This window comes from Olea europaea, chromosome 22 (assembly GCF_002742605.1).
Source record: "Olea europaea var. sylvestris chromosome 22, O_europaea_v1, whole genome shotgun sequence".
Lineage (NCBI taxonomy): Eukaryota > Viridiplantae > Streptophyta > Magnoliopsida > Lamiales > Oleaceae > Olea > Olea europaea.
Window position 1 is genome coordinate 3,449,383 of NC_036258.1, and position 72,089 is coordinate 3,521,471.

Sequence of the window (72,089 nt, forward strand, 5' to 3'; positions counted from 1 at the left end):
CTTTGCAATTTTTTTTTGTTGCTAGGTGGTTTGGCCTCTAGAATGGCTTTCGCTTTATTTTTATCAAGTTCGATCCCTCTTTTGTGTACCAAGAAATCAAGAAAAATTCCTGCATTAACACCAAATGCACATTTCAAGGGATTCAACTTTAGCTTATATTGCTTCATTCGCTCAAATGAACCTCTTAACTGTTCGAAATGGTCCTCTTCTTTAATGGATTTGACCACTATATCGTCTACATACACTTCAACAAACTTGCCTATCATATCATGAAAAATTAAATTCATTGCCATTTGATAAGTTGCTCCTGCATTTTTCAGGCCGAAAGGCATGACTACCCATTCGAAACATCCTAGAGACCCAGGACATCTAAAGGCAGTTTTATGTATGTCTTCCTCAGCTATATAAATTTGATTGTATCCTGAATACCCATTCATGAAAGAATACATGACGTGTCCGGCAGTCGAGTCTACTAAAGAATCTACCGTGGGCGTTGGATACTCATTTTGGGCGTGACTATGTTTAAATTTCTAAAGTCTATGCACACCCTTAGTTTACCATTCTTTTTTAGTACTGACACGATATTGGACAACCATTCGATATACCTGGCTGTTCTAATAAAGTCTGCTTTTAATAATCGCTCTATCTCTTTCTTAATCTCATGGAGTACATTAGGAGCAAAATGTCTGGGAGGTTGCCTATGAGGTTTAAAAGTATGCTTAGTTGATAATCTATGTTCCACCAAGTCTCTATCTAAACCAGGCATTTGTTCATATTCCCAAGCAAAACAATCTTTATACTCCTTTAACAAAGCGACTAATTTATCACTAACCTCTTGATCGAGTATCTGGCTGGTGAATATTGGACGATTTTCTCCTTCATTGCCAATATTTACTTTAATCAGAGGGTCTTGTGCTTGAGCGTATCCAGGCTTGATGATCCGCATTACTTCATCATCCAGCTCCCTTGTAAGCATTTCTTCTTCTAAACAATCCACCTTGTTGACTTCTCGGCCAATACTTTGTTCCAATTCGAATACTACTAATTTGTCTTTCAGCGCTTTCAGGGTTGCCTCTTCTTTCGCCTTGTCCTTGCATTCTTTATTGAAAGCCATTAATTTGGCTTTAAAGGCCTGAATATCGGCCATTTGCTCTTGTTGCTTAGAACTCATTCAAGACTCCTTAATTATTCTTTTGTCAATTACTGGCTCTTCTAAGGCCACTATATTTGGCCTCATCTGTCTGAACATTTCAGTGAGTGCGTCCACTGAAAATGGCTCTTCTCTTTGTCGACAACTTGAGTTTCTTCCCCATCTTGTACTACCCTGACAGGTCCATAGTTTCCTTCATACATGAACTTTTCCACTGAGTTTGCTTCTGCGACAAAAGGCCTATGATCGGCCTGTACCACCTCTACTTCACCCTTGTTATTCCAAAAAATCAGGCATTGATGGAGCGATGAGGGTATATAGCGACTTCCGTGTATCCAATCTCTTCCTAGTAACACATTGTAACTAGTAGGACCATCTATTACAAAGAAGACTGTGGTCCTAGTAGTTGTACCTATAGTTATGTCCAATGGCATAACTCTCTTAGCTGCAGTTGCTCCTCCATTGAAACTGTAAGGATGACTTCTGTTGGAATCATATCCCCTTCTGTCTTTGCAAATTTCCTCATCATCCTAGATGGGATGGTGTTTATAGCTGCTCCATTATCGATAAGCAATTTTGCCACATGTATGCCATTAACTAGAGCTTTAACGTACAACGGCCTCAAGTGTTTAGTCAATTTCATGGCTGGCCGTTTAAAAATAACCTTTTCGGCAGCCTCTATTTCTACTTCCTGCTTGTCCTCTGTTAAGTTATCCTTTTGTGATAAGTCAACATGCAGCATATCGCACTGAGCCTCTGTCTCCTGAATTTCCCTTTTACTGTTTTCTGATACTTCCTCTTCAGTTACCCAACCTGTGGGAGGAGGCATTATTCTTGAAGGCGATCCATACTTTTCAGAATGAGGCACTCTCTTCTTCCTTTTGGGCGTCCCGTACAGCACGTAAAAATCGAAAGAATGCCCAGATGGTTCTCCCAATAAGTCTACTTCACGAACTCCCTCTCGATGTAGTTGCTTCAACAGAGTATTGTGCAACACTCCTCTTCTTTTCCTTTCTGCTTTCAGGTCGATTTCCTCTTCAATGTCTGTCATTCCATCATCCTCCTCACCATTGTAGGCCTCTCTAGAAGTCTGGCCTGCTTCATATTCCAGCACGCATGCTTCTCCTTCGTTATCCTCTCTTTTTTCTTCTTCTTTCTCTTTATTCTTGAACTCATTAGCTAGTAAATAGTTATTAGCCACAACAGGAGGTAACGTACCGAACTGAATAGTAAGGGGCTGATCTGGATCTTCTTCATCCTTTCTGTCTCGCTCAAACTTTGATCTCCCAGAAGAAGTTTCTGACAACTCTTTCATTGATTCATCTGTACCGGTCTCTTCACTATCTTTGAGAACATTTTGATTGGCTACCTTGAGTAGTTTAGGCGCCTTAGGACGTGGCACTCCCTGTTGTTGCCTCATCATTCGTCCATAATTTCGTTGGAAACGCCTTTGTTGGGTTCTAGTCATCTTGTCAAAGGGTATTGCCCTTCCTGCATTATACTGGAACGAATGTCATACATTTGGTTGGCGAGGTTGCGGCCTGAATGTTCTCCTATTATCTACTAGCCTGAACTGCCTCTCAAAAGGCGATCTCTTGCAGAACGATGTACCTCGTCCTCTACCAGGCTGGGCGTTTGGGAGGAGGGTAGGGCGATGGGGATATTGCCATATTCCTGGTTTCTCCGTATTCCCACTCAGTTCTCTTTTACATCTCGCACACAAGACGTCTTCATCCTTCTTTGGCTCTTTCCCCTTTAATACGTTCAAAGACACTGGGATGTGATTCAGGGTCTTCTTCTCCATCATCTATAACCAATTTGAATTTTGACAACTTGTTTTTGAAACCAAACGTCACCATATTCACTCCAAGTGGTTGTGGAAAAGGATTTTCATCCACTGCCATCTTCTTCTTATCATCGAACGTAATTCGTCCTGATTCAATGGCATCCTGTAACACATGGCGAAAAATCAAGCAATTGTTAGTCAAATGTGACCACGCATTATGCCACTTACTATATTTTTTACCCTTAATTTGTTCGGGGTTTGGCAATTTATGCTTATCACTCAGCTTTATCTGCTTATCATTATATAATTTATCAAATATAAGGTCAGCTTTGGTTACATCGAACGAGAACGTTCTAGCTTTTATGTTTTCATCTTTCATAGGCTCATCTTTGTCCGATGGTCTAGGCTTAGCCATTATGGGACAAGTATACGTGTCTCCTTTTACTAATTCGGCCAAATGCATTTCGGTCTGATCGTATGACTCGTCATTGATGGTATGAACATCAAAATTTGGATCTCTATAATAAGTCCCCTTGCTAGAATTTTTTATCTGCTCTTCTTCTCTTATCACTCGTTCATACCTAATCACGTTTGCACTCAATTGGAAAAGGTCAGGAAATTCGTTGTCTTGGAATTTCTTTTTTAAATCAAAGCTCAAACAACATTAAGCGATTTTGACAAACTCTTTTTCGGGCAGAGGTACAAAACATTTACTTCTTGCTGTCTTGAACCTTTGGAGGAAACCTTCTGCCCATTCGTTTGGCATTTGACGTAAGCTCGCCAAATCGGCCAAAGTAACTTCAGACTCAGTCTTATAAAACTGAGCGTGGAATAATTATTCCAATTGTTGCCATGTTTAAACAAAATTCGCTGGCAAATTGATGAACTAGGAGAAAGCTACTCCTGTTAATGAGCTAGGAAAAAGCCTCATTTTATGATAATCAGTTACGTCACCACTTTGCAGTGTGAATCGTCCTATGTGTTCTAGAGTAGACACTTCCCCTAAACTGGTAAATAGTGAGAATTCTGGCACTTTATATCCTCTAGGTCATGGATATGCTTGGTCTATCCAATCAGGATATGACTTTGTGTAAGTCGGCCTAATGAGATGACGTACCCCAAAAGCCATCTGATCCTATACGATTTCCATAATCTGATTCCTCAACATGACGTTGGGGTCATATGGAATCCCTACAGGTTGGTTGACCGGTTGATTTGCTTGATGCCTGATATTTGGTCCTTGATTAGGAATAAAGTTACCATGATTTGGGCAATTGTTACCATTAGCCTGAATATTTATTCCCTCATTAACACGTGGGGTATTCTGTCCGTTATTTAGGACATTATCTCTTACATTTGGATACCCCCCAAGTTAGGCGTACTACTACCATTGTTCTGATTTGGCATTACACCATCCCCTTGATTTGAAGTAGAGGGACCGAAATGTGGTTCTACCCCTTGATTGGATTTAGGACTGAGGGATTATGTCCCACAATTGTCCTAATTTGAAAATGGTTTGCAAGAGGCATAACTGGTTGACAAATTTGGCCTACTAACTTATTCATTATTTCATTCAAAGTATTCAGTTGTTTGGCCATGTTGTCATAATGTGCATTCCCATTCTGGGTAAATCTTTCCATATTATGAATATTTCAAAGATTTACCTGTTCAACGACATCTTGTATGAGTTCTCCAAGTAGTGCACGCATAGTTCGAGGACTCAACTTTGCCATTGATTCGTAACGACTGTTACTGCTCTGATTCTGTCCATCTGTTCGTGGAGAGCTATGCTGCTCCTCATATCGCTCGATCACATACTGGATTCTTCCCTGACTTGCTGCTTCCTTATCGGATCTCTGAGGCATATTGTTTCACCTTTTGTATCTTCAACACCAAACACCACTGTCCCACTGGGCGTGCCAAATTGTTTCGCGCAGGTTAGTCGCTAACAATTAAAAAGGGATCAAACGATTGTGTAAGGGACAAACCTCTTGAGACAAAGTCCCAAAAAGGGGCGTTTTTATTGGCGATGACTTTACAATTGGAAAATAAAAATAGAATGTCTTCAAGGGGCGCAAGCACACGAGTTACTGTAAAAGAAGTGTTTAAATCTAAACTAAGAAATTGAAAGTTACATATTCTCTGTTTGAGAGTGTTTGATTCGGGGTCCTCTGCTCTATGTTTTTTCTTCCTTTTATATTCCCTGGATGATCTTTTCGTGATCAACCGCTGAAAAACTGCTTGATCGCTCTATAACTGCCCACTTTTCTTGTAGTGGCCAACTTGTCATGAAACTGCCTGCTGCCATTACTTTTGTCGTTCAACCGTCTTCAATTGAATTCTTTGAATCGTGGAACGTGGTAGGACTACCCAATAACTGCTTTATTCACTGCAACATAACATCTTACGTTTGCTAAGATGTTGGGCGACTTGAATGTTTGGACGAGAGCGGGGTCACAACTCTGGGCGACTATATGGCAATTCATTCACTCAAATCTTGGGCGACTTGCAACCTTGGGCGATGGTGTTACCGCATTCATGGGCTTCCCTGTTTGGGCCTTTATTCTGCATTGCCTGATTGATTCGTTCCTTGGGCTATCTGATTTTGGGGATCTTCCAATTTAGCTTCATTCCTTGGACTATTCGAGTTGGGCTGAACTTTTTGTTTGTCAACAACATTCAATAAAAGCTCCATACTTATTTACGTGTTAGTCTATAGTAGCTTCTCAAATTCTTGTTAGATTCTTATCAGAAATCAAAAACTATTTTAAAGGGAAGCAAAAATAGTAGTGTGATTGACTACCTTACCACTAAAGTTGCACCCTGCGTTTTCGAAAGTTTGCTCCAATCAAGTGCAAGAATCAAAGAAACATGTACAAAGCAAGTTATTGGAAATTCGATCGCCTGGTTTATAGTAGCAAATGTACAACTCTTGCCAAGTCAAATCAAATAGAAAAACAGCTAATTTATTAGGATTGCACAAAAACTCAATAAATATAATCGAAAATAATGTAACTTCAAACATGAATATGGACAGTTGCATTTTTTTTTTTTGGAAAATAAACCGATTAAAAGAAATCACGAACATCTCTGAAACTAAAAGTCGAGTGGTAAAAATGGAAATTATAAGTATTGTCAAATTTTATTATTTTTTTTTCCAAACTCAAAATTAATGGGTTTTTACTATTATTTCCCCAATTTCTACTTAAAATTATTAGTTTCTCCTTTAGTATCTTGATTAATGCCGCCAAGTGTAACGTTGATGTATAAACGGAGCAAGGATTCAATATAGTAATGACAAAAATGAATAGTTCAGCTTTGTGCAAAGAAAAGCAGTAATTTCCACCTTTAGAAAAAATTGAAATAATTTTGAATCAAACAAATTTATATTGAAAAATTTTTGAATAGAAAAAATTTCTCATTTGAAGGATGGAAAAACAGTAATTAAAAAAATTAAGTTCAATCATAAAGAGAAAAGAATTTAAAAAAATTTAAATAGAAAAAAAGTTTACTATAATACGAACAAAAAAAATTTTAAAAATAAATTAATCAGTAATTCCACCAGTAGAAAATTGAAATAATTTTACATTGAACAAATTTAAATTAACAAAATTTGTAATCGGAAAAATTTGTCCTTTGAAGGAGAGAAAAACAGTAATTAAAAAAATTAAGTTCAATAAGAAAAGAATTTTAAAAAAATTAAATAGAAAAAAATTTATCTATAATATAAACAAAAAATTTTAAAAATAAAATAAAATAAGATTTTCATCCATTGAAAGTAAACTCTCCTTTCAAAATGAGAGAGCACTCTTTTTCTTCTGAAACTCTCATTTTTAAAGGAGAGACAATCTCTCCATGAATGGAGAAATTCTCTCCGTCTATGGAGAGTTTTTTTTTCTTATTTTTTATTTAAATTTGTTTTGTTCATATTATAATTTTTTTATTTTGGATTTAAAATTCTTTTTAATTCTTTTCTCGTTATGATAAAATTTATTTTTTTCAATTTTAATTAAATAATATTAATATATTCTTTGTTTCATTTTTGTAACTTTAATTTGTTTATTTTTTTGTTTAATTACATAATATTTTTTTAAGTTTGTTTTGTTCATATTATAAATTTCTTTTTCTTTTTAATTCTTTTCTCTTTATAGGTTGGGTACATTTTCTCTCCTTAAAAGAACTACAAATGGTTTATACATGCGTCTTTAAACTACTGAACAAATTAACAATCCTCTTTACAAATGCAAACAATAACGAAACTGTAAACACTGCTAACTGGACTAAAAGGACTCCAAACATATCCGAAGCAAACTCTTGTAAGCCTTAGTAAATATAAAAAAAATGATAAAAAAATTTAAGCTTCTCAAGTAAATAAGGGTAAAGAAAAAAAGACCTAACTAACTTTTACACACTTAGCAAAAAAAAAAAAAATACATTACGTTAAATAAAGCCGAAGAAAATAAAAAGTAAATTCACAAGAAAGCAAACATCCAACAAAAACATAAATTTCATAGCCATATCCAAGAAAAAAATAAAAGTCCAGTTAGATTTTCACGTATATATAGAGACAAGAACATACCTCACATCTAGGTAAATGAAGATGAGCCAATCTAGATTTTCATCTATACACAGAAATAAAAACTACATACCTTAAACTAAAAAACGGAAATACAAACAAAAATAAATAAATTTGCAAGAACGTACCCAAGGATAATCGTCACAAATTCTATGGTTTTCTTCCCTACGATTGAGATGAGGACTGCGCGATATTTTTTTCCCCACAGAAAGAACAAGAATTTGGAGAGTTTTTTTCGTACATAAAAGTTGGATTTTTCGACAGAAATTGATTAAATTGAAGGAGGGAGAATGGGTGACTTGAAAGAGTGATAGATGGTAGATTTCTTTATATTTTTTTATAATATAATAAAAAAATCAATCCACTTTGACCAAACCAATTTCAAATCAGTTGAATGTGAAAACGTAAATGAAAAAAATGAACAGTGAAGCTTTGTGCAAAAAAAAGTAATTTCTACTTTCAACAATAGAAAAAAGTTGAAAAAAATTTAAATATAAAAAAAATTAATATTAAAAAAATTTTAAATAGAAAAATAAAATCTCCTTTCACAGAGAAAAAAAATAATTGAAAAAATTAAGTTCAATCATAAATAAAGAGAACCCAATAAAAAAATTACTATAAATAAAAAAAAAAGGACTCCATGCATGAAGTGAAAACTCAGTCCGTGCACTGAGTGATTCACTCCGTGCATGGAGTGGAGTCCTTATATTTTTTATTTTTTAAATTTTATTTATAGTAATTTTTTTAATATTTAATTTTAAAAAATTAAATATATCTAAATATTTACTTAAAAGTGTTAAAGTTAATATTTTTTTATCTATAAGTAGCTTTTACAATTATAGATTTTTTTATTACTTTTAAATAACTTGAAGTGATTTTTTTATTTATAAGTAACTTTTTACATTCTAAATAGTATAATCTTTTTTATTAATATTTAATTTAAATAAATAAATATATCTAAATATTTATACTTAAAAAAATTTTAAGTTAATATTTTTTTCTTATAAGTAGTTTTTTCAATTAAAAGATAAGGAGGGATTAATATTTTTTTTACCTAAGTAGCTTTTACAATTATAAGTGTATTTTTTTTAAAGTGACTTTAAGGTAAAAAAATATTAATTCCTCATTTTCTTATAATTGCAACAGCTTCTTATAAGTAAAAAAAATATTAATTTAAAATTTTTGAGTATAAATGATTAGATATATTTAGTATTTTAAATTAAATATTAATAAAAGATTACACTATCTATAATGTAAAAAATTACTTATAAGTTAAAAAATTATTTCAAATTATTTAAAAGTAATAAAAAAAATATAATTGTAAAGGCTACTTATAGATAAAAAAAATATCAACTTCAACATTTTTAATTAAATATTTAGATATATGTAATTTTTTTAAATTAAAAATTAATAAAAAATTTACTATAAATAAAATTTTTAAAAAAGAAAGGAAAAGAAAAAATATGTGCATTGCTCCATGCACGGAGCAATGTAGAGTGATGTTTGCTCCATGCACGGAGCATTGCATAAAGGTTGGTTTTTTTTTTTTTTTTTTATTATATATACTTATGTTTTTGTTTTTATTTTCGGACTCATTATGAGATATCAAATGAAGTCGAAATATCACATTCTTGATATCATTTTGAAGTACTAACGGTATAGTATTACATATCGTTAACGGTGCGCGAAACGGCCAATCGTAGCAAATGTCACGAAGCGTCAAAATAGACATTTTCAAACTATTATTTCGAGAACTTTGATAACAAGCTAATTTTAAAAATTCATCGATGATTGTACAATAGTTGAATCAATAAATCTTCTATATTCTCTCGAAACTCATTTTGAAAATTATATCATAGACACATCGAATAATCTAAATGAATATCGAAGATAGTTAAACGTACATCAAACGTATGTGCTAAAAAATGCTCATAACTCGTCTTTTTTCTTAAAAAATCAATTATTTTATTAATGGTTATTATTTTTTCTCGACAATTTTCTCAAAAAATTACTTCAAGTTATTTAAAAATAAAAAATTTATAATTATAAAAGCTACTTATAAATAAAAAATATTAAATTAAATTTTTAAATAGATATGTAGATATATTTAATTTTTAAAATATATTTTACACTAACACATTTATCTAAATGAAATTTGATTAAAAAAAAAAGGATCTATCTCTCCAAAACCTGCTCCGTGCACGGAGCCAAACCTGCTCCGTGCACGGAACCACTCTCAAACAATTTTTTTTTTTTTTACTTATGTTTTTGTTTTCATTTTTAGGCTCATTACGGGATATCAAACGAAGTCGAAATATTACATTCTTAATATCATTTTGAAGTACTCACGGCACAGTACCGTACGTCGTCAACGGTGCATGAAACGGGCAATCTTAGAAAATGTTACGGGCGTCAAAATAGGCATTTTCAAACTATTATTTCGAGAATTTCGATAACAAGCTAACTTTAAAAATTCATTGACGATTGTATGGTAGTCGAATCAAGAAATTTTCTATAATCTCTCGGAGCTTATTTCGAGAACTATATCATAGGCACATCGAATGATCTAAATGAATATCGAAAATAGTTAAACGTACATCAAACGTGTGTGTTAAAAAATACGTATAACTCGTCTTTTTCTTAAAAAAATCAATTATTTTTATTAATATTTATTATTTTTCTCGACAATTTTTTCAAAAAATTACTTCAAGTTATTTAAAAGTAAAATAACTTATAATTGTAAAAGCTACTCGGAAGTAAAAAATATTAATTTAAATTTTTAAGTAGATATGTAAATATATTTAATTTTTAAAATATATTTTACGCTAACAAGTTTATCAAAATGAAATTTGCAAAAAAATAATAATAAAAAATAATAAAAAATGAGAGAGATCTATCTCTCCGTGCACGGAGACACTTTAATATTTTTTTGTTTAATTTTTTTTTTTTTTGGAATAGGATGACAGTTCTTTCTACTGCAAGCTCTCCGTGCACGGAGACACTTTAATAGTTTTTTGTTTAATTTTTTTTTTTTTGGGAATAGGATGACAGTTCTTTCTACTGCAATACACAACTTTTCATACTTTCCACCAACTCTCAACTCTCCACTCCTTGCTGAACCACTTTTATTATATAAGTAAAAAAATCACTTTTTCATGTAAAAAATTAATAAAAATAAACATACTAATAATAAGACAAAAATTATTTCTAAAATGTAAAAATTACTTATATAAGTAAAAAAAATCGTTTAAAGTTATTTAAAAAAAAAGATATAATCGTAAAAGCTACTTCTAAGTAAAAAAAATATTAACTTAAGTTTTTAAGTAGACATTTAAAAATAAATGAATCACTTTTATGTAGAAAATTATTTCAAAAAATATTATTACTCTTAAAATTATAGGATACCATTTGATAGTTGATAGTGTGAGAAAATGGAGAAAGAGTGTCAGATTCAAAGCAATGAAGAAAATTATTTAAAAAAATATTATTACTAAGAAAATTATAGGATATGGTTGATAGTTAATAGCGTGAGAAAATGGAAAAAGAGTGTCAGATTCAAAGAATGGACAAATATTGTAGTGGAAATGGCATAGCAGTGAAATGACATATGAAGAAATTGCTGCAGTGCATTTGAATGGAATAATTTAATGTTGCCAAATCCGTTTCAAATCGATTTAACGTAAAAACAACTATTTAGATATATTTAATTTTTTAAAATTAAATATTAATAAAAAATTACTATAATTAAAATAAAAAACATGTATCTGTGTATGGAGTGAAAGCACTCAGTCTGCAAGGAGATGCATGGAGTGAAAGCACTCCATGTAATTTTTTTATTTTTTTTTATAATTATAGTATTTTTTTGTTAATATTTAATTTTAAATATATCTAAATATTTACTCATAAATGTTGAAATTAATATTTTTTTTATCTATAAGTAGCTTTTACAATTATAGATTTTTTATTACTTTTAAATAACTTGAAATGATTTTTTTTCTTTTACTTATAAGTTACATTATCTAGAAAGTAAAAAAACATTTCATGTTATTTAGAATATTATAAAAATAAATTATAGTTGTAAAAGTTATTTATAGATAAAAAATATTAACTTCAACATTTTTAAGTAAATATTTATATACATTTAATTTTTTTAATAAATTACTATAAACAATTTTTTTTAAAAAAAATATAGGGACTCCATGATTAAATATTAATAAAAACACTATTTAAAATGTAAAAAGTTATTTTTAAGTAAAAAAAATCATTTAAGTTACTTAAAAGTAATAAAAAACTTATATATATTGTAAAAGTTATTTATAGATAAAAAAATATCAACTTCAACATTTTTAAGTAAATATTTAGATATATTTAATTTTTAAAATTAAATATTTATTAATAAAAAAGTACTATAAATAAGGAGGAAAAAATCACCATTCCATGCACGAAGTGATAACACTCTGTGCAAAATGAGAGCTCTCTCCTTTTGAAAAGTTGAAAGAAGAGAACTCTCCTTTTGAAAGGAGAGACTATCTCTCCATGAATGGAGAGATTCTCCTTTTGCTCTCCTTCTGAAATGAGAAACTATCTCTCCGTAGATGGAGAGATTCTCTCCGTCTACATAGAGATTTTTTTTCTTTATGGAGAAATAATTTTGTTCATATTATATTTCGATATTATATTCTTTTTAATTCTTTTATGGTAAAATTTATTTTTTCAATTTAATTAATTAAATATTATTTATATATTATTTATTTAATTTTTGTAACTTTTCTTTTATTTTATTTGTTTAATTTGATTTACCTATCAACCATATCCTATAATTTTATTAGTAATAATATTTTTTACGTAAAAGTTATTTTTTATATCTAAAATGTAAAAAATTATTTATAACTAAAAAGATCATTTCAAATTATTTAAAAGTAAAACGAACTTATAATTGTAAAAGCTACTTATGAGTAAAAAAATATTAACTTAAAATTTTTTAAGTATAAATATTTAGATATATTTAGTTTTTAAATTAAATATTAATAAAAAGATTACACTATTTAGAATGTAAAAAGTTAAAGCACATTAAGTTATTTAAAAAAAATAATAATAACTTATAATCGTAAAAGCTACTTATAGGTAAAAAAAATATTAATTCTCATTCACTTATAATTGTAAAAGCTACTTATGAGTAAAAAAATATTTACTTAAAATTTTTTAAGTATAAATATTTAGATATATTTAGTTTTTTAAATTAAATATTAAGAAAAAGTTACGCTATTTAGAACGTAAAAAGTTACTTATAAGTAAAAAATCACATCAAGTTATTTAGAAGTAATAAAAACTTATAATTGTAAAAGCTACTTATAGATAAAAAATATTAGCTTCAACATTTTTAAGTAAATATTTAGATATATTTAATTTTTTTAAATTAACTATTAATAACAAATTACTATAATTTAAAAAGGGAAAAAAAGAAGGAAAAAAAGTAGGTAACTGTGCACGGTCTCCATGAAGTTGCATGGAGTGCATGGAGTAATAACACTCCATGCAAGTTTTTTTTTTTTTTTTTCTTTTGCTTTTGTTTTTTTATAGTAATTTTTTATTAATATTTAATTTTAAAAAATTAAATATATCTAAATATTTACTTAAAAATGTTCAAGTTAATATTTTTTTTTATCTATAAGTAACTTTTACACTTATAAATTTTTTGATTACTTTTAAATAATTTGATGTGATTTTTTACTTATAAATAACTTTTTTACGTTCTAGATAGTGTAATATTTTTATTAATATTTAATTTAAAAAACTAAATATATCTAAATATTTAAACTTTAAAAAATTTAAGTTAATCATTTTATAGTTGCGAAAGCTACTTATAAGTAAATGAATATTAATTTAAATATTTTAAGTATAAATATTTAGAAATATTTAATTTTTAAATTAAATATTAATAAAAATATTACACTATCTAGAACGTAAAAAGTTACTTATAAGTAAAAAATCACATCAAGTTATTTAAAAGTAATAAAAAAACTTATAAGTGTAAAATCTACTTATAGATAAAAAATATTAATTTCAACATTTTTAAGTAAATATTTAGATATATTTAATTTTTTAAAATTAACTATTAATAAAAAATTACTATAATTTAAAAAGGAAAAAAAAAAAAAGGTAACTACGTGAAAGGAGAATTTTTTCAATAGTAATTTTTTCCTCCTTATCTTGAAAGAGAGAATATGAGGTTTACCGTTTATTTTTATCACATTGATTTTCACATTGAACTTGTTTGAAACTAGTTTGGTCCTTTGAATTTAACACACAATGATTTTTCTCCATTTTCTCACACTATCAATTATCAACCATATTCTATAATTTTATAATTTTATTAGTAGCAATATTTTTTAAATAATATTTTTGTCACACTGTAGTTTTTTTTTAATTGGTGGAACAGAAACGATGTCGTTTTCTATTTTATCTGCAACTTACATACTTTGAATCTGACACACAGTATTCTTTTTCAATTTTCTTATGTCATCAACTATCAATCATGTCCTATAATTTTATTAGTAATAATATTCTTAGAATATTTTTTTACGTAAAAGTTATTCTTTATTTCTAAACTGTAAAAAGTTATTTATAACTAAAAAGATCACTTCAAGTTATTTTAAAGTAAAACGAACTTATAATTGTAAAAGCTACTTATGAGTAAAAAAATATTAACTTAAAATTTTTTAAGTATAAATATTTAGATATATTTAGTTTTTAAATTAAATATTAATAAAAAGATTACACTATTTAGGATGTAAAAAATTACTTATAAGTACAAAAAACACTTCAAGTTATTTAAAAATAATAGAAAAAACTTATAATTGTAAAAGCTACATATAGGTTAAAAAAAAAAATATTAACTTCAACATTTTTAAGTAAATATTTAGATATATCTATTTTTTTAAATTAACTATCAATAAAAATTACTATAATTTAAAAAAAGAAAAAAGAAGAAAAAAGAAGAAGGTAATCACTCCATGCACGGTGAGATTCACCACTCTCCGTGCAATTTGTAAGTGATTAAATAAAAAAAACCACTTCAAATTATTTAAAAGTAATAAAAAACTTATATTTGTTAAAGCTACTTATTTATAGATAAAAAATATATATTAACTTCAATATATTTAGATATATTTATTTTTTTAAATTAAATATTTATTAATAAAAAAATTACTATAATAAAATTAAAAAAAATTATCGCCACTTCGTGCACAGAGTGATTCCACTCCATGCAGATCACTTCGTGCACGGAGTTAAAAGGAGAGTTTCCTCCGTCGATGGAGAGATTCTCTTCGTCCACGGAGAGTATTTTTTCCTTATTTTTTATTTAAATTTATTTTGTTCATATTATAATTTTTTTATGTTGGATTTACGAATTTGTTTCCTTTTTTGGGGCTACATAGAAGCTTGTTATTATACTGTTGGGATTTTAGTGATTATGGCTCAGTTGGCTTGATTTAAAGTCCATTAAGTGGCATATCAGATTTTCATTCGTCATGTTACACATTCTGTTTGTTGAAGTTAATGGAGATTAAATGGGTGATGGATGGAATGATTGGATAGACGAGTAAAATATGATTTTAATCTAAATCAAAATCAATTAATCAATATTAATCACATCTTTCATGGTCCTACAACTTTTCAATCACACATTTCAAAATCCCCTATCATAATCTACTAAAAAATCTAATTTTAATACCACCAAACACCCACTAAATTTACTCATTCAAACCCGCCCTAATCTTTCCCTTCCGCTTTTCACAAAAACCGAAATCCTTAGTGACTGTTTTCTTCGTGTTTCAATTTTTAGTTTTAAATTTTGAATTCATTTTGAGTTTTGTATTTTGAGTGTCTATTTTTGAAATTGCTAAAAATACGTTCTTTTTGTTATTCTGGAAAACTGTTTTCTAGAACACAAAACTTAAAAACGCTTTCATTTTGAAATTTTGAGAATCTTTTTTTACAATAATTTATTCAAGAAATATTATTATTCAATAAATTTTAATAGTTAAATGTTAATATAGTATTAAATAATATATAAAATTTTAAGTTGGTGAATCTTGAAATTTTTTCCCAAAAAAAAGAACACAATCTAAATTAAATTTGGCAACATAATTCAATAGATACAATTAGAAGTTTACGTGGCAAAACACGAAGACACTGAACAAAATATAAAATAAATCCACGAAATCATGTACAACGTCTTGAGTAGTCATTCCACATTTGTGTAGCAATTTGATCCCTGAGTTGTCCCATTTGAGCTATTTGACTAGCATCAAAATGTATGATTTTTTGATCTTGACTTGATTTCGGTATATCTTGAAACACTATATTATCCTCCGAATACTTAACGAACAACTTATCTAAAGTGTGCTCCTGGCGAATAAAGTTGTGTATTGCACAAAATACAGTAGGAATTTGTCTTTGCCTACTAAGTGGATAGTTGGTAATCAACTTCAAAATTGGAAATCTTGTCTTTAAAGCTCCAATGCAACGTTCAATAATGTTACAGCACAAGGAGTGTCTATAGTTGAACAATTCTTCCTTCCCATATAGTCTTCCAAATCCAACATAGTGACGTAAATGATATCTTTGACCTCGATAAAGGGCAAGAAATTCAAGCATGTTTGGATCGCTAGAATCAATATGGTAAAATTGATCTGTAAAATAAAAAAAGGATTTACATAATGTAACAATGTAAATATATTCGAAATAATTATTTTATATAAGAATAAACCTTCCTTTGACATTGGAAAGTTGTTCGAGCTTCTTGTATCCGTGTCAATGAATACTTGCAAATCATTAGCAGTACATTCCCAGTCAGAATACACAAATGTGAATTTCATATCAAAATCACATGTCAACATCACATTTTGTATTCCTTCCGCGAAAAGATCTTTGTCAAGATGCAAGTGCCCAAGCTTCAACATGTGTTTCATTTATTGTGCCTATACAATCCTTAAAGAAAGGATATTTACGCAAAATTCGCTCATGCACAATGTCTTGATTTGTCGGATGGATTATCTCAATGTCAAACTAACAAACAAGCCTTACAACTCATTTGAACCATTTGTGTATCGTGTTGTTGGAGTGTCTGAAACCTATCACCAATAATATTGTATCGTGTGTGTGTCCTATAATCATTAGAAACATAGCAACACACTCCTCGATGCTCACTTTTTTCCATCCTTCAACAGCCCTTTCTATTTCAAAATAACAAAAATTCATGAAAACATGTTTCTGTATACGAAAATTACAATAGCACACATCTGGATGTTCATTCAGAATTTCTAGCATATACATTTTCCCGTAAGCAATGATGTTCTACAAGGTCTCCTGCCGATGATACTTCCTTTGTTGGCAACAAAGCAGATAAGCATCATTAAATCTCCAAAATTTGCATCAAAATTATCTATAAATAACAAATCATCATCACTCAAATCTTCATCAATAGCATCATCGGTACTCACATTTTCATCCACATTTGATTCACTGGCCATACTGTGAACAAAATATATCCACAGTAATGATCAAAAGTCATATCAACCATCATTAATTCAAATAAAATAAGCAATGAAGCATTGAGAAATTAAAATGAAAAATTAACATCATCAGTTATACAACCAACAACATTACTAAGTTCATAAATGAAACAGTACAACATCACCAAAAATAGAAAAAAGTACTTAAAGATGTGAAAATAACACAGTTATTCAACCTTCAACATAATGAGAATGGAAAACAACAAGATACTAGAGAAATCAAAATGACGATCATATCCAAGTAATTCTAGGATAAGTCCTCTCCTTGCCCTTGACATTTTCATAAATGACACCCTGAAATTGGGATCTTTAAAAGTCGTCATTGCTTTCATATAAACCTCATTGGACACCAATTCCATATTGTTTAAATGTCTAAGTAAATAACAGTTGAATAAGAATCCGGACTATTAACTTGACTATCCAATTGATTACATGATTTTCATTGGATCTTTGTAAGCTTTTATTTCAGGTAAAGTGTTCCAAGTTCAGTTTCTTCATTCCTCATACTAACTGTAGATGACCACTGTGCCATGCAGGCCTTAAGTCTATCACTTTTACTTATTTTAGGTTCCTTACATCGGCATTCTTCCGATGTACCAATTTTCTCACGTCAACGAGTATTTGAAACCTTATCGACTTCATCGTCATGATCCACACATACATGCACTCCCATATTCAAAAATAATCTTCCAGCTGCCTTTCTTCCTCTGATGAGTTTGAGAGCTGAGTGGAGGCATTGCCTAATTCTCCAGTAGCTGTAGTCCCGCTAAATATCTCCTCAAGAGTGTGGTAATACTTACATCCTTCCCTCTTGAACATTTTGTAATCTGACTTGTTAATCCACCATTGAAAAAAGAAGCCACATTGTCATAATGTTCAACGAAAAGGGGTAAAATTGATAAGATAAAAAACTAATGACGTTAATATTCTGTAATAAATATATATACCGTGTAAAAGTATTGCTAAACTTCCTCTGCAGCATTAACTTTGTTGGTATTAGGATCCCATGAAACACCTGTCCCAAAAGTTCATAGAACATACGGTGAATCTTACGTAAGCGATTTTACTTTCCCTTTAATCTATCTATGTCGTAATCCATTTTTGTTGAAGTTATCATAGTTTCATTGATCCTGCCCCCTTTTGTCTTTCATGAATGTAGAACATTGCAATATGTTTGATTTCACTTTCTCGTAAAGAATTTCGATAAAAGCGTGTTAATTCTCATCCACCCATGACATTGGTTTCTTAATCCTAACTCTGTGACTACCCATGTTCTATATTGAATATTCATCAAATTATCGAGAAACATATCAATTTATTTAATTATAGTCACATAACACAAATTCTAATTCTCATAGCACAATATGGATACGTTATGAACAATTGTAAGAAAAAACCAAACTCCAAAGTAGCTTAACTATAACAGTAAGCAACCTCACTCAAAATGAAGCCACTGATGGTTCACATACCTTAGTGAAAACGAGAAGCAACAACGGACAAGCCTGTACAACAGTGAGATGAGAGAGAAAGATGTTACTGAAAAACACCGGACAATCATCACAGAAGGTAAGTAACAAAAATCATTGGATAAGATGCAAAAGTGAAATGCCAATCATTGAAAGAATTCCAATCCAACAGAAAAACATAGTTAGAACTAGATGATGATATCCACATGACACCTCCATCATTATTTCAAGAACCATGAGCAATAGTTCAGTATATCTGGCTAGTTTTTGTTTTTCTTTTTATTCAAAAATGAGTTCTATCTAGAAATTCGTGTCCTAAATTCTTGAAATTATAATTGCAAATCCCTCACAAGCCCTTCGAGTTCCAAATGGAAAAACCATGTAATTTTCCTAAATTGTCAGTACCATTTGTAATTTCTCTCAAGCTATGGAAATTACATTCAAAACAATTATGAATGAACATATTTTGTATTCCTGAACCCTATTTTTTCTCAAAATTCTCGAAAATTCTTAAATAGACATTCATTTGTGAATTATTCTCCTTGCCAAAGTAGCTTAACCATTAGTGCACTCTGGGAATAATTCACATTCTCCCCCTCTTCATTTTCTTGGGTTACATTAAAAACAGAATACAGCCATATAACAAAAAATTTATGAATTATTAACATACCTGCAGCAACCCCAAATAATCTACAACTCTTGGGAGCGAAGCAATTTACACCTTGCGCCTTTGATTGAGCCTCTGAATCTTCAATCTGTCACAATAAAGGAATTGTGAAGGCAGATCAAACCCTATAGAAAATGGCTGTGGAATTCATCTTAAGGAGAGAGAGACGGAGAGAGAGAGAGAGAGAGAGAGAGAGAGAGAGAGGATATGTGTCTCACTTTTCGTTCACAACAAATCGATTGCGAAAAAGTGTAATCATACAAGCACATAAAATTGATATAAGCAAATAAATAATTTCAACTTTGTTAATATAATAATACTTGTTTAATTAACTTTAATTTTAGACTGAATATTGACATTTTGTTAATATATATTGCTCGTTTAAATAAAAAATAAATTAGAGCATTTTGCAAATTATAGAACGATTTTTTTTCATCCGAAATGAAAGTTCGTACTTAATTATAGTTCTAGTGGTGTATCCAGTTCTTCTAATTCTAGTCCATACAATTTTTTTGAATATTATTTAATTAAATATTAATAAACATTCCCGTTATTATGGATGTTGGCCGTTGACAATAAATTTTCAATGCTTGCGATCTGTCCGATTTGAACTCGAACCCTGAATGTGGTGTAATTTCCACGTAACTTTATCGAGGTCCGAATCCATTTGCCAAACCCAACGCATAAGGTAGGCATGCCTATTGTTATTAATAATTAATAAATTAATTGAGCAGAGCACAGCTTGTTAACCAAGCAGCCTGAAACACCAGAATAAAATTCTTATCATTCCAATTTTGGTGTCAATACAAATTTATCATTCAAGCGATCTGGCAAATATACCATGGAGATGAACGGAAAATTGATCAGAGAGAGGAGGTCCAAGACCAAGATTGTATGCACTCTGGGCCCGGCGTCCCGGTCGGTGCCCAGGGTCGAAGCTCCTTCATGCGGGGATGATTTTTGCTCGATATAGTTTCTCTCATGGGTCCCACAAGTATCACCAGGAGACCCTCGACAACCGGTATCCATTGCGCCGTCATGCTCGACACTAAGGTCCCTGTTTACGTTTTCTTTTTCGATACATATATTGTTCTCTCTATGCATCCCCAATCGTATCAATTATTAACCTTCAGTTTGATCCATTTTGTGCATAAAGCTACAAACACCTATTATCAGGATAGCTGATGGTCTTTGCTTATAACCGAATGAAGTGCAGGTGTGATATTATGTTGCCATTTTTGTGTTATGTTGCAGTGCTGTTTTTATTTTTATTATTTTTATGTCCACGTCAATGTATAGTATGATAATATCAAAGCAGCATGTCTTGTATAGAAAGCTTGGGCTACCAATTTCCAAGCTCTTTCAATCTTTTGCAAAATCTATTTCTGTCTAAGCTACTAAGAAGTGTTCCAGTTGGCAAATCATCTTTTCCTAAAGCTTGTTGAGCGCGTTGTCCGTGATTTTTATTATTTTTACAGCATGTCAATAATGCTGGCCAAACTTCATTTTAGATCTGGTTAATGACAATTTGTATTTTACTTTTATTGATTGAATTGTTTTGAACCTTGTTAAATGGACATTTATTGAACATTCACTCTATGTGCAATAAAACAGGGTCCAGAAATCAGAACAGGGTTCTTGAAAGGTGGGAAACCTGTCCAACTGAAACAAGGCCATGAAATCACAATTTCCACTGATTATAGCATCAAAGGTGATGAGAATACGATCTGCATGACCTACAAAAAACTGGCAGTGGGTGTAAAGCCTGGAAGTGTAATACTGTGTGCAGATGGAACAATCTCATTTAATGTTTTGTCTTGTGACAAAGTACAAGGCTTAGTTCGGTGCCGCTGTGAGAATACTGCAGTTCTTGGTCAGAGGAAGAATGTCAACCTGCCAGGGGTTATCGTGGATCTCCCAACTTTGACAGAAAAAGACAAGGAAGATATATTAAACTGGGGAGTTCCAAATAATATTGACATGATTGCTCTTTCATTTGTTCACAGAGGTTCAGATCTGGAGGACGTCGGAAAGTCGTTGGGTGAACATGCCAAAAGCATCCTTCTTATGTCAAAGGTTTGAAATTGAGGTCATTGCTTTAGCTTTAAACTAAATAAATTCAATCATGTTCTATTAACGAGAAGTTTGTTCTATTAACGAGAAGTTTGGGAATCAAATTGCCTGATATGTATGTCAATAGTTGTTTCTTTTTTATTTTATTTATTATTATTATTATTTTTATAAAAACGATTGCATAGAAGAATGTAAATACTAATGTTTATACTTGACTTGATTGTGAATTAAAGTAAATTAAAATTCAGAGACATAAGAATTACAGCTCTCTAAGATGTTCTTGTATACACATGACCATAAATGATCTCATAAGTTTCTGTTGATTGGTTTTTCACCGAGGATCATGAAAGTGAGACCAGAAGTTTTCCCATGATATCTTTTACAGCCTCTCTTGTTGAGAGCTAATCATATATTTTCTTGTTTATCATTACTTCCATTTTTTTATTAGGCTGAATTAAAGAAGGGATGGCAAATTTTGATGACATTCTCGCCAAACTCAAATGCGTTCAGTGGCACGAGGTGATCTGGGGAAGGAAATTCCTATTGTGAGGATTTTTTTTAGCTCAGAAGGTGATGGTAAACAAGTGCAATATCCAAGGGAAGCCTGTTGTCCCTGCAACACAGATGTTGAAGTCTATGATCAAGTGTCCAAGACCAACTTGAGCAGAAGCCACGCATGTTGCCAATGCTATTCTTGATGGAAGAGACAGTGTGATGCTCAGCGGGGAAACAGCTGCAGGCTTATCCAGAACTTGCAGTTCATACCATGTCCAAGATGTGTATAGAGGCTGAGAGTACAATTGACTATGGTGATGCCTTCAAAAGGATTATGGCTAATACACCAGTCCCCATGAGTCCATTAGAGAGCCTTGCATCTTCTGCAGTTTGAACAGCACACTCAGCGAAAGCTGCTCTTATTTTGGTCTTAACAAGAGGTGGAAGTACAGCAAAATTGGTGGCTAAGTACTGGCCTGGAATGCCAATATTGTCTGTTGTGGTTCCTGAAATCAAAATCAAGACCAATTCCTTTGATTGGTCTTGTAGTGATGAGTCCCCTGCTAGGCACAGCCTTATCTATAGGGGTTTGGTTCCTGTTCTGTGTTCAGGATCTGCAAGGGGATTCTCATGAAGAATCAGCAGAGGAAGCACTGGAATTTGCAATTGAACATGCTCAAACGGAAGGACTCTGCAAGGTGGGGGATGCTGTGGTGGCCTTGCACTGATTTGGAACTTCATCCATCATCAAGATTGTGACCTTGAAGTGATGATGTCTATGTTTGGGTTCTGCAAAGGGGTAAAGTATAACTGCAGATAAATGCCCTTATATAACGTCCTGCTTATAATTTTTCCCTTTGGAGGGAGGGACATCAATTCTATTTTTGTGCTGCTTTATTGTTTTGTGCATTAAAACTGTCGGCCACAATTTCAGGCTTAGTGCTGGATCGTTACTATTATTTTGTTATGCAACTATAGAGATATTGTCTTTCAAGGAAAACCTGTATTACCCCTTTCACATCAATCACAGGAACTAATAAAACCCCTTTCTCTTCCTGTCCACATTTTTGTTGGCCATTGAAACATTATTGCGGATATAATTTCATTTCTAGCAGATATAAGGGCCCTATAAGAGTAGGGTGTGTCGTATAATCTATTTGGGCATAGATTCTTCATAATTTGTGAAAAATTAAAGAAAAAAAAAATGTAGTCCAGATAAATTTGATGACCAGAGCTTGCAGCACTTCCATTGCGTGCCAAATGAAACAGTGATTGCAAACAGTTAGTTCATTATCTGCGAAAGGCCGCATCAATTCTAAACCAGGTCCTATGAAATAATTAACCAATGACCAAACTCTATCCGTCGCTGTTATCATGAACATCTCTACCCGTCTTCTTTCTAAGTTGAACAAGTTAGAGAAGGGAGATGTGAAAAAAATTTAAGATGACGTGACGTAGTTGCAAAATGATTGATTGTTTTGAATCTCATGGTAAATGTTGATATGGATCAAACTGAGTGGCAAAAAAGATTCGTATTACTAGTTGCAAAAGAAATGAATTCCCCCCAATCTGTTGGTAGATGTCGAGATTAATCAAATCGGTGGCAAAAAAGATTCATATTACTCAATAATTTATAAAGGATAAAATTTTTGTGATTGGAAATTTAACGTATATAGATTAGATAATGAGTTGTAGAATCTATTTATAGTATTACCTCATGTGCAAGGGTAAAAAAAATATATATATATATTGTGTATATAATGAATATATATATGACAAATTTGCAAACGAATGTACAGGGAAAGGGGAGACTATAGGAGATGAGAGCAATTGTAGGAAATGAAAGGAAAGTATTGAACAAAATGAGAGGAAACGCAAAAAGAAGGGAAATTCGTTGAAGAATTGACCACAGATGAATTTATCCTTCCATGTATATAAAGCCATTGATTAGGAGGAGACATTCCAAGCTCTGCTGGAAGAAGACATCTCCTTCTTCTTGGCAGATTATTCTTAAATAAAAATAAAAATAAAAATAAAATAAAAATAAAAAATCGAGATTGCAGGCAGCAGAGTGTAAAGCCAAGCCATGGGGAGGACGACCTTTGTGGCATTATTCATCTGCCTCTCAGCTGGGGCATTAATGGTTCGTGCTGAGGATCCCTATCATTTCTTTGAATGGAACGTCACCTATGGTACCATTGCCCCATTGGGTGTTCCCCAACAAGGCATCCTCATCAATGGCCAATTCCCAGGTCCTACGATCAACTGCACTTCCAACAACAACATTGTTGTTAATGTCTTCAACCATCTTGACGAGCCATTCCTCCTTACCTGGAATGGTGTACAGCACAGGAAAAACTCCTGGCAAGATGGCACCCTCGGTACAATGTGCCCCATCTTGCCAGGCAAGAATTTCACCTATCATTTCCAAGTCAAGGACCAGATTGGAAGCTTCTACTACTTCCCCACCACAGGATTGCACAAGGCATCTGGTGCCATCGGTGGCCTTCAAGTCCACAGTCGAGATCTTATCCCGGTTCCATTTGACAACCCTGCAGATGAGTACTTTGTCGTCTTAGGTGACTGGTACAACAAGGGCCACAAGAGCTTGAAGAAGCTCTTGGACAGTGGACGCTCCATTGGCAGGCCTGATGGCATCCAAATCAATGGCAAGTCTGGAAAGGTTGGTGACAAGGCTGCCGAGCCCCTTTTTACCATGGAATCTGGCAAGACATACAGATACAGAGTCTGCAATGTTGGAATGAGGACCTCCATCAACTTTAGACTCCAAGGCCACACCTTGAAACTTGTCGAGATGGAAGGTTCTCACACCGTGCAAAATGTATATGATTCCTTGGATCTTCATGCTGGACAATGTCTCTCAGTCTTGATTACTGCCAACCAAGCACCCAAGGACTACTACTTGGTGGTTTCCAGTAGGTTTGCACAGCACCAACTCAGCTCTGTTGCTATCATTCGCTATGTCAATGGAAATGGTCGAGCATCTCCAGAGCTCCCACCTTCACCTCCTGACAATACTGAAGGCATTGCTTGGTCTATTAACCAGTTTCGCTCATTCAGGTGGAACTTGACAGCCAGTGCTGCTCGCCCCAACCCTCAAGGCTCTTACCACTATGGCCAGATCAACATCACCCGCACCATCAAACTAACAAACTCTCGATCCTACGTCGATGGTAAACTTCGCTTTGGCCTCAATGGCGTCTCCCATGTAGACTCTGAGACTCCACTCAAGTTGGCGGAGTACTTTGAAGCATCTGACAAGGTATTCAAGTACGATCTCATGAAGGATGAGCCTCCACAAGAGAATACCAAAGTGACTTTGGCTCCCAATGTGCTCAATGCCACCTTCAGGAATTTTGTGGAGATCATCTTTGAGAATCACGAGCGGACTATCCAGACATATCACCTCGATGGTTACTCCTTCTTCGCCGTGGCCATTGAGCCAGGAAGGTGGAGCCCCGAGAAGAGGAAGAACTACAACCTCCTTGATGCAGTGAGCAGGCACAGCATTCAAGTATACCCCAACTCATGGGCAGCAGTCATGACAACATTGGACAATGCTGGAATGTGGAGCTTGAGGTCAGAAATGTGGGAAAGAGTATACTTGGGACAACAACTCTACTTCAGTGTTCTCTCCCCTGCCCGTTCCTTGAGGGATGAGTACAACATGCCTGACAACACACCGTTGTGTGGTATCGTCCGCGGTTTGCCATTGCCCCCTCCATACACTATCTGAACATAATGCAATATGCTTAATAGTAGTACTTTAACACCATAACACGTCTCTTGAACCAGAGTTAGCATTTGACAAAAGGAGAGTGGACTGTTGAGTTGTGTCGAGCATAACAAATGCGCTAAATTAACGGCATGGAAGAACAAAGCATGGCTGTTGTATGCCCTTATTGTTTTTATTCATCTTCTGAAATCATTTTCTTCACTAGAATTATGTGTCGCTTAATTAACTTTTTTGTTCAGCTATACTTTTTATAACTATTTTAATTTGAATTATTTTCATGTTGATCTTCCCACATGATAAACAACACACGATAAACATTACTCAAAAAACATAGAGATGTTAACTATTTTCCTTTTTCTCTGTATATATTTACACAAAACCATCAGAACTAGGTAGCGTACGAATAACCCATCAGAATCATATATCAAAATAACTAATATGTTTGAGAAAACCGGAAGGCAGGCTAGGGATGAACTCCTCAAGTCAGGCAAAATGAACTTCGATTGATGTTCAGTTCCTTGTAAAGGATCATTAGACTGACTGTTATGTTAATTCTGTAAATTTGGAGATGCCCAGACTAGTTGCACTCAAAATTTTGATCAATATATTTATTTACCCAATAAAAAAAAAAGAAAAAAAAAGACACAAATTTCTCAAACTTTTAACTTTTCAAACCCCCTCCTCTTTCGATTGGGCTGTTAGGGATTATTAGTGACATTTCAGCAAATTCATGCGACCTTAACAATTCATCTCAAGGCAGAGTGATAGGGTTATTAAAGTTGTGAAGGGTGCGCATGGGTCCTTAACAGCGAAAACCATGAATCCATATTTTTCAGTAATCAACTAATAATGCACCACGAGCTCAGCTTGATTACCATTTGAGCAATTCCTGAGATAAATTTTCACAATTGAATTCAGGGTTTTCTTTGGATAGACCTCATCAACTCCAATACTACAAGTCCAAAATGCTAAATTCCATTCTACCAACCTCCTTTGAGGCTAGACTTAAAGTTTTATTAGATTTTTGTGAACTTTCATCACTACTCGACATGTCAGAGAAATTCTCCTACTAGTCCTGTGAATGACAGTGTCACCTCCAGTTTCGATGTCATCAGTTGCCGGCTTCAAGCCTGACATGGGCTTTGGTTGTTCGTGACTTTTCATGCTACTGGCAACATTTACAGCCTGAAATAGGAAAACACTGAATTACTGAAAAAGATCGTGCGTGCAATGTATTTGAGAAGGTATTAACACAAATGAATCCTTTTGTACCAAATGTCAGAATCCTCATTATTTTCCAATGTTGAACACTCGTTATCTTTGTCTTACCTCATCATATCGCTGCGTCTCTCTATCTTTTATACCATGCAAGTAGTCTGGTGAAAAAATTAATTATGGTTATGATAATTACCTTGAACCAAAAGTTGGCACACACCACTAAAACCAAATGGAATTGAAGAATTATGAACCTGAATATGCCTTGTCCTTAAATATCAACAAACTGCGAGGCATCAATACAACAGAAAAAGGTCGGTATTCATTCAACTCTTCCCTAGAATTCATCGCCATATGTGCTGGTTTCGAGGTTTTATCATCAATATTGTTTCCTGATGTGTCAGTTGAGTTGTTCAAACTTGGATGGGGAGTGAAGTCCATAACAACAGACGATCCAAGAGACAGAATTGCCACCACAGGTACATAGGCAGGTCCATCCTGGTGCGGCTGTATTGGAGGTATCATTTAGAAAATTCAAGAGAGTGACTATACAGTCTCAAAGTTAACAACTCGGAAAATGCACAAAAATTTATAACAAGCAATGCTATTTTCCGAAGTCTATATTGCAAGTTCATTCCCCAACCCTTGACCAAATCCTTTTTTCCTTTTGGCATTTAGTTGCCCTCAACTTCCAATTTTTAGCTGTAATTTGTCCCTACTCATGGTCTTCACCCCCCCCCCTCCACAAAAAATAATAATAATAAATATATATAGTAATAAAATAATAAGAATAATAATGATGATGAACATTAAAGACAGTTTCCACCTTAAATTCAGATGAACAAGAAAATGAAAAAAGAACAGAAAATTTTTCTTCTTCCAACCCTCCCTCCTCACCCCCAACTTGAGTCCCCGTGGGAGCCCAAATATGAAAAGAATTCGTGCAGAATGCTTCATTCTGCATTTTAAGAGGACAGTGTCTCCAATGAGAGCCATATTTCAAACATACAATATCAATGGAAAAATAAATTATGCAAATAAGGCATCCTCTAGGGAGCGCCCACGAAGAATATTGATTTTTCTTTTATTTCATTTTTTTATTGAATTCAAGGTAAAAATGTCTTTTACAAAACCCCCACCTCTCTCACCTCATTTACAACAGTTAGTAAATGCAATGACAAACTAGAAAACAGATCATACCAAAACCCTTTCCAGAAAAAGTAATGGAAAGGAGATTCCAAAGCAAGTTCAGTACAAACCATAATTCCTTGGTCAGGAAGGTATTCATTGATAAGCACATGATTAATTGCTGATGGGAACAACCTTGATTCTTCAGAGATCCTATGTGTGATTTGTTTAAGCCAAGGTGGCACTGCAAAAGAGAGAGAACATAGATGTTTTAGCCTTCTGTCATACATAGGTATGTCTGAGTTTCATTTCAACAAGATGTTTTAGATAAAATGTCAAACTACCATCTATTAACATTTTGAAGATTTAAGAGCACAAACAAGCAGTAACCTAGACTATGATATTTAAAGGGAAAACAAGTAGTAACCTAGACTATGTTACAGTGTTCATAAAAAGTATACGACTAAAACAATTCTAAGAAAATTACATAATATATAAGAAAATAAATCAGGCCAATTTAAGGAAGTACATTGATTGAATCTATTGAGGAAAGGATCATCAACAAAACGTTAAATAATCATATTCCCTTTGATATAGTGCAAGCTGTATGATTCTTATTCACAAACTCAAGATCTTCAGCACTACCCTTAAGCTTTGTCGTATGTGTCAATCATACCTAGCTTGCTTATCAGTTCTCAAAAGTGGAAGAGTATCTGCCTATGTCTTTGTGAAGGACGTATGACGTACAAATTTGGCTGCCTCAAGTTTCTCCTTATGAAGTTACTATCTATCATCGCACATTTAGGGTTGTTTTGCTAAATAGGGTTGGAGCAGTTTGATTGCAAACCCTCCATTCCTTAGTCCATCGCCACCTCTCTGCAGATCATCCCAATAATCCAAAATATTCAATTTCAAGTCGAATTAGATGGAAGAAGAACATGTAAATTTATAGTTTAAGTTTTATTTTGGTGAATTTCAAATTTATGCCATTGAAATATGTGAAGAGAAGATTTCCTTCCGCTTTGGTACCCTTTTCGGTTTTCAAATTTGATTTCATATTTCAACACTGCATTCTGCTGATTTGGTTTGTACTTTGTTCAGTGATACATTTGAAATTTTGAATATTTGATTGTTGCCACTGCATTCTATAGAATCTGTACATAAAATTAGTTTCCAAAAGACTCACCTGACCTGGAGTTAGCCTTTTCTTTCAGGTTTGAGATTGAAAGGAATCCATTACTACTCCTTGAAGGAATGCCAAAATCTGGATACTTAAAAATATTATGGGGGTTTTGAGTTTCAATCAATGCTTGTGCACTTTTGGAGAGAATATTTCTCTATATCATATTGATAATACACAGATTACAAGAATATATAGAAGAGATTAATTCCTTAATCTTCTCCAAAATAAAAACAAACTAACAATCTAGTGCATAAAAACATGGAACAACCTAATCTTATCCCAACAGATAGATGCAAATTTTTTTTAAGTTTATCCTAACATATTATTTTCTATTATTCAACAATCCCCCTCAAGTTGGTGCATACATATCTATCATGCCCAACTTGCCAATTAGAAGCTCAAAGTTAGGTTTGAACAATCCTTTTGTAAGGATATCTGCTATTTGTTGGGCAGTTGGAACAAATGGCCTGTAGATTTCCTTAGCTTCAATCTTTTCTTTAACAGAATGCCTATCAACTTCCACATGTTTTGTCCGATTGTGCTGCATTGGATTGTTGGCGATGTTGATTGCAACATTGTTGTCACAATATAATTTCAGAGGCATATCTACTAAGTTCTGCTAGTACTCGCTTTAGCCATAACACTTCACACATTCCTTGTGCCATTGCAAGATACTCAGCTTCTGTACTGCTTCGAGCTACTACATGCTGTTTTTTGTTTTTTCAAGTAACAATATTACCCCATACATATGTACAATAACTGGAGGTAGATCGTCTATCATTACTGAACCTGCCCAATCTGCGTCAATATACGCTTCAACGTTCCAATGCTCATTCTTCCAAAAAATGCCCTTTCCTGGTGTGCTTTTCATACAGCCTCAAGATGTCTTTCATAAAGGGAATGCATAAACTGACTTACTATACTCATAGCAAATGCAATGTAAGGCTGGGTGTTTGATAAGTAAATTAGTTTCCTTACTAATCTTTGGTACCAAGATGTCTCAGCGAGTTTTCCTTCTTTGCTATTTCCCAATTTCTGATCAGGATCCATTGGAGTATCATTTGGTCGACATCCAGTCATTCTTGTCTCTTTAAGGAGATCAAGAATGTCTTTTCTTTGTGAGACAACAATTTCCTTTCTTGAGCAAGCAATTTCCATCCCGAGAAAGTATGGTAGAGGGCCTAAGTCCTTGATCTCAAATTTTGTTGAGAGATTTCTTTTTAACAGGTCCATCTCAATCACATCATTTCCTGTTAATATGATATCATCCACGTACACAATTAAGACAGCTATTTTTCATTCTTTGGAATGTTTAGTGAACATTATGTGATCGGATTGTCCCTGATATAGCCTTGTCTCTTTACAAATTTAGTGAACTTGTTAAACCAAGCTCTCAGTGACTATTTTAGTCCATAGAGAGACTTTTTCAATCGTTATATCTTGGATCCAAACTTCTCATCAAACGAGCTATTTTTTTGCATGTTTAGCTTGCCATCTAGTTGTATCAGCACACTTTGTGATTTTCTTTGAAAATTCTTCTTTGGTATGAGCTCTCTGGAATGCCTTTGGAGTAGTTCTTGGTTGTTTCTATACTATTTGTTGTTCTTGGTCTCTCGTTGTTCCGCATCTAGATTTCAAACGGTTTGCTTTAACCATCTTAACCGTTCCACAATATTGTCACACATAACGACCATATTTAGTTTCGATTTTGGTTCTATATAATAAGAGAACATCTCACATTAAGAGGCATTGGGTCTTATTGAGTATATTTGACATGGGTTAGTCACAAAAGATTTAGCATGTGGAGGGTCAACATTTTGAAATACTCAAAAGCTCCCATGTAAATCTTGTCGTTCTCTAAGAATAATCATTTAATTGTGGAAGCTTATTATGTTGTAAACATAGCTGGCTCAATCACAAACAGAAGGCCAACTTTGGATTATTGTTATTAATGTTGTACATACTTCTTACATGAAAAAGCATCCACACAAATATCTGAGAGTACCTATTGACGGACCAATATATGATTCGATAAACATGGAAAGTTTGAATACAACTTACAAATATCTGAGAGGAGTTAAAATGAAAAGAGATCTTCTGAAGTTCCCAAAAGGATAGCTGACTTTCTAAAGAAGGATATTACACGAGTTAATGAAACAATCGTACAGAGGAACTTCGTTGTCTTGTTTTGAATCTTATTTTTGCCATACATGTAGTATTCTTTCGAGATGATAAAACAAAGTAAGATTAATTTTCTCTTGAGTCAGTGGGCATCTGATAGCATAACATTCCCAAGGTGCACATCAACAGTAAAAGTAAGCCACAAAAAAAGTTTTAATTTTGCAACTTACAATCTTGAGCTAGAAGACCCTTTTCGTGCACGGTACCTCCTGCCATGTCAAAGTCAAGATATACAACTTTTAAATACAAAAGACTGCATCGAATGTGTTAGTATCTATGTGTAGAATAACTAAACCCAAAATAAACACATAACTGGCATACCCCAATTTTGCAGCCTTCGATTCTTCAAAGATTTCCACTTGGAAACCGGAGCTTGATAAATCTGCAAGTAAATAAAAATGGGTAGCCAGAAAATTCCAACCCTGAGAGAGAAAAGAAAAAAATCATAAATCCCAGTCTTTTTACATTATTCAAGAGCTGGTCTTCTTCAGCAGCAGTGATGTAGTCGGGAATGTAAAAAACGGTTGGCACAGACCCAACAATGAAGTTATTTAGATGCTCTCTTTCTGAAGTAATTTCCATCGTTCAACTTTGAATTCCGACAAGTTGAAATTTGAAAACGGGGGTTTTACTTCGAGTCCTTCGAGGGTTTTGTTTGCTTTAACCCATAGATGAAAAATATAGAGTACGGCATTTATCTATTGGTAAGTATTCAAGGGAGGGATGGGCAGTTGACGTGGCATTTTGCAACTGGGTGCTATAGAATAAAAGGAATTTTATAGGAATACTAAAACGTTTTGCAAACGATAAGATACTTTTTGAGTATTTCTTTACCTAAACACAATACCACTTAAAAAGTAAAGAACTGTTGCAGCGCGTGGTTTCAGGTATGTCAAACGCCGTAGTAAATGGGCTGGCTGGAGCCGGCGGAGGTATCGTAGCCCAAATAATTACTTTCCCGCTCCAGACGGTAATTTTGGCTCTCCCATCGCACGTTTTATGTAGCTTTGCTCATGTGATAATTTGGTTGTTTTGTGGGCATATACTTCAGTAATTTAATATGTTCTATATTTTTTGGATCAGCCTGTAGTACAGTAGTTTCCTTTTTTATTTGGTCTTAAGATCACTCAAGTATTTTAGAATTTGATGGAGGTCGTTAATGGGATTAACACTGGGTAATTACTTAGCCACCATAATTTTAATACATCAAGGAGCTTTGCACACACTTGCAGGTTAATACTCGCCAGCAAACAGAAAGAGTTGCTAAGAAAGATTCCACTTTGACTCCTGCCACCAGCCCTCCCAGCGGTACACTTGTTCAAATTTTCCAGGTACTTTCATTGATCATTTGCTTCTATGTGTGGATCAAATTTTCTGCTGGTTCCTTGAACTAGTTTAAGTTGAAAGGTTATCAGAAACGAGGGCTTGGGAGGACTTTACAGCGGCCTCAAACCTTCTCTACTTGGGACTGCTGCTTCACAGGTGGGATCTTGTTCTTCTTTTTCCCTTGTTTGATTGAGTAATTCAATTTTTTGCATGTTCTAGTGTGTCTTTAATTAGGCCTCCCACAATCTATAGGCCATGTCATTTAGAGCTCGATAGGAATTGCTGTAGAACTTTGAAGAAGTCAAATTGTTGCTATTAGAATGCTTATCACAAGACCTGACACAACATTGGTTTCCATGTAGAAATGTTTCTGGTAGATTCTGTTCTTCTATAAGCACTAGCAAATGTGGTGCTGCAAACAATCACTATAGAACATTGTCAAGCCTGTCTCATAATTTCTTTCATGATACTGCCAGGGTATCTACTATTATTTTTACCAGGCATTCAAAAACAAAGCAGAGGCTATTGCAGCTGCAAATAGAAAAAAAGGACGTGGGGATGGTTCTCCAGGAATGCTTTCTTGGCTTCTTGTGGCAGCTCTTGCTGGGTAGTTTCCATCGTCTCCATCCACTATTTATTGATATTTTTACATTTTATTTGTTCTTTTACTGCATAGAGCTCAAAAACCAAGCCATGCTCTCAGTCAGGCAGGATGACTGTTCCTGGTCTAATATCTGACTCCAAGTATGTATATTGCAGGTCACTAAATGTACTGCTGACAAACCCGATATGGGTTCTTGTGACTCGTATGCAGGTTGTATTTGGCACTATACTTTGTTAAAGAAACTTCCTAAGAAATTTATTTCTATATTGTATAGGTCAATAAGTTTTCATGCAATAATTTAAAAAAATTTAATTATATCGTATCAGTAAAGAAAACGGTCCGTTATTATGTTCTTCACTGAGAATCATATTGCTTGTCAATTATATATTTACTTTTTGATACTAGAAGAAATAATTGTCATGGGCTATTCTGGATGTTCTATCTATCATCCTTTTGGTGTAAGGCATGATATGCATAGAAGATCTCTACCTAGTACATTTGTGAATTTTGAGTTGTTGGGTCTGCTAAACAACTACTTTTTAGAGTTTCTTTTTCCCTAATGGTGCTTAATTCTCAACTTGAGAGTGTTTTGTGACTCATTATGGCATTCACAACCCTCCACTGAGAATCTAAGAGAAAAATCCCATGAAACTTGTTTAAAATCCCTCATTTAAAAGAAATATGAGGTATTTTCAAAAAATGTGACTTAAAGGCTGACAATGACTTTCTTCGTGGAAGGGTCATAACATTTGTATCCTTTTTGAGTAGTAGAATATCTGAGAAGAACACATTTAACTGCTCGTGGATCTAATTTACTTTTGTTGTGAAGATGGACAGAGGCGGTACAACCAAACACCCTGAGGGATAGGTTTGAGCTGAGACGAGAGTTCGGAAAGAATTTGTGGAATTTGTCAATGGGTGATTCGAAGTTCAAGTCACGGCTGGGCATTCGATTGATTAGGTAGGCAGAAGTTAAGATAGCATCTTCCCATAATCCTTTTGGCATGTTTGCCATAAACATTAAGGCTCGAGCGACCTCTAGAATGTGTCTAATTTTTCGTTCAGCAATCCCGTTTCGTTGAGGAGTTTAACACAAGAGCTTTGGTGGATTATCCCATTTGTTTGAAAAAAATCCCCCAAATTTTTGTTAAAGTATTATGTACCATTGTCAGTGCCCAGAATTTGAATATGTGCTTGAAATTGGGTTTGTATCATGGAGTGGAAATTGATAAACACTATTTGAAACCTCTGATCTTTCACCCAGCAAATACGAGTATGATCATCAATAAATGTGACAAACCATTTCGTGTAAGTACGATTGGGAACGCGAGAGGGACCCTATACATCACTGTGGATCAAAATGAATGGTTTCGATGGTTTATATGTGGATTTTGGGAATGATGTTCGTTGATGCTTAGCAAGTTCACAGATTTCGCATTGAAGATTGACAAGTTTTTTATTCGAGAAAATATTGGGAAATACAGGTTTCAAATATTGAAAATTGGGGTGTCACATTCTAAAATGCCATAACATGGCTTCACTATCATTAGAAATAGATGCAGAATCACAAATAGCAATTTGATGTTGCTTACTCATATCAACCTCATCAAAGTAGTAGAGTCCCTCACACTCCTTAGTACTGCCAATCGTCTTCCCCGATGAGAGGTCCTAAAAAACAGAATGTGAAGGATGGAATTTAGCAGAGCAATTCGAGTTCTTGGTTATTGACTTACGGATAATAAGTTACAAGGCAGATTAGGAACATGAAGGACGTGACCCACCATGAACTTCTCGTCACATTTGAAACATAACCCTTTCTCCCTCCTCATTTGACCCTCCGCATCGAAAATCTTTTTTTATTGGCAGTTCACTGATGATTTCTCGTTGACGGTGAAGGTGCATGTTGGAAATGGGTCTGTCGCCCTCATCTCCCATCGATTCAGTCCCGACTTGAAGATTTTTAGGCCAACAGGATCCTTGAAATGTTTTAAAAGACTGTTCCTCTCTTTTACTCACTGGGCCACATCCATTATTTGGCCCAGCCCACTAGGCTTAAGTAGCCTGGTTTCAGCCTTAATCTCTGGCTTGAGTCCATTTATGAAAACCCCTTCCAACACATCTTCTAGTAGCCCACTTAACGGTGCAACCAGAGCTTCATAATTTCGCCTGAACTCATCTACTGTCCCTGTCTGCCATATGGCCAGAAATTTTTCTCAAAGGCTCCCTTCTTGGGTAGGCTGGAATCGGAGAAGAAGGAGAGTTCGAAATTGGTTCCAGCTCCGAAAAGGTGTGCGAGCTTCCATCCACCGTAGCCAGGACAGAGCATCCCCGTCAAGGCTTACTTCCACTGCCCCTAGTTTCTCTTTTTTTGTTAACTCATTCACCTCAAAATATTTTCCTGTTTGAGTGTTGGTTGTAATCTGCACCTCTGTCATGCTTCCTGACCCTTCCCCATCCATTTCCTTGTTCCTTGCCAATTTTGGCAGGATGAGGGCTGTCAATATCTTCTGTGTTTCGTCCATGAACTGCATCATTTTCGCCATACTTTGAGTGAGGTGTTCAACCGACGTTTCTAAGCCTGGCAACCTTTGTGTTCCTGCCTTTAATTCCTCCATCTCTTTCTCCATGAGTTCTACTCTACCTTCTGTCTTCTTTTGTGCCATTAGGAAGGAACTGCTCTGATGCCAATATGTTAGGGATCAAGTTGTGAAGAGGCTCCAGAATATTAATAATAGAAGAGCAGCATAACAGATAGCCTTTTGAGAGGGCTAGGACTCTACACTTCCATACTACTCATTAGAAAAATCTACCTCTAATGCTAGCGGTAGTCACTTATTTATAGCCTATGTGTAGCTAATTGTCCACCTCAGCCTGCCACTACAACAGAATTTGTTGCTGCTCCTTCCTCTCCACGTTTCTTGATTCTTCTAGAATAAATATATTGGATTGGAGGCCTAACATAAACCAAGTGATACACCAATTGAAGTAGGTAAGAAAATTGAAAATGCTGTCAATTCCGTGGACACAGACAAATACCAATGACTAGTAGGTAAACTCATCTATTTGTCACATACTGGCCAGACATCACATTTGCAGTTAGTATGGTAAGTCAACATATACACTCTCCAAAGGAAATCCACCTTGAAGTAGTCTACAAAATACTCAGATATCTGAAGGGATCCTCGGAAGAGGGCTATTCTTCAAGTAAGGTGAAAGAAAAGGTGTAGAAGTTTTCACAGATGCAGATTCGGCAAGTTCCACGGAAAATAAAAGGTCAACTATTGGATATTGCACTTTTGTATGAGGAAATCTGGTAACATGAAGAAGCAAGAGGCAAATTGTAGTAGCCAGAAGTAGTGCCGAAACTGAGTTTAGAGTAGTAGCACAAGGCATTTGTAAGGGATTGTGGTCAAAGAAACTCTTAGAAGAGTTGCATGTAACAATGAAATCTCCAACTAAATTATATTGTGATAACAAAGTTGCTATCAATATTTCTCTTAACCCTGTACAACATGATTGAACTAAACATACAAAGGTGGACAAACATTTCATCAAAGAAAAGGTGGAAGAAGGGACTATTTGCATGACGTGTTCCTACACAGGAACAAATTGTAGACATCTTAACCAAAGGACTAGCTCAACAAAAATTTGATGATTTCACTATCTACAATCCAACTTGAGGGGGAATGTTGAAATCTTGAGAATATGGAAATATTCTATATTCCTTAAGTAACCGTGCCTATATAGGCAACTTGTAATTAGGAGTGATTGTAGGAGATTGGTTAGCAAATTTAGATTATTGTTTTTTCCTTTTTTATACTGTTTGTGTACTATAAAATAATGTAATTTAGGTTGTATCATACACAATGAAACAAAGAAAGCTCCCAAGTCTTTCATCTATTGGTGTTTTTCAAGATTTCAGATCAACTGCACAACTATACTTTAGTATTATTGCTTCATAAATCAGAATTCTGAAAATTTGTGCTCAGGGTCCTTGCTAGAATTTCTATGCTGCTGGGTTTTACAGGTTTTAAATTTCATTTATTGGCCAAAGGGTTGTATAATGGAGTAGGGATGAACCTAATATTGTCCAGCAGGTTTCTTGTATATGTGGCTTATGTAGAGTGGAATACATGTATACTAGAATAAATAATTTTATTTTAATTTTAGTTGCTTGGATAATCTGTGCAGTTATAAAAAGAAAAAAGCCATAAGCATATGATGTGTGACATTTTACATTTTTCACTTCCAGACACAAACTCAAGCGGAACGAAAAATTGTGGAGGCAAAAAGGGAAGCTCTATTAAAGGAAGCTTCAGAAAATGTTCTGACATATTCTTCTTTGCAAGGCCACTTGGCTGCACTAGATTCAATAAAGCCTCAACCATATGGGACGTTTCAAGCGGTGAATATTATTTGGTCTTCTCTTTTCTTCACCTTCAGAGATTTCATATTCGTGCTTTTTTTGTCCTCTACCATTATTTCATTTTTACTTCTAGGTGAACATCTGTATTTTTCTGTGCCCCGTTTAATCATGTTTTTGGATTATATCCGCCATGGTTTCTGCAATCAAATTGCTTATAATTTCATGAATGAAGTATTTCACATGTTGCGTGATGTTTTTCACATGTAAGTGGTGGATCAGGATGGGTTTCACCATCAGTTGAACCTATTTCTTCAGCTAATTTCGATCAACCTACAAAAATCAAACCTTAAATCACAAAGCCGGCTGCCTAGAGCATTTGAATTTGTAATAGATTATCAATATGGACTAGGTGGAACACATTTTGCCACATTCAAAAGATGAATAGATCAGGTTTAACTGCAAAGCAAACACAAATCATTATGAATGAGACTTCATTGATGCTTTTCAAGTTATTGAACCATATATTGAAGATCACACTAGGTTTGTCAGAGGAATAACACTAATCTTGCAGTGCTGAATGTGAAAAATATTCTAGAACGATTGATTCCTTTTGTTGCTCTCAGAATATAACAAAATTTACTTTTTAACATGTTGAATACAATAACATAAACATGCTTAGTGTCTAAATCTATTGGCAAAAACTTACTCATTATGATGTGTTTTCATCAGAACAATATTGGCATTTAGTCCAAGAAGAATTAATTAATCGTATAGCTTTGAAATTCATCAGTTGATATTATCTCTGTTGTGTCAATAAAAAATTCCATTTCCTTTTATCAACAATTTTACCTATATTTGCATGTCATTAGTAGGCATGCGAAGTTTATAATGAATCAGGAATAACTGGATTCTGGAAAGGCATTATTCCAACCCTAATCATGGTAAGCTTTTCATTTTTATTTTTTTTTTTCAAAAATTAACTTTAAATTTCAGTTGATATTCTTTTAATTTTATGTAGTATTTGACATGCCAGGTCTGCAACCCATCAATACAGTTCATGATCTATGAGACTTCATTGAAGTATCTGAGGGCTAAGAGAGCTACTTGGAAGCAGCATCTAAAGGATATAACTGCTTTGGAGGTATTACTACTGAGATGTTACCTATCTTCTTAATTATTAGGTTGGATTCATCATTTTTCTCATACGGAGTTCTCAAGGTGCAGAAATTTTTGGAAGTCCAGGTAACCTGGCTAGAAAATGTGTATGAAATTCAAGTTCTTATTTTAGTAATTATCTCAAAATTTTTATCATTTTCTGCAATACTAGCTTTGGGGTTTTTTCTTTACCAAGAAAGTTGCATTTACTTGTCTAATGTAATGGTTGTGATATCTGTGTCCTTATAAGAACATGCTAGTTTCAACTCTAGAACTCATTACATTTACTTGCACAGATTTTTTTACTGGGGGCCTTGGCAAAACTTGGAGCTACTGTGTCTACATACCCCTTGTTGGTTGTTAAGGTAAATACATTTGGTTTGTCTAGTGTCACACAGAATTTTATGGTTTCTTGAATCAATTCCAGTTCTAGCATGTGTTTTTTGCCAAAATTAATGGGCGGAATACGTGTCCATACCACAAGATTGTACCATCGAAATGTAGAACCAGGAACCTTGAGGTACAAATCACTTCCTGTAGTCCAACTGTAACACCTTAACTTAGCAATGGTAACATTAATGATAAGCCTATTGATCAGAAAGAACATGCCATCAACAAGGGCATCCCCAGAAAGGTTCCCAAATTCAGTTTAAATCTAGGAATTCTTCTCCCATTTGATGCTGCAATGCTTGCAGCTTCTATTGCTTGTTGGAAAAAATTTTCTTCCTTTAGATTATTGCTGAAACCATATGATTTCTTTCTGTACAGATATAATACACCACAGAATTACCTCTAATACAGTGGCGCCACTGGAACCAATCTCCTCATATACAACCCACTATAGTATTCTCATGATACTGCTAGAATGTTATCTTGGAAAGGACATTCAAATAAACAATGGTAGTTTAATTACCATCAAATATGATTTGACACACTCCTTTCTAGCAAAATATCATGCAAAACTGATGTAGTACATCACAACTACAATTAATAGTTTCCTATTACAATTATGTTTTATCTTTTCTAGGAGTTTATCTTTTCGATTATATTTATCTGTTTAGTTTTCTTGTATTGTTGTGATAGAACTTTATCTTTTATTTAGGATATAATTTCAATTTCCTAATACTATTAGAAATAGGGAATAATCTTACATATAAATATAGAGGTATTATACACTTTTTATAACATCAATCATTATAAAAAATCAATATCAAAGCAAGCCATTCCAGTATTAGCCTTAGTTTATTACATAATTTTTATTACAAGAATTTATAACGCTTGTGTACCAAATACAAAGATGATTCAATTCTAACTACTTAAATACAACTACTTAAATATACAATTTTTTATATGCTTAAATTTGCTGCATGTGGAAGTTGTAGATGTTTGTTTTTGTTAAGAGATAAAATCCCACATCGGATAAAAATGAAAATATAGATCAACTTATAAAAGATTGGGCTACTTCTCTTAATAAAGTTGACTTTTTAATATGGAACTCCAAATCTTAACATGGTATAGGAGCTCACTAAGCTCCAACGAGCAATTTGATCCAAGAAAGACTAAAAAATGAGCATACGAATTTTAAAATTGGTCTACTCAAATAAGCCACCATCTTGCGGGGGCATTTTTTAGTTTTGCTGTTGACAAGCAAGTCCTTTCCGTTTTATGTAGGATAATAAGTAAATTTTATCACTTTTCAAAATATATTTGATTATTTTGAATATAATTGTGCCAAAATTCTTATATTATCTGCCACATCAAACTAAATATAAATCTAGTATCAATTGTTGTTCCAATGAAGCATAATGTATCAATATCAAGTTCACGGGTAATACTATTAGCAATCTAAACTGATAAAGTTCTACGAAATTGAATGGTACTAGATACAGGTGTTTCATGCATAAATTCGACTTGGTGTTGACGAATTGGGTTTAAAAAAAATTCGGCAAGTATTTTATGACATTTCTTGATACAGTATACTTGCTTGTCTTACAACAAAATCTTTTTCTTCTTGTAAATATATTGTGAATATTGTGCAGTCAAGGCTTCAAGCAAAGCAAGAGATTGGAGGAAATACCCTGCTAAGATATTCAGGTACATAAAGAGTTTGGCTATATTATCAGTCCTATCGTGGATGTTTGCTATTAGATAGTCCTTGGCATTTTTTCATAATAATTGTAGTTTATAATCAAGTTTATAACTGTTTGTTTGATATGCTTTCCTTTGAAGATGAACTTTAGTTTGTTTTTCAACTGTGTGTTGAGAAAAGTCTCCATGATTTTAGCAGTATTTGACTAGTGAAATGTGAAAGTTCTAATTAGCCGAATATTTATTTATTTATTTAGACCCAAACGTGCGGAAATAAGCAATTAAAAAGCAACAAGTCACTTCCAATTGTTTCGAGGTGATTAGTCAATCTTATGGTTTGAATACCATAATCAATAATTAAAGCAGTAAAAAACACCAAAGATGATTATGGAGAAATTCCAACCAGATAAAAACTCCGAGCACTTTGCTAGTCAGTAAGCCACTATAAATCGAAGCAAACTTATAGTACAGACCAGAGTCGTCTACCCCATAGAACTTCTGACCTCAATTGTTGCAGTCTCCCTTGATCCTGTTGGTTTATACTTTAGCCCTCATGGACTGTGTGCTTCTGATGCCAGATCCTAACTCTTAGTACCTCACCTTAGTCCTCCTGAATTTGTGCTTCTACTACAACTCCTGATCCTTAGCATTGATTTATCTTCAGTGGATTATGTGATTTGATGTTTGATCAAATGACTTTCTATGTTTTGATCTTGTAGTTTAATATGAAAGAATATGGCCTAATCAACAAAATATGTTTTGGAAGAATTTATGAATCAAGTAATATGTGGTGGTTGAATCTTGGAATCAACGAATGTTTTGGATCATCAATAAATTGATATATATGGAATAAATTTGATTCAACACACTTTTGGACGTTCATAAGGTAGGATATATATAGGGGAAGTGTTTCGCAAGAAAAGGGATTGAAAAACCAAGTGTTTGAAACAAAACAGAATTCTAAACGTCGACTTGTCGCTCGAACGCTAGGCTAGCGATAGGCGAGCAACAATTGAGTAGTCGTCAGTATTTTCTTCATAACTTTCTCTCCTGATATCAGATTAAGGTAATTCAAATTACGTTGAAAAGCTAACTCAAAAGGCTACAATTCTTTTGCATTAGAATTCTCCAAATTCGAAAGTCTTCTATGTGAAAAATGCTTTGCAAGTTGTGACTACGAATTTGAAGTGTAACTTGTGCGGCTCTTTAATACCCTTTAGACTTCTAATTGCATTCTCTTGATCATATTTGATCTTTTTGGACATCTTTGACATCTTAGACTCTTTTAAGACCTAATGTCAAGGACCGCAGCTTTACTTAGCCCCTTGACACTATCGCAGCCGCAGTTTGCCCAACTTCCGCCGCATATTGTAAATATTACTTCAAGCTTGAGTTGTAATTTTCTTTTCATTGTAATAGTTATTTCAGTCGTAAAATAGTTCTGATATTAGTAAACGTTTAGTATGATTCCTCGTCTTTTAAATGTCTACTCCTATCACTTAGGTTTTTGTTCAGAATGTTATTATAGAGGGTATTAGTCATTCAAAAATCTTTGAAGCTCACTGGTGTCTGCCCCCTACACCAGTAATTGTAATTTTCTGTTTTCGTCAATTGTAATGTTCAGTTTTCATCAATCAATGTTCGATTTACTTTCAATGTATTCAAATTCTCTATTGTAAGCTTTCTACAAAATTGTAATCAAATTTTCTTTTGTTCCGACGCGATCGAGAAAAGGCGGAAGGTAGTCTAGCGGAGCATACTACTGCCGCACGGTGTCCCTTTCTGTGCTAAGAAGAAAGGCACCCCGTGAAAGTTGGTATTAGAGCTGCGGCTCACGACCCTCGATAAGAAAGCTATGGATCCAATTACATCCCATACCACTGAAGTGGAAGAGCCTCAAAAGAAGAGTACTACGAAACAGCGCGTGGATGCGCTTGATGAGATAACTACTAGGTTGTGCTATGCCTTGGACGGTCTCGAGGAAAAAGTCGAGATGGCCGAATCCGAGATTGATAGATTACACATCCAATTGGATGAAAGCCAAAGGGCTTGCGCAGTAATGACTGAAGTTGCTGCAATCATTCCTAATCTACAGGATGAAATGGAATCGTTGAGAGCTCAATTGCGGGTACTCCAACGTGTGGTGGGCAATTGGCAAGCTCCCGTACCTGAGTATGCTCCTAGACTCAGAATTCCTGAACTGTGTACCTACGGAGGGGCACATGATGCAAAAAAAGTCGAAAACTTCTTGTTTGACATGGAACAGTACTTTCTCGCAATTTCGATCGAAGATGAAGCTAGAAAGGTAACCACAACTACCATGTATCTGAGTGAAAATGCAAAACTATGGTGGCGAACCAAATATGCTGACATTCAGGCCAATAAGGTCCGAATAGATTCTTGGAGTCTCCTCAAGGAAGCGATCATATCGTAATTTTTTCCGAAAAATGTCGAGTATCAGGCTCGACGGACACTTCGAGACCTGAAACACACAAGTTCAGGGAGTATGTGAAATCCTTTTCGGGGCATATGCTGAATATTCGAGATATGTCGGAAAATGATAAGCTTGTCACCTTTATTGAAGGGTTGAAACCGTGGACACGCACGGAACTTCAAAAACAGAAAGTTACTGATTTGAGCACTGCCATGGGAGCCGTCGAATGCTTGAGCGACTACCAAACGGAATCTACAAAAGATCGACCTTTGGGGAGTAATCAAGCAATTGGAGGTGGTAACAGACCTTACAAACCCAGCTTGAATCCAAATGGGGGAGAGCGTTACTCTCACAATAAAGAAGGAGCCTATCAAAGCACCCGTGGCTTTTAGGGAAACTATCATAATAGCCGTCAAGGAAATTTTAACGGTAGCAACAATAACAACTGGAACAAAGGAAAAGCAATGGAGGGCCGAACTGATGCCACTCCCAAATTGAAGTGCTTTTTATGCGAAGGACCTCATCGGGTGTCGGAATGTCCTCAGAAGCGGATGATAAATGCATATTGTCAACTAGCAAGTGGCGGGTCAAGTTCAAAGCAAGAGGCCCCGCAAGCTAATTGTCATAGTGAGACCGACTTTGAAGAGGATGGGGACGTAGTTGGGGTATTTTCACATCGGTGCAACACACTGTCGCATCGGGTGCTGAAAATGGTGATGTCCCATTGAAAGAGGCAAAGATGGAAGAAGCGAATGCTCGAATTTGTAGGGCCAAAGGCTTAATGTACATTGATGTAAAAATCAACGAGAAGCCAATCAGGGCTATGGTGGATACTGACGCTACCCACAACTACCTTGCATGTACCGAAGTAGAGCGGCTCAGACTTGATCTGGAAAAGGGTAGTAGAAAAGTCAAAGCAATCAACTCCACTGCTCAACCAATAGATGGAGTAGCGAAATCGGTGTTGATCAAAGCAGGTCCTTTCGAGGGAAGGACAAATTTATCTGCAGTTCAGATGGACGATTTCAAGCTAATTCTGGGATTGGAATTTTTTCGGGATACTAAGACAGCAGTGTTGCCATATTCCGATTCGTTAATGATGATGGATAATAAGTCGTATGTCATCCCTACACAGATTGGGAGGATGGGCAAGAAGTATCTCAGCCATGCAATTTAGTAAGGATTTTAAGAGAAATGAACCTTCTTTTTTGTGCACTCTTCGATTAGAGGAGATCGAAGAGGCGAATGGTTTTATTCCAAAACCCGTTAAAAGGCTTATTCAGGAATTTGAGGACATCATGCCGGACGAATTACCAAAGAAATTACCACCAAGAAGGACGATTGATAATGAGATTGAACTTATTCCAAGCGCCAAACCTCTCGTTAGGGCACCATATCGTATGTCTCAGCTTGAGCTTGAAGAGCTTAGGAAGCAATTAGGAAAAATGTTGGAGAGTGGAATCATTGTGCCTGCGAAGTCGCCATATGGAGCTCCTGTATTGTTTCAGAAAAAGGCCGATGGTTCTCTTAGAATGTGCTGTGACTATCGAGCTTTGAACAAGATTACTGTAAAGAATAGCTATGCTATCCCACTGGTTGCGGATTGCTTTGATCGACTGAGTCGGGCAAAGTATTACACAAAAATTGATCTTAGGTCCGGATACTGGCAAGTTCGGATCAAGGAGGGAGACGAAGCAGAGACTACGGTGGTAACCAGATATGGAGCCTTTGAATTTAAAGTGATGCCTTTTGATTTGACAAACGCTCCAGCAACATTTTGTACGATGATGAATCAGGTACTTCACAAGTTCTTAGATGATTTTGTCGTGGTGTACTTGGAAGACATAGTAATCCACAGCGAGACATTGGAGGAACATGTCCAGCGGCTATGAGAGAATGAACTCTATGTCAAGCCGTCTAAATGCTCATTTGCTCAGACATCTATCAGTTTCTTAGGTCACATCATTGAACAAGGTAAAATCCGCATGGATTCGAAGAAGGTTACAGCCATAAAAAATTCACAATCACCAAAAACCGTACATGATGTACGTTTATTTCTTGGGTTATGCAATTACTATCGAAGATTTGTGAAAGGCTACTCAGAAATTGCACTGCCATCTACCGAATTGACAAAGAAGGATAAGGATTGAGATTGGTCATCCCAATGCCAAATTGCTTTTGAAAGGTTGAAGAAGTCCATGTGGACGAACCCGATTTTAGCCTTACCGGATATGACTAAACCATTTGAAATTCATACGGATGCTTCAAATTTTGCACTTGGTGAAGTCCTCATGCAAAAAGGACATCCGGTAGCATATGAGAGCCGAAAGTTAAACCAAATAGAACGTCGTTACTCAGCACATGAAAAGGAATTGTTGGCAGTAGTCCATTGTCTCAGAGGATTGCGTTACTATTTGCTTGGGTCTCCATTTATTGTGAAGACAGATAGCACTGCAGTTAGTCACTTCATGTTCCAGCCAAAACTATCGAGCAAGCAGGCTCGTTGGCAGGAATTTCTTTTAGAGTTCAATTTTATGTTAGAATATCGTTCTGGATCTAGTAATTATGTTGCTGATGCTCTTAGTCGACGGGCCAATTTGGCGGCCTTTGCTCCGTAGCTGCTCTTTCAGGGAGCGCCGTCTCCACGAACACGAGACCAAATTCGGGCACTTATGGAGAGAGACCCGGCTATTCAATATTTGGTCGACCTCATCAAATAGGATAAAACTCGACAGTTCTGGCTCAATGGGGAACTAGTGAAGACAAAGGGAGACCGCCTATATGTTCCTAAGGGCGGAAATTTGAGGAAATCACTAATTACAAAATGCTACGACACGATTTGGGCAAGGTATCCCGGAGAGGAATGCACTTGTGCACTACTGCAACGTACATACTACTGGCCTCAAATGCAGGACGACATTGCAACCTATGTAAAAACCTGTCTTATTTGTCAATAAGATAAGGCAGATCATCAGAAAAAGGCGGGCTTGCTGGAGCCCCTTTCCGTCCCAACCGGACCATTCGAAAGTGTATTGATGGACTACATTATTAGGTTGTCAAAAGTTTAGGATTTTGGCACTATCATCGTATTTGTGGATCGTCGATAAAAATATGCAACTTTTATTGCAGCACCTAAGTATGTATTCGCGGAAGAGACAGCTCAACTTTTCTTCAAACATATTGTCAAATACTGGGGATTGCCTGAGGACATCGTCAGTGATCGAGATCCTCGTTTCACTGGCATATTTTGGACTGAGTTGTTCAAATTTCTTGGTTCAACTTTGAGCACGAGTTCTAGTTTTCACCCACAATCTGACGGACAGACGGAGCACTTCAATTCTATGCTAGAAGAATATCTTCGGCACTTTATCTCTACTTCGCAGAAAAATTGGGTAAAACTTTTGGATGTGGCTCAGATTTGCTTCAATACCCAAAAGAGCTCTTCCACCAATAAGAGTCATTTTGAGATAGTTACTGGCCAGCAACCGCTACTCCCTCATACAGTGGATATCGAACGAAGTACCAAGTCCCCTCAAGCAAAGAACTTTTCTCAAGAGTGGAAACGAAATATTGAAATTGCTCGGAGTTATCTTGAGAAAGCTCAAAAACGGTATAAAAAGCTACAGATCTAAATCGCCGTTTCATTGAATTCAATATTGGAGATCTGGTAATGGTTAAGCTTTCCGACAGAAATGTTTACAAACCAACAAGAGGGAAGGACTCAAAATTGACTCAAAAATACATTGGACCATTACCTATCGTGAAGAGGATTGGAAGAGTTGCATACAAAGTTGAACTCCCTTCATGGTGTGAAATCCACAAGGTCCTTCATGTTAGTGTGTTGAAGTCATACTTTGCGGATAAGGAGGACACGTCTAGAAATGAGCTAAAGCGACCTGTGTTTGAACTGAAGAAAGCTGGAAAGAAAATTGCTGAAGCTATTCTTGACCATCGAATCACTTGAGCTTCTAGAAAAGATCATCAGGAGTACTTGGTCAAATGGATTGGATGCAGCAGCGAAGAGAATACTTGGGAAAGAGAAAAAGATCTCGGAGTCTTCAAACCATTAATTGAAGCATATCATGCATTGATGGTACCAAGGACGTCGCCAAAACAAATGGGGGAAAATGTCAAGGACCGCAGCTTTACTTAACCCCTTAACACTATCACAGTCGCAGTTTGCCCAACTTCGGCCGCACATTGTAAATATTACTTCAAGTTTGAGCTGTAATTTTTTTTTTTCATTGTAATAGTTATTTCAGTTGTAAAATACTCTGATATTAATAAACGTTTAGTATGATTCCTCGTCTTTTGAAAGTCTACTCCTGTCACTTAGATTTTTGTTCAGAATGCTATTATAGGGGGTATTAGTCATTCAAAAATCTTTCAAGCTCACTGATGTCCTCCCCCTGCACCAGCAATTATAATTTTCTGCTTTCGTCAATTGTAATATTCAATTTTCATCAATCAATGTTCAATTTACTTTCAATGTATTCAAATTCTCTATTGTAAGCTTTCTACAAAATTGTAATCAAATTTTCTTTCGTCTCGACGTGACCGAGAAAAAGCGGAAGGTAGTCTAGCGGAGCAGACTACTGCCGCACGGTGTCCCTTTCTGTGCCAAGAAGAAAGACACCCCGTGAAACCTATAATATCAATTCTTAACTATTTTAACTTTGATTATAACTCGATAAATACCTAATACAATTCATCTAGGACTTGATTTTGATTTAGGAATTGCCAATTACAATTTGGACTTAACAAAATGTAAATTCCTAAGCAATAAAGTGGCAAGTTGAATTCTTATAACAGCTACTTTGTGGAACTATGTCAAAGGTGAGATCCATTACCTTATCCACAGAGAGACATATTAGTTTATTTCCAATCCATTTCACACTCCTTGTTCAACATAATCTATTTGGCATATTTGGTTGGAAAAGTTTGTCATTGTGTTCCACATCGGATATATCAAAACCATATGAATGGTCTACCTTGCAACATGAACTTGAGCATTTTGGTTGAGTTGACAATATATTAGCAAAACCAGTGGTGTAGCTCAAGTCCTTATACATTATTTGATGGTTAAACATGTACCGTAAATAATACTTTCATAAACAAAAGAAAAACATAATATTTTCTTAGAATGCAAAGATTTAAAATCAGTTAAAAAAAATAAGATGAATAATACTAAAATCCTTATGCTACTTAATTTATTCTTCCTTTTCATCAATGCAAGCACAGTCCACCTCTGACCACCAATTTAATTACCTACAGAAGTTTTAACATATATGAGTGAGACAATAACTAAGTAACAACAAATTGCATCTTATATTTAAATACAGAAAATCATAACATACATATGTAGACACAAGAATTAAAAATCAAACTTCATGGCTATAATTCTCGTGCATGGCACTACTAAACTCTGCTTCTTTGAACTTACATATATAGGGCTCTTATCATATCATAACTTCGATTTTCATAATATTATATTCATAACTTGAAATTTCGCAACTTAAATATTGAAAGTACAATTTGTACGACTACACTTACCTTGTTTATGCGATATAATTCACGCAACTTTGATATGAATAAAATTGAGATTCTTCCGTAAATTCTCTCTTTCTTCTCTCCTTCAGTCCGTCTAATTCTCATTCTTTTTCCACCTCTTCCTTGTATCTCCCTCATTTTTCTTCCTCTCCTCTTTCCCCTTCTTCTAATTGTTCCATAGCATCGCACGTCAAATTGGTATACAAAGGTATTTATGGAGTGTGTAGAAATACCTGAAAGGAAACAATGATGCTGATAAAACCTAGGTCTCAATAATAGGAATCAATACATTCACATGTAAATAAATAAAAATTTTCATTTTCATTCAAGCTCTTGGAATGCCTCTCTTTGTAGTAACACAAAAGAGCTTCTTTAGTTGAAACTGGAGAAAAATATTTTAAAGTTCAACAAATTGTTTTGACGTCTGAAGTTGAATTATTACAGACGTGAAGCTTTCAACCTCTAAAATTGAGTTGTTTCATATATTGAATCAAGTGAAATTCACATAGAAATAAAACTGACCGTTTGCGAAATAAAATCTAAAATTTGTGTTTCTAATATTTTTCCGAAAAGATGTCTTTCAAATTCAAATATGAAGAGTTGTAACTCTCAAATAGGTGCTTAAAAACTATTTTGAAAATTAGAAATTAAGGTTTAACGCACTGAGTGTTCATGTCCAAAAATTTTAGAATTCCTTTCCAAACATCCTTCCATCTCTTTCATTCCTATGGCAATGCATTCTGTAGCTGCAACTCTAGCATTAGCGGCCTCTTTTCAACCTTAAAGGGCTCATTCATATTGCTAGTGGTTTCACTAAAGATTGTTATGTGCTCTTAAGTTCTTCTGCATCCTTTCTATTCCGTGAGATATCTTTTTCAATTTTGTCCTCCTCATGGTGGATCCTCTTAGGTTATCCTTACTCCCACGTTTGTATAAATCGAGAGACCATTTTTTATTGCATTGCGGTTTGGTGAAATTCTTGCTATGCATCACCATGTGACTTTATCGGCAGCAATCTCTCAAGTTTTTATGTCTTATGTTTCTCCAAAATCTTTATATATCAACCAAAGTCTGAGAGGAAGTGGAGGGAGGTATTAAGTTTTTTGGAAGCATTAAGATCTCCTGATGGTTTGATTAATTTCTTTCTTAACACAGGTACACTAGATGCCATCGTTAAGATGATCCACTATGAAGGGCTTGGCTGTTTCTACAAAGGGATGAGCACAAAGATAGTACAGAGTGTCTTTGCGGCGTCTGTACTTTTCATGATAAAGGAGGAGCTTGTTAAGGCCTTTGCACTCGTAGCAAAAAGCCAGAAGATTTCATTGAACATAGCGAGATAATCTTTTCTGAAGAATAACTTTAAAAGGCTGTCTTGTATGTCAACAAAACGAACTAATTGTATCTCAGGAAGCCATGTATTATTGTAGAAGTTGAAATTTATAGATGCCACGTTCTAAGTTGTATTTGGCTTGGGAGCCATTCACATTTATGAAGTGTCTATCCAACCAATTGCTAGAAAACCAGCCTGTCCTTGGGTTCCCAAACAAGGTAACTGTAGATTTTGCTGTCTTATAAGAAATTCTAGGGCATATGAACGTTTGTTGACAATCGTGGCTATGCCAGGGTGTCTCCGTCTGGACCATGGCACATGCACAAGACATGCTTCAGCTTGCTGTGCGATGCTGATGGGACACTGTTCTTAAGGCTCTTACATCCGAATATTCCAGTCTTAGTGAAGCAGAATATTGTTCTCAAAATCCTCCGGGACTCCAGAACTTATACAAGATTTTGGAAGCTTTTTCCTCTGTATTCCATGTGACTTTTTAACGGGGTATGCCGTTTTGCGATTGTATTCAACTGATAAACTAATGAAATTACAATTTTATTTACAATAGGTGCTTCAGCTTGATGTGCTCATATTTTGTGGAGATAAAAGGTAAACCAACTTTTAATTCAATCACTTGATTCTTTACAGTATTTTTACTTAAAAAATAGAAGCAGCTATGCTTTTCTTTTACTTTAAGAATAGCAGCAGCTATGCTTTTCTTTTTGATATCAGCTATCTTCTTGAGTTTCAGTATGTGCAATCTTAAGCAACCAGAACTCCAGATTGCATCCACTTTCATATTCATCAAATGACTAGGTCAATCAACCAATGTAATTAAAACAGTATTTGTTCAAAAATATCTAGGTTGCGCAAGCTGACGTATTCCACTCAAATTTATTGAATTTTCTAACCAAAAATAAGCTAAGTATACCACTCAAATTTATTGACTTTTCTAACCGAATTTTTGCCTCAACACCCCCCCCCCCCCCCAAACACATCAATGCAAAGGTAGGGGGAGAAAAGAGAACCCTTCAACCATATTATCATTGTCATATCTTATGTAAGCTTCCACGAGGATAGATGTTTAATCCCACAAATATCTACAGTTAAACGAGAGGCAGTGCCGGTGCTCTTCAAGAATCCTTCAGAGACGGTGCTAATCTTTTCATAGATCTGCGATATGAAAGAAAAAGTATTAAATATGGAAAAATGTAAACCTTCTTTAAGAAACTAAGTCAAAATATGCCCTGCTGTATTCCAACGCTCTTAATTCATATCTTAGACTCATCAGGTGCTTGAGATTTTACCATGTCAAATCACACAAGTTACTAGAAGTAAAAGTTAACAGACTCCTTTAAAATCAGAATAATAGAGAACATCAAGTAGGGCTACAAACAAGTTGGAATGCACCAATTTCTGCAGTTAATTCCAATAGTCAAATTGGGACTCCATCTAAGTGCTAACAACAAAATTACACCACTCGTTTTTCCAGACTATACCGATAATCCTTCAAGCAACCACACACCCCTTCTCTCTCACAAACAATCCACTGCAGTATGAACAGAATTTACTAGTTACAAATATGCGACAAGGATATTCTTTTAATAGTCAAACCAGGGCTCCATCTAAGTGCTAACAACAAAAGAACAATACTCATTCCTCCTGACTATACTGATAATCCTTCGGGCAACCATGCACCCCTTCTCGATCGCAAACAATCTACTATCTGGATATAGGATATATCATATATCATAAGTTTTTTTTCCAAGTTATTAAAAACTAATTCATCATAAATTCCAGCATGTATATTAGGCTCCTACTTTCTTTCCCATCTTTCTGGCACCTGGCAAATCTGCTCATCAAGTAATGCATGTATCTGATGATACATTTTACCAGATACAAATTATACGTGAAACCGTCAAATTATATACCATTGCTGAACCTTCTGAAACTCAGTGAGAACGGGGTATATGTTCTCAAAGGCAGCATATGTCTCATCTCTGATCTGAAAAATTAAAATCGAGGGACATTATATCATCTGAAATGGACAAAGTAGCGCAATAGAATGAATAGATCCAAACCAACAAAATGACGAGCTGTATCTATTACCTTGGCTCCAGTGAGAACAATCTTTCCAGAGACAAAAATAAGCAGCACAATCTTTGGTTGTTTCATCCGATAGATTAATCCAGGGAACAATTCAGGTTCGTACTGGACAATGACACCATGATTACAATAAGGGTACAATATTCTGGCCACTACTACTCAAAAAATAACTCAAAAAAATAGACCAGCTTTTGCTTTTAGAAAGTTAAATCCAATTTTTCAATCTACAACAGATAGATAGTGTAAAGAAACTCATCATCTACTGATTCTCTATCTTCGTATTTACCATCAGTAATTTTGTATCATAGAACTTCATTTACCAATTTAGCCCGTGTTTGGTTCCACTAAAAAAGTAGATTAAAATTCAAATCAAAGTTAACAATTAATTTTAGCCACACATTTCATGGGACCCTCAACTTTATAATCACACATTCTATAAACTTTTATCAAAATCTACTAAAACTATGGTTTTTATCTGAACCAAACATAGGCTTATTGTCCCCAAATCCCAGGACAATGAATGAAACAAAAAATAAGGAGAACTTAAATGGTATATTCAAGATTCAGATATTTCTAAAAATTGTATGAAATGCCAATATTATGTTTTAATAAAGACATCAATTGTTTGATTTACCAAAAGTGGAATTTGTGCAATCCCAGGAAGGCTTCCAAACATAATTATCATGGAAGGCAAGATACTAAACTCTGAATTCAGACACATCATGCTTCATTATAAATAAAAGAAGAATATTCATGGCCATTACTGCAAAGCCAAAAATAATTTAAACTATAGTAATTTTGACCAGAATACTTTAGGATAGACATAAAGGAGATTGATCCTCACAATTTTATTATCCCAACATACAACATAAGCAAGAGAGATGGGTAAATAACAACGAACTCACACTTGAAAAGGCACCATGAGCATATGCGAGGCCTTCAAGTCGAATAGGAAATTTAACATCACAGGAACCAACTATGTTCTGAATCTTGAAATCCTAGAACCAGAATGAAAGATTTAAAAAAAATAAAAATAAAAAAAATGTGAGCAATAAACTCCAATTTGTGTATTCTGCCTGTCACTGGGCGAAATATGGGGATAAATACCTTAAATTTTGCTTGGAAACCGAGCTTTTGAATAATTCTAGCATACTGCAAATAACATGAAAACTTGAGAGAGAATTGCCGAGGAAAAAATTCATTGAATATATCTCATTGAGAAAGTGTGCCTTCTCTTATATGTCATACCTTCCGTGCAGCCAATTTTGAGTGTTGTTCACTCTTGGCTCCAGTACAAACCTAAAGCAATGTAATTTTTTGTGAGGAAATCATTAACATCACAGAGTGAAAAATGGCACAAATTAAAAACTTGCCTAAGATATGAGAAGATTAAGCACTCACCATCTTTCCAGAAGCAAATATTAGGGCTGTTGTTTTTGGTTCTCTAATCCTCATAATCACTGCAGCGAAACGCTGAAAACTCATGACATGTAAGATCCACCATACATGGTATTCAAAGACAAATTAGAGAGAAAAATTAAGTGCTAATAGGTTTTTTATGCTTGATTTCATTTAGATTCATTGATGATACTTCATACATTATGCTGGGATTTTTCACAGGATAGATGAATCACAATAATCATAAGGAACCACTAAGCAGGTCATAGGAAGCATTGGTATGTATAGCTCAATTAGCTTCCAGAAGTCATTTTAGCTTCAGCCACAAAAACAGTAAAATATTATAAGCTACTCTAGTTAATCATAAATGCTTAATCACTTGATGTACACGTTAAAAATCAAAAGAATGTAAAAATGAATCTCCAACTTAATTCTCACTCTTGATGATATTTATAATTTTATCTATAGGACAAACAGATTTAGACTAAGAATGGACTATATTTCGTTTAAAAAATTTCAGGCATTTTATAAGCAAGGTAGCTAACAGAAAGGACAGCAAACAAAGTGGAGAATGGATGAAGGCCATTGCCATAATGACAGAAGAGATTGATATTTGGATTTTGATTGCTTTAACAATATAATACATCAGGAGAATAACTCTTTCTACTCCAACTCTGAAATGCACACATAATTATGACAAACAAAATAAATCATGTAACCATTTTCTAAACCTTCAAGTCAAAATATGATCCAAAATTTTTAAAAGAAAAGGAAAACTCTCAATAAGTAAACCTCAGTCCCCCTAATGAGACGATAACTAAAAGAATCACAGAAACAACGGAACAAGACATATCATGGAAGTAGCATACCTTGGGATTGTATTCTGCATTGCGAGCTTGCAATGCAATAGCTTTTAGATCCAATTTGCAATCCAAATTAACCGTTGACACAATATTCCTGTTTGAAATCGCACTCTATTAGTATCCACATAGAAGAATAAAGTTCTAAGATACACACTGAACTTCTAGAATGAGACAGTTACATTCGTATAGTACAGTAATAAATAATTTTTAAGATATAAATAATTGATAAGGAAATAATACTTGTGAACACTACAAAACGTGAGATTAAAATTATGGTTAATTTGAAAAATTAGAATTTTAGGGGAAGAAAATGAAATCAAAGCTTTTGTTCGATGCATGCAAAGTTGGGTCAAATAATGAGACAAATATCAAACGAAAAGGAGTACAATTATTTTAGAGTATTTAAAATAAATTTTGCCTCATTAAAACATTGTCAGAAAAAATCAGTGGGACAAAACCTTAACGAAGGAAAAAAGTACAATCACTCTCCTTGACGTTGACCATTGAAAATCTTTAAGTCAGACGCATTCCAATCCCGTGAACCAATTTCTTGAATGTAAATATTGGCAGTGCTTTTTGAATCAATCAACCACGTTGTTACTTGGACGAATTTGTTAAACATCAATGTCATCATTATTCTAAAACTCATGTATATGGAAGAATTTTGGAAAAATATGTTTCATCTTGTAACCTTTGATATAATTTCATTTGAGTTTTGCAATAAAAGTTGTATTGTTTTTATGCAAAATTGTTGGACTATATTTTTGTTGAAATTAATCCACATGCTTGGATATGATGGGTTATGTTCTCCAATTATATACATTCTCGATATGTTTCATGGATTGCAATAATTTCAAAATTATTTGAAGATGTTGTCAAAGTTTGCTTCACTGATCTCCATGATATAGTTGTTCTTCCACATATAAAAGCATATTCTATTTGTGATTTAGCTTTACATGGATCGAAGATATGACATGCATCCACATATCTCCCTTGACTTGTGAGAATAAAATATTCTCAAATCAATAGTACCTTTCAGGTAATAAAAAATATGTTTAATATCATTACAATATTTTTAAGTTGGTATAGTGTTATATATTGTAAAGAGATTTACAGAAAAAAGTTATGTCGCGCAGAGTACAATTTGCAAGATAGGTTAATGCTCCAATTGCACTAAGATATGGTACTTCAAGACCAATAACTTTTTTTCCATCTTTAAGTAGATGAAATTGATCTTTTTCATTAGATAGAGAAGATCACCAAGATTTCGTGATTCATTACTGAACTTATTCCAATTCAAAGAGGTTGAATAGAATCAGTATATCATGTCCTCCGATTATATCTTTTAAATCGTCTACGCTAACAATCCATCATTCCCCTCCAAAGGGCGATTTTAGTAGGTAACCAAATATAATACTTGGACTAAGGGTTAAGTTAGTAATTTTTCTTACATCTCCCCCCTCTCGGAGCCTATGTATCATATATGTCCCCTAAATAAAGAGCTTTAAATAATAGAAGAAAAGCACCAAGACCTAACAAGATTAAGTGAAATGGTCATTTTATTTCTATCTTTCCATACATAACTGAAGAATGGAAATGATTCCTCAAGTATCTCAGGTTCTATAAGCGCATGATAAATATCACCAAAGTGCAATGCTATAGAGGAAATTAAATGAAGTATTCCACATATAACTTCCACCCAGGACCTACCACCCAACCTAGAGTAGCTAGATGGGGAAGTAAAATTAATCCTTGTTCATACATAGGCTTCTTGGTACGAAATGAGTCACTTCAAATAAGTTCATTGTTCCGACCCAGAATACGATTAATCCAGAGCTCCTAGTAGTTTGCCGGACAAATTAATAATAGGACATTAAGGAATATCCAGAAAGATATTTTGAAAATCAATCTAATTCTATCTCTATTCTACAAACGGAAGGATCCCAAAGAATCGATCTTTCTTTTAGTTGTTGAATCTCTCTTATCTATGTGTGATATTTTGAATCCTCATTAGTAATGTAATCCAATTGATCTCGATAAAAAGTCGACATATATAGAACAACCATAAAAGAAAACTCTTTCTGTAGCGTATATAAATCCACTCAACTTAATTCAACAAGAAGTATAACAAATGGAACTAATAGATTCAATTCATCTAATATATCAAAACGATTTCGAAAGAAAGAAATTTCCCTCCTTTTTGAGTTCAATATTTGTTAGAATTGATACTTTAGATGCAGAGGGAATAGTAGCCTAACAAATGGTTTTGTCCGATTTTGGTGCCACTTAGGTATCAAACAAACCCATACATTGATTTTAGATATTGATAAGGTCAATGGCAGCCCATTCAATTCCAAGCATAATGAATATAAGTCCATTGTTTGTTGAAAATAAAATTTTCTTATGCCATCATCAAGGAGGTAATAATATGTTGATTTTATTACAATATTCTCTCTCAAAATGCTGACACGTTCAAACTACACCTTGAATATTATCAATGTCACACTAAGAATACGCTGTAAATATTGTATCGTAGCTGCCAATATAATTTTATTAAACTTGAAATTATGTGTACTAGTAAATGTATCTGCACCTATTTTCTCGGAGATAGCTTAGTCATTTTCGGCTTAAGCCTTGAGCTAGAACAGTAGATTCAGCAACAAAAATGTGTAAAAATAGGATGAAGCACAGTAACATCTGTTGGTTGTCACTGAATGTGCATATCTAGAAAATGATTATAATAATTTTTATTATAAATATATAAAATGAATGATAAATAAGTATGTAGTACTTGTGAGTTCTACAAAATATGTGAATGAAAAGTAGAATTGACGGATTTTGTTTATAAATTAAATAGGTTCCAAACATTGTTCTAATCATATGAAAAGTCAACTTTAAAAAAAAAAATGAAAATCTATATAGCTTTTAGTGGAAAAATTAAGTTGGAAGTAAAAAAAAAAATAACTATATTATTTCTGTATGTTCTTTGTTGAATGCTAGAGCACAAGATGTTATAAAGACCGTTTAAATAGACTAAATTGAGCTAACTACTTGGAATGAAATATGCAACTACTAGCATAAAATTTGCTAAAAAATAATTGAAAGTAAATTATCTTTGACTAAATGAGGATTTCTTGGTGAAGTGGAAGGAGATGGTTGTATTTCTGATAAAAAGGGAGTAGAATGATTTGTTGTAGTTGTGACCAAGGTAAAGGACACATACATGGTGGTATGTCAGAAGTTGGAGATTGTCCTGCACACTTAACATGAGTAGCTATTGGTGGTAACTAGGGATCAAATATTGGTAGAATATGAGTATTTGGAGGAATCTTTCTGGTAGAGTTCAAATCTTTATAGGGGAATACCTTCTCATCAAAAACTAAATCGCATAACACAAAATTTTCTTTGTTTATTGGTTGAAAGCATTTATATCCTTCATATTTGTCACTTAGGTGCATTTGTTTGTTTGCATGGAAAGAAAATAATTTCTAGACAATTCGATTGCCTATAATCATTTGTATGAAAATTATTTATTAAACATGTTTGATTGATTTATTTTTTAACTTAAAAAATATTATATTTGTTCATTTTTTATTGATGCATGGATAAGATAGGGGGGATAGGTGAGAAAGAGAAAGAGAAAGAGAGACTGAATTATCTGAAAAACAGAAATATGGCCCCATGACCAAAAGTAAAAAAATATTTTTCATGAAAAAATTGTCCATCAAACACCTAATAAGTAGGAGTTTGGATGGGAAAATAATATTTTTCATGAAAAATAAAGCTAACCTAACACAATCTTATCGGTTGTGATCTATGCAATTTGAAATTTGGTGTTCCAAAATTGAGTGCGTACGAAGGGAATCAATTGATCAAATATACGACAGTCATTAATGCTTCATCCCATAAAAGAAAAGAGCTCCACTGTAAAATGGCATATTCATACCTAATATTCTTATAATTCTATGATGACTTTTCCACCATACACTACAAAATAATGTGGCTTCAGAGACGAAAATTTTCATTGTCATTGCCTTAATTTCGTCGCTAAAGATTTTTACCAACTAAATTATTCAGTCGGAAAATCCGATTGTAATATCCCCACCGCTAATTTAGCGACAAATTACTTAGGTTGTCAGTAATTTAGCGATGGAAGAACCCATCGACATTTACGAACGGCTATTTCTATCGCTAATTAGCGACGATATTACCAATAAATTTTTTTGTCACAAATTATCCACATATTAAGTTCATTGATGATTAACAATGAATTTTCATCGCTAATTTGAATTAAAATCTAAAAAAAAAATTATGATTATTATTTTAATTATTATTTTCTTGAAAACTTCATATATTAAAGTGTAAAAAAAAAAAAAAGCTGAAATCCAATAAAATGTAAACATTTCTTAATTTTTGAGTTTCATTTTCTCCCTCAGTAACATAATCGAGATCATCAAAGAAACGAGCAGCACATTAATCTACCAATCCAACAATTTTGACGAATATCTTAAAAAATTAGTTTTGTTACAGATTCATTGAACCTTATTAGTTGTTAATCGCGTCTTTCATAGATAATATAATATACAATCAAAAAGGATGAACAATCACTATCTACAAAAATTTGAAAAGACAAAGTCCCAATTGCTCTATGTAAATCTCCAACCAGTTTTAAAGACAAAAGGCATCTGTATTTTGACAGCTTCCTCAACAATCTTCAAAACATCCAAAACCTTTCTTCCTATCTTTTCCCTGATACTCATAACCTTCCCTACATACTCCTATATTTCAAATATTGTGAGTGTTTTTAGCTTGAACATAAAGAAAAACCTTCCCATTTTCTTTGAGATACAAATAAATAAATAGAAACTAAAAAGATTAATACATCCGTTTCCAGATTGCACTAGAAACATCAATCGCCTTATCCAAGATTGAGCCTCTTTCCGAAAAATTGAGTAGAGAAAAAACCTCGTCGAAACTCTCCAACCTGAAGTGTTTATGCAAAATCGACGAATCCATTACCACAATGTAAAACCAGCCCCCCAAGAAGATTAATGTACAAGGAACCAAGCTACCATTCACCTAAGAAATGGAAGATTATCAGAGAGAGAGAGAGAGCAGAACTCGTAAAAACCAGAGGCCAGAAATGAAAATATTCCGTAATAATAGCCCAAGAGTCAAAGACCATATTAAACCAAGTATTTGATCATAGCCAAGTGTTAAAATCCAACAGCTCACATTCCATTTTAAGTAGCTAGGTGACTAACAATCTACTAGTCACCGATAGCCACATGGACCTTCCACTTAAAGAAGTGATACTTTGGTGAAACACATTTTAAAACTTAAACTTTCGATGGAGAGGGAGAGTGAGAGGGAGGGCTACAATGTAGGGAGAATTGGGTGGAGGGAAATGAAAATTTTAGAAACAAGTTAAATTTTAGGTGGTAGTTGAAATTTTTTGAATTTTTCGATGAAATTTTTTCGTTGGTAACTATCTAATACTTTACTTCCAATATTTACCAATAGATTTTTCCATTGGTAACTTATTTTACGATTTTTAATATTTTTTTTCCAACGAAATCATCCGTTGAGAAATTCTATCACCAAATTACTTAATTTATTATTTTTTGTTTTAAATTTTTGCCGACAGATTAGTAACAAAATTGTACCAACGAAAGTTTTTCGTTGGTAATTCTGCCGTTTATTTAGTATTTAATTTTTAATAATAAAAAAATAGATATCCATTGCTAGTTTGTTGTAATTCTGCCGATAATAGCAACGAAAGTCGTCCATCTGTAAAATTTCGTTTCTATTGCCTCCTTTTCTAGTAGTGATACTTGTCTACTCTAGAGTTTAAGGACAAAAGATTTGATGAATTATAACTGTTGTAAGAAAATGATAAGATAGCTTCTCGTTCAAAAACTGGCCTCCTCTATTTGAATGAAAAACTTTGATGTGTGTATTATGGTGTCTTGCAACATATTGCTCAAAGGCAAAATAAGCATCAACAAGTTTAGACTTATTTGCGAATTATTTGCGAAACACTATTATCCAGGTATATTTAGAAAAATCATTGACTAAACATGCATAATAGTGAAATTTCCCAATAGACAATAGGAGCAATCCATACAAATCACAATATAATAAAAAAACATTAATACTCGTTTGCTCGGAAGAACTATGTTTCACTAACTGGCAACTATCACAAAGATGTTACAATTTCGAAAACCTAAGATATTGATGACCCTTTATTTTTTTTAATAATTGTAAAGTAGACGAATGTGAATTGTTGGTATTTTACTTAACCATGCGCAGCGAAAATAAAAACAATCTTAATTCTCATCAGAATTCATCTTTGTATTTAGATAAGAACTGTAATAAAAGTTATATATTTTCTTAGATCTGTAAACTCTTTTGCGTTATCTTTGTTCCAGCAATTTGGATCTGCCTCCCATAGCTATCAAATTGTCCAGTCTCTAATGAATTCTACACAAAGAACAGATTGCAACTACCGGGGTTTTCTTCTATTGTGCTAGTAAGAATTATGAGAATTTCTGCAGATTGAAAACCTTAGCCAAGTATATAAGCTCAAACGGGCTTGGCCTGATCCGATCCAATATTTAATTAATCCATTTAATTAAATCCAATTCGTGAATTAATTAATCCGATTAATTAATTCAGGCCTATAAATAACCAACCCAATTAATTAATCTATCCAACGATTATTAAATTAATTAATTGACAAATTGCAATCTTCCAATTTTCTTTTGTGTGCTACTCATTATGTTTTCGACCACGATATCTAACAACGTGAAATATTATTTTGATCTAATTACAATTGATAAGTTAAAACACCCTTTTAATTCATCACAAATTCACACTCGCCGTCCCAGATTGACATATAGCAATGTATCAGGGCAACACATGTGACGAGAAATGTCATGTGGTATGACAAAATCAAACTTGTTCGTTTACCATGAAACTATAATTCCTTCATCAATATGATCCGATCAATTATGAAATATTGAAGTGTGTCAATCTCGATTATCGATCATATATTTTATTGTACTATTAAGTTAACGTGAGTCGAAAACTCCGTTTCAACTTATGAGTATACATTGACCAAGGATTTCATTATTAACTTAATTGAACGAAATGCAGATCGCAATCTCTTACTATCTAAGAGTGACAAATTCTCTATTGGTAATTCACAAACTTTATATGGTTCTTAACATATGACAACGATGACGTATTAGCGGCCCTTGACAGAGCAACATTGAACACCGTCAAAGCATGACTGTTTTCATGCAAGGCACTATAATGACCTCAAGTCAAATGACCAACTTCACTACCGAACATTAGAGATTAACCACTGACACTTAGATAGTTATCCATGTGGAATCTCTTTGCGAGTCTCCAAAAACATCCATGTGTTCATTTAAGTGTCACCACACTTTAGCTCGTGAGATCGGCTACTTACTTCATAAGTAAGAAATGCCACAAGTGATGGTCTATCCGTAATAACGATATCTGTATCTCGTTATTACTTACGATCATGGATTATTCAAGATCCAATCATATGTAATTTGTATCTGACAATCACAACTCCTTATGATTAACAAATCACTTAAACTTGAATCTTTGGACTCTATTATTTATCATAATATTAATTTAAATAAATAATAGATCTTGTCAAAAATAAATGCATTAAACATATTAAAAGTCTTTACAACCTAAATCGATTGGATCTAGGGCATAACACTTAGAAACTCTCACTTGTACTAGATCCAATCACTCATGTATCTAATACCATAAGCGTCAACATGATGATCATGCTTCTATTGTGACAATGGCTTTGTCAATGGATCTGCAATATTGTTATCTGCGAGAACTCGCTCTATCTTTGCATCATTTCTTTGTATAATCTCCCTGATGGATGATATTGCATTGGCATATGTTTGGATCGTTGATGAGACCTCGGTTCCTCTGCTTGTGCGATGGCTCCATTGTTATCACAATACAAAGGTATGGGATCAACAATGTTAGGAACGACTCCCAATTTATTAATGAACTTCTTGATCCAGATAGCTTCCTTCGCTGCTTCAGAAGCAGTAATGTACTCAGCTTCTATTGTTGAATCAGTGGTTGTTTCCTGTTTGGAACTTTTCCAACTAACCGCTCCATTGTTGAGAGTAAACATATATCCAGATTGAGATTTGCTATCATCCTTATCAGATTGAAAGCTAGCATTAGTATACCCTTGAACCTTTAGTTCATCTCCTCTAGAGATAAAAAGCACTTCTTTAGTCCTTCTCAAGTACTTAAGAATGTTCTTAACTGCTATCCAGTGTTTCTCACCAGGGTTTGCTTGAAACCTGCTCGTAACACTTAGAGCATATGCAACATTTGGTCTCATACATAGCATCGCATACATAATAGATCCTATCGCCAAAGCATAAGGAATCTTATCCATGCGATTTCTTTCATCATGTATTTTAGGACACATATCTTTTAAGAGGTAAATCCCATGTGACATAGGACACAAACCTCTCTTAGACTCTTCCGTGTTAAATCTTCTCAAAATTTTATTTATGTACGAAGATTGGGATAAGCCAAGCAATCATTTAGATCTATCTCTATAGATCTTGATTCTTAAGATATACACTGTTTCTCTAATATCTTTTATAGAGAAATTTTTTGACAACCATAATTTTACCGATCGAAGCATTGGGATGTCGTTTCCCATTAATAATATGTCATCGACATATAATATTAGGAATACGACTGCGCTCGCACTTGTCTTCTTGTAAACACACTGTTCATCTTCATTTTTAACAAAATCAAACTTTTTGATTGTCATCAAAATGAAGATTCCAGCTCCTAGAGGCTTGCTTTAAGCTTACATACATTGTTAGCTTCTTTGAATTCAAAACCTGCTGGTTGTGTCATGTACACCTCCTCTTGCAAGTTTCCATTAAGGAAAGTAGTTTTGACATCCATTTGCCATATCTCATAATCATGGTATGCAGCTAGTGCAAGCAAAATTCGAATGGATTTTAGCATGGCTACAGGTGAAAAGGTTTCATCCAAGTCAACGCTTTATCATTGTGTGTAACCTTCTGTTATTAGCCTTTCTTTGTATATATGGATGTTTCCATCCACATCGACATTTTTCTTGTAAACCCATTACAACTTATGGGTTTATCCCACCAAGAAGACCGACCAAGGTCCAAACCTTGTTCTTATACATCGAATTCATTTCGGATTCCATGGCCTCTTGCCATCTCTTCGAGTTAACACTTGACTTCGCTTCTGCGTAATTTATAGGTTCATCATCCCCGACTAATAATACTTGATTAGTAATCGTGAATTCATACCTTCTAGGAGGTCAAATGATCCTACTTGATTTGCGCTGAGCGGGAGTGTGCTTAAGAGTCTCTACATCCTGATCAAGAGTCTGTCCATTAGCAAGTGTGGGATCAGACTTAGGTTCTTCTAATTGGTCAATAGTATCTATGGATTCTTGAACTTCTTCAAGTTCTATCTTGCTCCCACTACCCTCTCCTAGAATAAACTATTTCTCTAGAAATATAGCATGTCTTGAGATGAACACTTTCTTCTTAACGGGATTACAAAACTGATATCCAATGTCTCTTTTGGATATCCCACAAATATGCATTTATTAGATTTGGCCTCAAATTTATCCAATTCATTTCGCTTTACATAAGCGTCATATCACCAAACTTTCATGTGAGATAAGTTTGGCCTTTTTTCTCTCCATAGCTCGTATTGAGTTTTGTCGACCGATTTAAATGGGACACGATTAAGTGTGTAGCACGTAACAATTAGTGCATGACCCCAAAGTTATTTTGGGATGTTCGCATGGCTCATCATTGATCGTACCATGTCTAACAATGTGCGACTCCTCCGTACAAATACACCATTATGTTGTGGTGTATATGGCGGAGTCTATTGCGAGAGAATCGCATTCTCTTTTAGATAATATAAAAATTCTCCCTTTAAATATTCTCCACCTCGATCTAATCTCAACGTAAGAATATTTTTACCGATCTATTTTTCTACTTCAAGTTTGAATTTCTTGAACTTTTCAAGTACTTTATGCTTGAATTTCATCAGATATATATAACCATATCTAGAGTGATCAGCAGTAAATGTGATAAAGTAAGAGAAACCACCTCTGGCGGTGATTGACATGGGTCCACATACATCAGTATGTATTAGTCCCAATAGTTCTATAGCTCTTTCTCCTTTTCCAGTAAAAGGGAATTTGGTCATTTTGCCTAGTATGCACAACTCGCATTTGTCAAATGATTCAAAATCAGTTGACCCCAAGTATCCATCTTTATATAACTTGAAAATGTGTTTGTCATTATTATGACATAGTCTGCAATGCCAGAGATAGATATTATTTAGATTATCACTTTTATACCTTTTATTTTCTATACTCATAATAGATGACTCAGTATCAAGAATATAAATTCCATTTTGCAGCATACCACAACCATAAAAGATCTCATCTTTATAAAACGAATAACGATTGTTCTTCACATCAAACACAAAATAGAAATAATGTTTTTAGTAATGGCAGAAACAAAATAGCAATTTTCTAATTCTAATATGAAGCTCGAAGGCAGTGGTAAGAAGTATGTCCCTACAGCTAATGCAGTAACTCTTGCTCCATTCCCACGCGTAGGTCAACTTCTCTTTTCTGCAGTAGTCTACTTCTCTTTAGTCCCTGTATATTTATACAAATATGAGATCCACATCCAGTATCTAATACCCAAGAAGCTAATGAAGTAGACATATTAACCTCGATAACTAAAATACCTGAAGTAGAAACTTCAGAAGACTTCTTTCCCTTCAAGCTAGCGAGGTAAGTCTTGTAGTTCCTCTTCCATTGACCTTTTACTCCACAGTGATAGTACGGGTCATCTAATTTGGTATTGTCCTTGCCTGCTTTGACTGCTTTGTTATTGCCCTTAGTCTTCTTGGATGTTTTCTTAAAATTTCCTTTGATTTTTCCCCTTGGAGGATTGAATGGCTAAGACATGCTCAGTGTTAGCTTGACATTGGGCTTCACAGTTTTAAGCATATTAAGCAACTCCGGGAGTGTGCATTCGATCTTATTCATATTGAAGTTCATGATGAACTGCGAATAACTATCAGGTAGAGATTGTAGAACCAAGTCAATACATAGTTCGTGATCCATGATAAAATCCAATTGAGCCAATTTCTCAATGAAACCAATCATCTTCAGCACATGAGCACTGACTAAAGATCCCTCTACCATTTGCACTTGTACAGTTGTTTGGAGGTCTCATACCTCTCCAAACGAGATTGTTCATCATACAACTTCTTGAGATGAAAAATCATAGTGTAAGTATCCATACCCTCATGTTGCTTTTGCAACTCAGGTGACATAGTTGCAAGCATTACACATGCTGCAGTGTTATCGTCATCACCATGTTTGTTGTAAGCAACCACCTTTTTCTCAGTGGAATTTTCACTAGGTACCTTTAGAAGGGGCTGCTCAAGGACATACCCAATTTTCTCATGCTTGAGAACGATTCTCAAATTGCAGTGCCAATTGAGAAAATTTGGTCTGGTTAGTTTGTTGGCATCTAGTATGCCTCTCAAATTTATATAATTACTCATGATTCAAAAACTATAAATAACAAAACATAAATAATTAATACGTACTGTAATGCATTGCACAAATTTAATATGGACTTAAATTAAAAGTTCTCCCACTATTTAAAATAAATTCATGACCCTCATACATAAATTATTGGAATCCACATTTGATTCCCAGTGGGCTGAGATCCCATTTGTTATACCAAGATCTTGAGTGTACTCAACAAATCTTAATAAAACATTAGGGTAGATACTATTATAATCTCTATGGGCTTAAATCCCGAGGGGTCACCACTCCCATTCTTCACGTCCTAAGTGGGCACTCGCATGAGGAACCAGGCAGCTCAATTCTAGATTGTCTGCCCCAAGAAGCACAGTACCTTCTCTCTCGATTCTAGCTTTAGCTTGTTAGGACAACCACAACTATCTTATCTTATAGCATTAAACAACAGTTGTGCTTGCCTGTTAAATGCATGCTCTTATCCGCATCTTTTTCTCCTATAGATTTTTTCTATAGAATCTGCTCTATGGTTCAGTGGTCACTTACGATATTTGTTCCCTTATAATCAGATTATGGGGCCCCTCGAATTCAGACTAGAGGGCTCTCCTTATCGTTTTATCGTTTGAGCTATGAGGACATACTGCCTCTCTGATTCACCACCTGGTACCCTTTAGAAAGCTCAAAAAAGGGCTGGAGCCTTTGTTTGAGAAGGAGAAAGCTTGAGTTTGAGTTATTTGATATAAACAACTTGTACTAAGATATAAGGAAAGGATTGGAGTGAAGTGACCCCTAGGGCCCCTGAAAAAATCAAGAAAGCTGAAATAAAAAAGAAAGAAGAGAAATTGGGCCATGTTTCCTGAGAGAGGCCGCCTTCTCTCAGGTCGACTGTCTTTTACTTCTAGTCGACTACTTTATGATGAGCTTCCCTGTTTTGTTTCCTGGGTTCTGCTCGCTTCGTCTATGCTCCGACCCGAATAATTGAAAAAATGATATTTCCTTGCCCTACATTAAGATTGAAAACTTGTCATAAAAAAGGCAATCAATCATAATCAAGAAACAAATGGAAATAGTGATTCAAAATCTAGATGGATCCCTATCTTTATCTCTATCCACGAAGACACCTATCTATATGGAGAGAGATCTATCTATGAATCGATGACCACTATCCTCTATTCGGATAGATAGGTTGTTAGTCAAAATAGGTTGTTTGCAAATCGGATCAATGAGACAATGCATAGAATAGGCTGTTGTCGGCGTAAACGATGTGGGACTTTGAAAAGGTTCCTGAGACACAACATGGAAAAGTCACAATATTAAGAAACAAGGTCCAAGAATGAAGAAGGGGTTTAATTACTGAATGAATACTAGCTGTGGCTAATACCCAAGGCATAAAAGAAGCATTTTCTACGGATCTTTCCTCTATAAAAAAAGAGAGGCTAGAATGCTTGTATTGATAGAGCTTTTACGTCTGCGCATAGAATCCTTTTTCCCCAGTTCAAATTCGGGTGTCACCTGATCAACAAAAAGCTCTAAATATTTTCTTCTCTTCTGTTTTGTTGATACTTGTTTGATTCTAATCATCTGGTCTAAAGGAATGGAGTAATGGACTACCGATCCAACTCTAAAGAGTCCTAGTGTAGCTCATAGCGTTAAGAGATCCCTACGAATCTTGTACCAGTATGGAGCCATCTTCAAGTATAGTATAGCATGGGAAGGATGGGTCACCACTCCCATTCTTCCTGCCCTAAATTCGCACTAGCATATAGGAACCAGGTAGATCAATTCTAGATTGTCTACCCCAAGCTGCACAGTATCCGGCTCTCGAGGTCTTTGTATAAGCTTTTGAGACCAAGTCTGACCAAAGCTGAAGAGCAGTAGCATTCCACCGATCTGCATCATCAAATACCAAAGGAAGGTGCCAAGCCAAAGTGTACAAACTCATAGGTCAATATCTGCTCAGTCTCTGTTAGCAGCTTCAATAGGATTCAGGTCTTTTCTTTCTTCTTATTCAATTAATAATCAGATCAACAATCTTATAGTCCCAGGAACGACATTTTTTCTATCTTGTTTAGTGTGTGGGTAAGAAAAGGAAATGCATTTGATCAACATTCTTCTAGGCGATGTGTTGTAAAGACATGCTTTTCGAACTCTAGTAGCTCATGATTCGGTCTCAGTAGGTTCCGGGCAAACCGTAACCTGCTGCTCCTTGATTTCACATAAACAACTGAGTGCCTTGTGCTCCTTTTGGTCTTCTCTTTCTATGTCTATTGATCTCCTGCCCACTCACACTCACATTCTCTTTGCATCTAGTTTTGGTGTAGCAGCTATATTTCCATTCATCCTCTTTTTTCAAGGATTTCATAATTGGACGCTTGATGTGCTTGATCCAGGAGTGAAAATTTCTACAACTATTTAATCCTAGTTGGACAGATAGTGGTGCCACTTTATTTGAATTGCCCTCCCTTAACTAATTCTGAAATCCCTGTCTAAACAAAAGAATTTGATTCTGTATGCACTGATTTGCCATTTTTTCATAAGTCATCGACATGGCGATGGACTGTATTCAAGAGGATCAGACTTAAAAAGTTCGGGCTATGGAAGTTTCGATCTTCCCATAAATCTATCTTTTAATGGTGTCGATAGCCTCTCATATCATGAGAAAGGGAGCTTGTTTTCGATCAAGGTAGCATAGTAGTTACTTGTTGGCTATTTCGACTTAGAAAATGGTAACTGAAGCTAGCAAGTTGTTCTTATTGTTCAGAACTGGCAAGCAAGTAAACTAGTTGCTTCGCTTCTCACCTCACCGAGGGAGAAGAGCACTCGAAAAAGAGCACCCACCTCTCTTACTCCTCTTACGCTATTTGGAGGGAAGAGAGGAATTCTTGGACTAGAGAAGCCCCTCTTCTTCATCTTATCTTCTCTTCATAGGGGGCTACACACTAAAGAAAGACAAACTCCCATTGGCCATTCTTGTTGCTAGTTCGGTTCTATTCATCTTTTCTGGCCACCACTAACCAACCGACGATCACCAGTATCACCTACCCAATCAGTGTTTGAATAGGCACTAAGAGTGAAAGGTCCTCTAGTGAACTAAATACGAAGTGTAACAGTCCATTTAGGATAAGGCAAGATACGTTTTACTGTAGTAAAGTGGTCATCTATAGGCCTACCGGTGACCGCCTTGTTTATGTACTCGGGGCCTTTAGGCAGACCTTTCTCGATCAACTATCTCTCTTTAAGACCAAGGGTATTGCCAATCCCTAGAAGACCTCTTGAAAGCATTCTTTGAAAGCCTTAATTTCGATTCTGTTCTTTCATTCCCACTGAAGAGAAAGTAGAATGCCTTACCAGGGGCACAGTATCTGGCTCTCGAGATTCCTGGCTTAGCTTCTTTGGGCAACATAGCTGTCTTGTCTTCTTGGGCAAAATAATAGGAAAGCTTGCTTTAATACATGCTATTCTCGGCATCTTTTTTTCCTAGAAGTTGATTCTTCTAGAATCCTCTCGAAGTTTCTATGGTTATATAAGATATTCTTTTTAGGGTATTTAACATAACTGATAATTCTCTATTGGAAAAGTGAAAATTTTTCACACAATTTGGATCGGTATTCAACCGATCTCTCTGGATCTGAACCAGAATCAGGGAAGATATAATTGAAATATGCACCTGGAATTCAATCACATTGGTATAAAGAGCCGGAAAGGAAGAAGAGGAGGTTAATCCGAAAGGAAGTTTTATTCAGCTCTATGAATAGGAACATTCGAAAACTAGTACCTGCTAAACAAGCACAGATTGGCAAATAAGCACAGAAATAGGTAAAGGAATGGAAGCACATCTTGCACCTTCTATGATCCATTCAACCTGCCTTCAAAATGAGAGATAGGAATGGTCGGGGCGGAGAGGAGCAGCTAAGGGCTTTTTTGTACTCCATTCCATCGAATGGAATGTGGGGAAGAGAATATAGACTTATTCTATATCTCTTAGGACCGAAGGGGCAAGAGAGCTACAGGAACTACAGAGCTACTAAGGGCTCGAGCTTCTCCGTTCGTGTGCCCCACCCGGGGCTCACTCTCTCATTGCTCTTGTCTCACTCTTTGAGCTGTTGTCAGATTACGATCTCTCCTACGCATTTGTAGGCTACGGGGGACCCTCATGCTCCACAGCTCAGAGTGAGGTCTGCTCCAGTGCTCCTATCCCCAACTCGAGAGTCAGGAGTTTACTAAGAGATTGATGAGCTCTTTACAAGTTTTCTCTAATAAACTCCAAGCGAAGCGAGGAGAACTCATTCAATACAGGCATACGACTTAGTTCCCTTGAACTTAGCTCACTTGAGGTGAGGGAATTCCTGCGCTCGTGGGCCCTCTTCCCAGGGCCCATTTCACTCCCTATAGGATTTATAGAGGATTTACAAGTCCTATCTAATTTAACCCACTCTCTATCCTTCTTTAACTACAGCTCAAGCGAAAAAAAAAGCCTTCTGAAGTTACCAGGTGCTGAATTAGAGAGGTAGGAAACGCTCGTACCTTGAAGGGCCTTAAGGAAGAAGGAGGAATCTCAGAGTTTGAACGTAGGATAGTACAAGAAGAAAAGAACAAAGAACTCAAACAACAACCGATTAAGAGCATTTAAACCAAAGGAAAAGAGCTCCTCGTGTTATATCTTATATGACCATAGAACCTTAGGGTGAATTCTAGAACAATTCTAGGACATTAAGACATGGAGAATAGCATGCATTTAAGCGAGCTTTCCTATTGTTTAGCGCTATAAGACAAGACGACTATGGTTGTCCTCACGAGGGAAGATACATTACTTCCTGGGGCTGACAATCAAGAATGGTTGATCGCTTGGTTCCCATTTTGAGTGCTCACTTGGGATGTGAAGGAGGAAGTGGTGAACCCTTCCTTATAGCTGCACTATACTTGACGATGGCTCCATACTAGTACAATTACCTTTAGGAACTCTTACCACTTAGAGCTACTTGAGAAAGAGATTGGTTATAATTTATAGAGACAAAAGGAGCTACAGTCCGATGCTCGTACATTCAAGAATGTGCGAGCTTGGCTTGCCTTAAAGAACGAGCCTGACTCCGTTCCATAGGATGGAATGGTCGGCTCGGGGAGCTCCTCTAAACGCTTTCCCCCCAAGTCCCCTCGAGGGGGGGGGTTAGGGAGCGGTACTGGCCCTTACTCTATTCCCTGGGAATAGCGGGCCAGGGGGAAACAAAGAAAGGTACGCCCCTGTCTCCATTCAATCCTGACAAAGAAAAACTCTGTTCAAGAGATCTCATTCGGTACGAGACCAGAGGAAACTGAAACGACAATTGGTAGCCAAAAGACTTGCCTTAGAATTGGGTTTTTGGGAATTTTAGATAAGGATCGACGCTAACTCTGAAGAAGAAGAATCAAAGGTGTAACCAGGCTATGAATATTTTTTACAAAAATTCCTCTTAAGGACCAAAAGAAGTGGAGGGAACCACAGATCCTGTTGAGGCAGAGGAAGAGGAATAGATCTACTGCGAGCTTCCTCGATAAAGAAAGTCAAGTGGGTAGCCACCCATGGAAGTCTTGTTTGCTGTGAAACTTCCTGTTGTTGAGAGGATTGAACTTCAAGCAGTTGGGGTCGAAGTGAAGTCTGTTGCTCTTTGTTTTCTTCCTAAGAGTCAACTCCTCACTAGTTTGTCCAGAAATGAGTTCTTCCGACCCGACCATTTAGTATGAATGGAATCAGGGGCATTCTTTAGCATCCTTCCCCGCATTCCATTTGATGGAATGGAGTACGGGGAAGCCCTTAGCTGTCCTTTCCAAGCCATAATTCAGCATGAATTGAATAAGGCTGGTACTGATTCTTCCCACCCCATAATTCAATCCGACTGAATTGAATAAGGGGTAGTACCGATCTCTAATCTCCCTAGGAGACTGAGGGGAGAGAGTGATAGAAAGAACAGAGATAGCTAAAGTGTC

General features: G+C 34.8%; 4 protein-coding genes, 1 long non-coding RNA gene and 1 pseudogene across 11 annotated transcripts; 3 read left to right on the forward strand and 3 right to left on the reverse strand.

The window, feature by feature from the left end:
- Positions 1 to 17,133: 17,133 nt before the first annotated feature.
- On the reverse strand, positions 17,134 to 19,420 carry LOC111371399. Its single transcript, XR_002698570.1, has 4 exons — positions 19,227 to 19,420; positions 18,560 to 18,592; positions 18,038 to 18,105; positions 17,134 to 17,917 (listed from the first exon to the last, which is right to left on the reverse strand). It is a non-coding gene; the product is annotated as an uncharacterized LOC111371399 (long non-coding RNA).
- A 545-nt stretch (positions 19,421 to 19,965) lies between these two features.
- LOC111371400 lies at positions 19,966 to 22,853 on the forward strand (annotated as a pseudogene).
- Positions 22,854 to 23,751: 898 nt separating this feature from the next.
- On the forward strand, positions 23,752 to 25,820 carry LOC111371401 (L-ascorbate oxidase homolog). Its single transcript, XM_022993364.1, has one exon. The coding sequence runs from the start codon at positions 23,878 to 23,880 to the stop codon at positions 25,546 to 25,548; it is 1,671 nt and encodes a 556-aa protein (XP_022849132.1). The 5' UTR covers positions 23,752 to 23,877; the 3' UTR covers positions 25,549 to 25,820.
- Positions 25,821 to 26,389: 569 nt separating this feature from the next.
- Positions 26,390 to 31,895, reverse strand: LOC111371403 (alpha-ketoglutarate-dependent dioxygenase alkB homolog 6). The gene is made up of 7 exons (XM_022993371.1): positions 31,721 to 31,895; positions 31,577 to 31,637; positions 31,426 to 31,464; positions 28,023 to 28,135; positions 27,018 to 27,270; positions 26,878 to 26,924; positions 26,390 to 26,733 (listed from the first exon to the last, which is right to left on the reverse strand). The coding sequence occupies exons 1-7, from the start codon at positions 31,835 to 31,837 to the stop codon at positions 26,554 to 26,556; spliced, it is 810 nt and encodes a 269-aa protein (XP_022849139.1). The 5' UTR covers positions 31,838 to 31,895; the 3' UTR covers positions 26,390 to 26,553.
- Positions 31,693 to 50,673, forward strand: LOC111371402 (peroxisomal nicotinamide adenine dinucleotide carrier-like). Of its 6 annotated transcripts, none has more exons than XM_022993370.1 (14): positions 31,693 to 31,826; positions 32,143 to 32,225; positions 32,488 to 32,586; positions 32,663 to 32,737; positions 33,058 to 33,188; positions 33,341 to 33,395; positions 37,438 to 37,590; positions 38,424 to 38,492; positions 38,570 to 38,692; positions 38,776 to 38,793; positions 39,003 to 39,071; positions 40,746 to 40,800; positions 49,934 to 50,329; positions 50,405 to 50,673. In XM_022993370.1, exons 2-13 carry the CDS (start codon positions 32,145 to 32,147, stop codon positions 50,119 to 50,121), a joined length of 1,116 nt encoding a protein of 371 aa, XP_022849138.1. In that variant the 5' UTR covers positions 31,693 to 31,826; positions 32,143 to 32,144; the 3' UTR covers positions 50,122 to 50,329; positions 50,405 to 50,673. The 6 variants fall into 6 exon arrangements, with proteins under 6 accessions (XP_022849138.1, XP_022849133.1, XP_022849135.1 ...); XM_022993365.1 differs by lacking the exon at positions 31,693 to 31,826 and adding an exon at positions 31,881 to 31,959 and having other exon boundaries at positions 32,130 to 32,225; XM_022993367.1 differs by lacking the exon at positions 31,693 to 31,826 and adding an exon at positions 31,881 to 31,959 and having other exon boundaries at positions 32,130 to 32,225; positions 38,585 to 38,692.
- Positions 50,674 to 50,861: 188 nt separating this feature from the next.
- On the reverse strand, positions 50,862 to 54,664 carry LOC111371404 (TATA-binding protein 2-like). Of its 2 annotated transcripts, none has more exons than XM_022993373.1 (8): positions 54,482 to 54,664; positions 53,616 to 53,687; positions 53,463 to 53,513; positions 53,322 to 53,366; positions 53,120 to 53,212; positions 52,218 to 52,319; positions 52,040 to 52,113; positions 50,862 to 51,281 (listed from the first exon to the last, which is right to left on the reverse strand). In XM_022993373.1, coding segments are annotated over exons 2-8 (420 nt in total). In that variant the 5' UTR covers positions 53,670 to 53,687; positions 54,482 to 54,664; the 3' UTR covers positions 50,862 to 51,280. The 2 variants fall into 2 exon arrangements, with proteins under 2 accessions (XP_022849141.1, XP_022849140.1); XM_022993372.1 differs by having other exon boundaries at positions 53,322 to 53,384.
- Between the last annotated feature and the right edge of the window lie 17,425 nt (positions 54,665 to 72,089).

What these genes read in the sequence shown, in the direction of transcription:
- LOC111371403 (XM_022993371.1), bottom strand. Translation starts at nt 31,837, where the DNA reads ATGGAAATTACTTCAGAAAGAGAGCATCTAAATAACTTCATTGTTGGG. An exon ending in GGGTCTTCTAGCTCAAGATT is followed by an intron (nt 28,136 to 31,425) that starts GTAAGTTGCAAA and finishes TCTCTTTTGCAG; the next exon opens with TGCCACCTTGGCTTAAACAA. An exon ending in TAAGGACAAGGCATATTCAG is followed by an intron (nt 26,925 to 27,017) that starts GTTCATAATTCT and finishes TTTTTTCACCAG; the next exon opens with ACTACTTGCATGGTATAAAA.
- LOC111371402 (XM_022993366.1), top strand. Translation starts at nt 31,927, where the DNA reads ATGAAAAATATAGAGTACGGCATTTATCTATTG. An exon ending in CATATGGGACGTTTCAAGCG is followed by an intron (nt 37,591 to 38,423) that starts GTGAATATTATT and finishes TGTCATTAGTAG; the next exon opens with GCATGCGAAGTTTATAATGA. An exon ending in TACCCTGCTAAGATATTCAG is followed by an intron (nt 40,801 to 49,933) that starts GTACATAAAGAG and finishes TTCTTAACACAG; the next exon opens with GTACACTAGATGCCATCGTT.
- LOC111371401 (XM_022993364.1), top strand. Translation starts at nt 23,878, where the DNA reads ATGGGGAGGACGACCTTTGTGGCATTATTCATCTGCCTCTCAGCTGGG.
- LOC111371404 (XM_022993372.1), bottom strand. Translation starts at nt 53,669, where the DNA reads ATGAGGATTAGAGAACCAAAAACAACAGCCCTAATATTTGCTTCTGGA. An exon ending in TATTTGCTTCTGGAAAGATG is followed by an intron (nt 53,514 to 53,615) that starts GTGAGTGCTTAA and finishes ACATTGCTTTAG; the next exon opens with GTTTGTACTGGAGCCAAGAG. An exon ending in CTCATGGTGCCTTTTCAAGT is followed by an intron (nt 52,320 to 53,119) that starts GTGAGTTCGTTG and finishes GTCATTGTCCAG; the next exon opens with TACGAACCTGAATTGTTCCC.